Below are 72,089 nucleotides of genomic sequence, written 5' to 3' on the forward strand. Positions count from 1 at the left end.
AAAAGTGAATTGCAAAAAATCATTTTGCTATAAGTCCAACCTCTACCCACAACCAAAAACACGAAATGCAGCAGCGCTGCTCTTGTTTTTAATACCTGTACACCTTACTGAGTTATGTATGCAACTGATTTAGATTAACTAAAATAGCAAAAAACAGTAATGCACCACACTGCGTTACCAATACAGATTACAGTTCCTCTCTAAGAAAGTACTGATGATAAGTTTTTGTACTGCAAGGGCATCTGTGGCCAAAGAGTGCCAAGACATATGGTGTTTTCAGCTACCAAATGCAGGGTCAAAGATTTATTTCCCCGGCACATCACCCTAAACACATCGAATACCAGGCCAGGGAAAGCTTGCATTGAATGTATCACTGGTAGATACCTGGCGGCATTGGGGATCGAATCCCAGATTTCCTACACGTCATGTCCCCTCCTAGAAAGTAACATTACAGACAATAGGCACGCACACATAGATGAGGAGACATCAGCGTCCCCTTATAGGCATGTGGAGGGGGTAGGAAAAAATATTGTTGCATTTTCTTCTGTTTCTCCCACAAGGCAGGCACTGAAATGTGCTGTTGGTGCCGACCCCTTCCCTTTTGGAAACACTTGTGTACATATTTTACCATTAAGGATGCAAAACAATGACACATGCAGGTGGTGCAACACCATGTGTTAATGTCTTACCCATTCCTTTAATGACTTCCTGTTGAAGGTTGGCATTTCTTTGGCGCTCCTGTGCAAGCTTTTTTTAACACAAAAACTTCATTCTGAAGTTTCTTTATGAATTTTCTTTTGGAGAAAGGCTTTCTCCGCATTCCCCTTCAGATGAATTGCTGTTGATAGCAATTTACATCAGCCTTTTCCTTTTTGCCATCTTCTTCCGGCTATTTTTTTCTTTTTGGCTCAGCTCCCGCTGAAATTCATGACAAGTGAAGACAAAAATGCCACATTAAAATTAACACCTATAATACTCAAGAACTAAGCGGCTTTTCCGTGCCAAAGGACCTCCTTCCAGCCAATGGAGTCTTTCGATTCTGATGAATCTGCTAGTGTGACAGTGCAGGGAGCAGCAGACTGCCACTTCGTGCACTGCTCCCTGCACTGTCACACTAGCAGGTTCAAGAGGATCAGCCAGCACCGCTGGCTGAAAGGGGGTCCTTTGGCACGGAAAAGCCGCTTCGTTCTTGAGTTGTATCCGACTACAGTTGTTTAAGATTGCAGATCTGGTTGCACATTTTCGTTAACTGACGAAATTATTATTAAAAACTGTGCCAACTGTATTAACTGAAATTTGTCTTCAGATCTAGGTAAAATATTGGATTTGGAAGAAAGCAAATGATGCAGTAATCTCACTTGTCTCGGTGGACACCCAAACTGCAGCCTAAGGGAAGGCATAAAGTAAAAGAAGAAAGGAAGAAAGAGGTGCTGTAGTGGAGGTCTTGGGAATAACTTCGACCACCTTGGGAACTTTAACTGGCCGAAATTATGCCCAAGATAATTTTTTTTGGCAATGCACTGTTATTAGGTTCAGGGAGTGACCACAGCAGGCAGACATATGTGGGTCTCTGGGCTGGGTTATTGAAAGAAGACAAGAGGTGCTGTCTGCCATGTCACATGACAAACTTGACATAATTTTCACCAAACAGCACTTCCCAAACTTAATACCATGCTTCCAATGCATGCACAGCAATAAAGGCTTCAATGAAAACATCAAACCTTTCCAAAATACACCTTAAAAGTCATGCTATAGTGATTCTGAAGAAAATTGTACGAAAACGCTATCAAGATATCAAACATGCAGAAGCATGTGCAAATCTGAGACACATTCCCGACGACTGTCAAATTATAAAAAGGTAAGAGGTGAGCAACGCCAAAAAGTAAAGTACTGCGTTAGCACAGCTCTTTCTGCCAATGAAAACATGCATTTGCTTACAAACCAACCAAATTCTTCATGCTAAGGGGAAGCAAACACCCCAACTGTATGGCGTTGAGGACAAGCATTGAAATGAAATGCAGGCAATTGCGCAGAGTAGTTACTTTTTGAATAAGATCAGATCTGAGCAGACATCATCTGCGGAAGTGAATTCGTGAACTAGTTATGATTGGTGTTCACCAAAGGAAAGAAATAGCAGCACAAGACACAAGCACAAACCAAAAACGGCACACATCACAGTGTGCCTGTCTCACACAATATGGTAGTGTGCATCCTTGTTTTGTCCCCCCTGTTGACTGATTGATGGAGTTTAACATCCCAAAGTGACTGAGGCTATGAGAGACGCCGTAGTGAAGGGCTCTGGAAATTTCGACTGCCTAGGGTTCTTTAACGTGCACTGACATCGCACAGTACACGGGCCTCGAGAATTTCGCCTCCATCGAAATTCAACCGCCTCGGCCGGGATCGAACCCGCGTCCTTCGGGTCACTAGCCGAGCACCATAACCACTGAGCCACCGCGACGGCCTATCCTTCTCTGTTCTTGTGCTGTGCTAGTCATGATTAGTTGGATATCACATTAAATTTGATGAATGACAGGGGTACATGCCATGAGGTCCTTGCTTAACTTGTTTGCAGAATGCTGACTATCCCACATTTGTGACAATAGCTTTGTCAGGTATGCCCGCTTGCATAATTTCACCACAAGCCAAAAGCTGTCATTTATGCATTTGTTTATAACCACTAAGCGATTTCACTATTTAAATTTCAAACTAGACTCACCACAAACTTACCTTTTCAGACGTTCTGCACACTGGTCCATCAAAGACATTTTCAGGCCACCGAATGCGTCTCTTTTGCAGCCTTCGGGCAGTTCCTGTTTTGTCACTGAAACCAGGGTGATGTAATTAGCATAGGGATTTTCCCAACGTTGCACATTGCAGTAAAATCTGTTCATGCAAGCAGTGAGCTGCTATAAGGAATGTTCATAGAACACCAAGGGCATAAAGGCTGGTGAATACACACACCAAGCACAAACACAAGTGCAGTACTGCATTCAAAACTGTTTATGAAAAAAATGCATATGTAATACTGATGTCAAAAGTCTCTAGGATGCCTAAAAAGCACGCATAAGTGGTATGTCTAAAAACAATCATGTCATCTGACTGCCACACTTTAGAGTACGTGAGTCCAACTTCCACCACCACACTGTCTAACATAGGTATCAACTGCTCACACAAGTCCTGGAGACTTCTGTCCCGGATAGTACGCAAGCAATGTTTCACATAACTTGAGCCAAAGCTTTAAAAGTGCAACACCATAAATGGGTGAACCAAGGTACTTATTGTTTGCAACTATGTTGCACAACTTTGAGTACTTGTAATTCACTTAATTAAGATGAATTGTGCAAAACTTCAATATTCAGCTTGAGACCAAGCAGAAAACAAAAATGCGAATGGAGGCCACAAAAAGCCTATTCAGTTTGTTGTAGCAAAATACTTCCTGCACCACTTTTTTTACGACATCAAAAGGATATGCCTTAAAATTAAAAATATCCCGCCACTGCACTCTCGCATTACTGTAGCACTCTATCTACTGACCAGCGCGCTGGGTAACAAATAAATAGAAGGAACAACCAACGCTCACTTCAATGAGCTCCCAATGATAAACAAAGAAATATACAGAGGCTGCATTGAACAATAACAATGTCACTTCACCGCTTTCCCTTTCTTGACTTTCAAGTGACGACTGAAGAAACGCTTAAACACACTCGGCTTACAATGACATACCTATCAGATCGAGGTGCACCCTCTTACAGACAGAGGTGCTGATGCACTTCTAGGGCGACGCTGACAGTGCTCCAACAAGATGCCAAAGAATATCTTTTTCACATATCTATGTTACGTACAACGCCCTGTATAAGAGCACTACAATATATGCATGCATGCAACATCACAAACAAAAAAAAAAGAAAAGAAAAGAAAACAAAGAAGGTCAGTGGGCCCTCGAGGTGCTGGGATTTCGGCATGTAGTCAATCGCAACTTGGGCAACTTGAATACTGGGCAAGCACGACGGGGCTTTTCTGACAGGAACTTTTAAACCGGGGGGATGGCACATGCTCAACAACGCCGCCCACTCGGAGCACATGCAGCGGCCTGTTGTAAATAGCTCTTCATCGCCATGGGTTAACAAAAAAAGCACTGCACATTAAAATTATACGCCAAACGCATACAACTGCAGACATAAAACTTACCGGTCAGTTCTTCGATGTGCCCAACGTAGTAGCCCTCGTCGTCTTTGGTTGTTTTATTGGCGCACCAATAAACCTGCTTATTTTTCGCCAATTCCTTGACGGACTGTGGGCTGTAGTTTTTTATGCACGAAATACTAACTACAGCTTTACCTCCATCTTCGTAAACCACATAGGCAAACTGTTTCTTTTCCATTTTTACAAATGTGCACCGTCAAGAGACCAAAATACGACGCACGCCGACCGAGCAATCCACAATGGCTACAGAACTGTCTGAGGCTATGGATGGCTTCGACTTGTTTGGTTTTTCATGCTTTGCGCGACATTATGTCGTCTGCTTCAGAAAGGAAGACTCGTTAATACTGTGCGGTTTGTCGTTTTGTTCACAGAAAAAAAATTTCCTGCTACGATTCCAGAGGAAACGGTATATGGGCACAGTTCGTGTTATATTACGCGCAAGTGTGCAAGTGCTCATGAGTCTCAACGGGTCAACAGTCATGGTCTACCACGCAACCGTAAGCTGAGCCTTAATTTCGGGCCGCAGTTTTATCAACTGAATAGCACGCACCCTCCGGACTAACAAAAAAATAAAAAAGGAGGAAAACCAGATAAACAATTAAATATAACTTAATCGAACGTATCTGGATCTTCATTCTGTGTAGGTGTTGTTGACGCTTTGTGCTGAGATTAAAGTGGTAGAAAGTGGTAGAAAAATGACATTAACACATGCGTACACACAAACACACACAGGGAGAAAGAGAGAGAGAGAGGGACAGACATACACAAGTCGCGACGACCTACATAACTGGAATGTGCCTGCTTTCAACATCTCACGCCCGATTGTGCAAACATATACTTGCACGAAGAACATGACAGTCACGGCGGATATGACTCGAATATAGCGCTGTGACAAACGGGAATGTTGGTAGTAATCTATAAGTTTTGCATGCATGACGTTCTCGCAAAACCACTATTAATAGTTCTCTATCACAGTTTCTGCCGCACACCATCTATGATGACCTTTCATTACTTAGTCAACTGCGCCTTTAGTATTTTTTTTTGTGAGCGAGAGCATGGGAGTGGTGTGAGGGATCACTTAAACCAAATAACAGTGCCTTGCAAGGGAAGGACCACGACGCGGATCCACAGGCAGACGAATAAATGTTTATCATTCATCCTCCTAAACCACCTCGTCTGGGACAACGAACTGCTTAGTTTTTAGCGAGCGCATCATAATCATCATATTATCTGATCTCTAATGCCCACCCTTTATAAAAAGACAAACATTGGTGTTTATCGTCATTTTCTCTCCTTTGTCGCTACTGTCGTTGTGCCATACCGTCGTTGCTGCAACCAGAAACGCTTGCGTTTGTTATTAAGCCAGCAAGCAACAAAATGAGTCTTCGTCCGACGAAAAAGACACGTAAGGGCTATCTTGACAAAGATGAACCATTTGTCGTGCCGAAGTCGACGAATTACTGGAAAAACGAGCGAAAACGAGCGGTTCTTGCCGGGGAGACAGCATCAAGAGGCAATCCTTCAGAACGCGCTCATGTATCGACGCAGCCGTCGTGCAGTGCCAGTAGTTCGACCGCGGGCAAAAGGTCGTCAGTTTCGACATCTGCTCCTCCAGGTGAGCACTGTGTTGAAGGCGCCTACGAGGGCCCCTTTGGGAGTGATGAACACGCGGGAACATGCAGCCGTGTACCGGGGCAGCCGTCGTCCAGTGCCAGCAGTTCGACAGCGAACACAGGGCCATCTCTCTCGACATCTGCTCCTTCCGACGGGCGCAGAGCTGAAAGGATCGATGAGGGCACCCTTGAAAGTGGCACTGAACACGTGGAGAAATGCGACCGTGTACTGGCGCAGCCGTCGTCCGGTGTGAATAATTTCGGAGCCGAACACAGCGTCATCCTCGGCATCTCCTGTTTCAGACTACAGAACCGAAGTGGCCCATGAGGGCATCCCCGGGACTGCGCGCACAGTTGAACCAGTTGAACCTACTTATTAACTGCGCCATCCGTCGCCATCGAGCTCCAGATCTACACTTTCAGGTGACTATGCTGAATGGTCTGATGAGGACATCCCAACTCATGAAAGTGACAGTGAGCACATGGAGGACGACGACACAAGTGGCAGTGAATCTGAGGAGGAAGCCTAAAACCTAGATTCACTGTTGGATGAAAATGAGCTCCTGGCACCTGGCTTTGCTGATTTAGATTCTGCAACTTTACCTGGCTCTACGACAACCAAGGCAGCTGCAATTGTAATGATTATGGCCTTTGTTGTTGCTCATGGGCTTACTTGGGTTGCTTTGGATGATCTGCTGGCTCTCATTGATGGCCTTTTTGGCTTTAGAGGAAATGTGCTCCCGCGATCAAAACACTTGTTTAGCAAGCTATGGGCTTCAAGAGCAAAGCGGGTCGCCAAGTCTTTTTTTACTGTAGCGTCTGTGGCAACCTGATCAAGCCAGTGAGTGGGACATCCAAAATGAAGTGCTCTGCCTGTGTCCTGGCAAGTGATGTGAGATCACTCAAGGCGAAGGGGAATTTTTTTTATTATGGATTTAAAGGAGCAGCTGAAGGCTTTGATAGCAAGAACAAAAGCTGCTCTCTACAGCAAACCTGTCAATTTGAAAGAAGATGTTGAAAGAGCAACAACGACCCTGAGAGACATCACAAGTGGCAGCATTTGCAGGGAGCTACGCCAGAGTAATCAGCTGAACTGGATGGACCTGACGCTAACTTTCAACACAGATGGAAGCCCCGTCTTCAAATCCTCTTCATCATCGGTGTGGCCCATACAGTTTTTGGTTAACGAGCCGCCACCCAGTCTCAGGATGAAAAACTGCTTGGTTGGTGGCCTTTGGTTTAGAAGGCACCCTGATATGACACTGTTCATGACGAATTTGTAGATGAAGTGAACAGAGTGGGTCGTGTTATCTGGGAACAAGCTTCAACGACAATGAGATCAGCAGTGTATGCTATATGCTGTTGCGTACATGCTCCCGCTCGGGCTGCCGTTAGCAACATGGTGCAATTCAACGGAATGTTTGGCTGCCCCTGGTGCTACGCCTGTGGAGAACACCTCGAAGGTAAAGTGCTCTGATAAGTTCGATGTATTTATTAGGTCACCTGTTGTTATATGAGTATGTTGTTAAATAAAGTCTTTAAGTAATTCTTTCCCTTGCCTTGCAAGAAGATTGCGTATCTTCTGGCAGCAGAACTTTCGCATCAGGAGTGCACATATGAAGTATAGAATTTGCTATAGGTGTAATGGGCATTTTATCTTAAGAAATTGAAGATATGGAGTTTATGTACAATTTGTTTAAGCATAACGGGCGGTTCTCTGCTAATGTTGTGCCCTGCACCTTTGATCCCACCCTGAATGTGAGTCTTTTCTTCTAGGTTAGCCAATCCACTGAATGCCTTTTCATACTTCTGCTACCCTCACAAGGCAAATATATTGCACATAAACTTCCTTCATTCATTTCTTTGAGTTCTCGAAACTTGCCAAAGGAATTGCCTTTGGTAAGTTCTCTCCTTTGCCTTGGCAGCAGTTCTTCATAGCCAACATGAAGACATGTAGACATTGAGAAGACATGGCGAAAGACCTACTTAGTCTTTACTCATAGCTTTTGATTTTGTGCTAAAGCTAATGCATTATACATGCTCGTGTACTTTTAATGTTAACATGTATGCGTCGTATGTCGGGTACATGCAGACTGATGAGCTCGCGCAGGCAGTTTTCATTGTTCTTCAGCTTCTTGCACTGGCGCAATAAATTGGCCATTGCTGTCGCCATGCTGTGCGGAGCTGTGACTGCACTGTAATCATGTGTTTTTGTGTTCACCTTAGAAGGGAAGACTCTTAGGCTGTTGTTGTATACCTGTCAGCTTTTGGAAGCTGTTAGTATCGAAGATGTGCTGCTGAAAATTACGGTATGTTTGGGCCCGTAAATTTTCAGGAAAAAATATATACTAGTGGTAGCCTTAGTTTGTTGGCGACAGTAGTGTATCAGTGGGAAATGTTCTCTTGCTATATTATTTGAACCCTCCTTACCCCACAAGTCACTTGTATTTTCTGCGATGTTATAAAATCAAAGTCTGTTTATTTCAGGTGGGCACCGATACATGCAAGCCACGATGAATGATGGGCGGACACCAAAGGGAATGCTTCGAGAAATGAAGTTTGCTCTCGAAGTCAACGAAGCAGTAAATGGAGTGAAGGGGCCATGGCCACTTGCTCACTTGAAGCACTTCAACGTGGTCTTTGGGCAGACAGTGGAGTACATGCACTGCGTGCTCCTTGGCGTCACCAGGTACCTCACTGATAGCTGGCTTGACTCTTACAACAGCCAAGAACCCTTCTACATAGGTTGGTATTACTGTACTAATTCGTGTTAATGCATGTATGTAAGCTTCTCAGTTTTGAGGGGTCTGATACGCACCAACAGTGGAAGTTCGGCCTCCTTGTCATCGTTGCTGCATGGTATTGATGGAGCATTGAAGCTAGCACAGCACATGTGCATGCAGAACTTGTGAACTCTACTGTCCACACTCTGCCTATACACAGTATCTGTGCGGAAAGCAGCCAGCCAACTGGGCAGGCAGTGCCTGCCATGTGACTGATGGGGCCAGCAGGGCATACGGCATGATTGGCATTCAAATTTCAAAAATTGCTGTCATTAGTAGATCAGCAAACGTGCATACATTATTTCAGTTGCTAGTGCTGCCCCTGGCTTGCACCTCTCATGTCTTTCCTTCCACAGGTGCCCCCCCCCCCCCCCACCCCCCGTAAGAGCGTGCTTGGCTGGTCGTTACGTACTCTCAATGCGGCGTTTTCTAATTTTTTGGGTTGCCACTTTCTTTCGAGGTATGGGGTAGGGGGTGTCACAGATGTCTTGCAGCTCTTTTGTTGCGGCAAGCATGAGTTTGACAAGTGTTGCTGGTTTACAGCACCTCCTTGTTCACTGTGAGTGGGGCAGCCATGGTTGTTTGTTTTATCTCGGACGAAATGAGACTGCCCTCGTACATGTTTTAATGGTAGCACTGGCCTCTGATAGGCAAGCGCTCGTTATAACTGTAATCATTATAAGTGGGCTCAACTAGTTATGTCTGATGATCAAGCATTAACTGCAGTACATCTGCTTTTAGAATTCCTGAACTAAATACCCGTTGTTATCAGGAAGCAAGGTCATTACGGTAGGCATACCTTTATGATTTGTTCCCAACATGAATGCTTCAGCTTCTTGCTATCTTCATTCTTATGGCACACAGCAACAACATTGCATTCAAAAAGCCACAGGCACAGTTTGGAATATGCTGCAGTGTAATGGTTTGCGAGCTGTGTTGTTTGGATGGCTGATTCAATTACTTGCAATTAAATTGGACATCTCTTCTTTTTTGCTTCAGGGCGCCCGACAACATTGGAGCAGCTTGAGAACAGGTTGCTAGCCATCAAGCCCCCACACTGCTTCACAAGGCTGCCGCGTTCAATTAAATAACGCTGCCATTGGAATGCAAGCGAGTGGCGGCACTGGCAGCTGTTTTATGCTGTGGCATGTTGTTTAGGCATTCTTCCCCAGCGGCATTTAAATCAGTTCATGCTGCTTGTGGAAGCCGTCTTCACACTTCTTTTGGAAGAGTTGACTGATGAACAGCTACATCATGCTGGTAAGTTTATACATTTTATTGGCTGTAAAATTGTATTGCATTTATAATGTTACAAAAATGCATTGAACTGCAAATAGCACGTATATAAGCATTCACAGTGAATTGTACATATGAGGAAGGGAAGTTATGAAACATGTTTTGCAGCATGACTTCATATGTACAGTAATTGTGTTATAATGATAGAGAATGATAGAATAAAGGTGGAATGATATTATGTAAATGGGAGCTATAAATAAAGCATGGACCACTCAGCATGTACCACTCGCACATGTCTCACATAAAGTTTGAGAGAGTAGTAGCACTCAAAACAGGGACTACAATATAGAAGAAGACAACACAAGCGCTAGCCCCTGTGTTGTCTTCTTCTATCCTGTCGTCCCTGTTTTTAGTGCTACTGCTTTGTCCTCCCAGTGTAAACACCAACTAGCCCACTGCTTTAAATCGCATAAAGCTGTCATGACTGAGAGTCTATCATCGTCATGAATGAATGCACAAACTTTGTTGAGAAGCTCATTTACGAATACAAGTTTTTTGCCGCATGTGCCCCGAAAATATTCAAAGGAGGAATTATTCATCAGTGTTAACCTCCATAGGACGTAACCAGGTCATTTTGATGGAATTGCTACTGACCTCCAGCCACTTCTTAGTTTGGTAAACATTAAGAAGAGAAACTGGAACCCACCTGGAACCCACATGGCCTTAGTTGCCTATGTGCCATTAAACACAACAGAACTCAAGAAAGGAGATGAAGCTGCTGAAATAGGGGTCCCTTCTTACCTCAAGACTTTTCTTGATAAAGGTGCTGTCTGAATTTCAGAACTCATCCGAGGTCAGGGGGCATTGAACAAAGCTTGCTATTGAACTTAGACTAGTGCTGAAGTTTAAGTTTCTGGAAGTGGGCACAATGTTATGGTAGGGATTGTGCTTATGCCATGTTTCCTGATGTTGATGGGACAAAATTGCGAGTTCGGGTAAAGCAGCATATTGATTATGCGAGTTCGAACTAATGAGCTTTCACTCTATATGATATGAAATTGCTTGAAAATGGTGACATCATAATCCTTTTACCATGCACGCTGTGGCAGTTCCTCTTCAGAAGCAAAAGAAAATAGGCTCTCAAATGAATAATAAGATGCCTTTTACAGTGCAACTAAGCAAGTCTAGCAGTTTTGATTTTGCTTCATTTGTTAGGTATTCCAAGAAATGTTTTCTAAATGGTAAAGCACGCCCGATTTGTTGTAACAGTGGTGTGATAGAGCGCAATCACAACGAAACACTTAAAAGATTAGGTTTTGTGCGGAAATCTTTCACAGTGAGCATGGCTGCTCTTTTGTGCAGGTCGCTTGCTGCAAGAGTTTGTGTCCAGGACAAAAACACTGTACGGCCCACGTATGATGACTTTTAATATGCACCAGCTGCTTCATACTGTTACAGCTGCAAGAAACGTTGGACCTTTGTGGGGGCACAGCGCATTTGTCTTTGAAAGTGGGAATGGCAGACTTATGAAGACAATAACTGGTGCAAAAGGGATACCAAACCAGGTAGTGGAACGTGCGGTGATGCTGCAACAACTGTAGCTCATGACGACACTGCACATTTTCGAAAGAAAAGTGCAGGAATTCATCAATGCCCTACTGGCTAAGCCTTTAATTGCTGCTGCTACGCATATTGATGGCGCATGTCTTTTGGGCTATTTCAACCGCACGCCTAGCCTGTCAGCGGAGGGGACCAATGCCCTGAATGCTATGTTCAGTCGTGTCATTGCTGTAAATGAACACTTTCGTTTTGCTTTTAAGGAAACAATGTTGCAAAGCAGAATGTACAGAAAAGCGAAAAAAACCAACAGCACGGCAGTGAGAGCATTAGGCAATGACTACTTTGTCATTGACAGGATTTTTGAAATTATTCACGACTGTTGTGAAGCCACTAGTGCTGTTTTTTTTAAGAAACTGGTTTGTATAGATAGCACACACAGGCTGCCATGACATATTAGCGAGTGTTTTTTGTCTTTTATGACTACTCCTTCTGTTTTGAAATTGAGTGACATCCTTGCACCATGCCTTCTGATTGAATTACCAGCTGATGATACAGCATATGTATGTGATTTGCCCAACCTTATTCAGCGTGACTGACATCTCAGCTAAAAGAAAGTGACCAACAGAACGTGACAAAAGCTGGCCAGAACGAAGAACCTCTTCCAGTACAGTAGCACAAAATGCAATGTATAAATACGATTGATGAATTTTGAATGAAAAAGCAAAACTGTGGGCTATTGACGGTTGCTTCTTGGGGGCTATGGAGTAATTTCAACAACCTGGGGATTTTTAACATGCACCGACATTGTAGAATGCTTAGACAATTTTGCATTTTGGCCTTATTAAAATGCAGCCACTATGGTTAGGATTAGACCCACGGCCTTGGGCATATCATCATCGTCAGCCTGACTACACCCACTGCAGGGCAAAGGCCTCTCCCATGTCTCTCCAATTAACCCTGTCCTTTGCCAGATGCGGCCACCGTATTCCCGTAAACTTCTTAATCTCATCCAGCCGCCGAACTTTCTGCCGCCCCCTGCTACGCTTGCCTTCTCTTGGAATCCAATCCATTACCCTTAAGTACCAGTGGTTACCTTCAACTGATTTTCATATTCACCAAGCCGCCGTTGCAGTTAAAAAATAAAGAAGAAAGGGATTGATGATGATGACGGATTTTTACAGCGCAAGGGAATCTGTGGCCAAATAGTGCCATGTCAAAAGGCATTTTTTTCTACCCAAGTTGGGGTCAAAGACCCATTTGCCAAGTATTTCATCCTAAATAAGTCGAGCACCAGACCAGGAGAATGCTTGTACCCATTGTATCACCGGTGGGCACCCGGCAGCACTGGGGATGAAACCCCGCACCTTCCGCCTGTGAATTGGATGCTGAGACCACTAACCCACCGCTGCAGTGAATAAAGGAAAAACAACCAGACAGTTGCTGGTGTAGAAAATGTCTTGCGGTTACAGTAGTGTTTTCTTCATCAAACTAGCTTTGGAGAACATTTCGCCCGGTGAAGGAAAAGCACAAGTGGTGGGTAGCCTAAAATCAGGTGATAGGTTAAATATGCAAGTATTTTTGTGCCATGTAGTGTGGCTATGGTTTATTGGGTGCAGATACACTCAGTACAGTTTGCAACTTGCCAAACGTCCGAGCTTCCTTTCAGTGAACTGTGGGAGCCTAGTGGGGTTGAATGGCTAGGCGTCTAGCTTCTAATTCAAAAGGTTGAGCTCCATGCAGTGTGTGTCATGATGCATTCAGTTACTGTAAAGTGCAGGCTGCTGTACTGTTTCACAAGAAGGTTGAAGATCCTAATGGCCACAGTCATACCTCTGTTTGAAACTAAAGTCTCGAGAGGAATGGCCATTGTAATAATGTGAGTCCGTGGAAGCAGAAGCATTTACTAATTCTTTGTGTCCTATATGGTGGTACACTCCAAAGAGTACATTAGCTACCTAAATTTTGAGCTGTTTAAACTTTTCTGAGCTTTAATTTCTTTTGAATCTTTTCTGTCACTTAACTGTAATATGATGGGACCTCATACCAGTTTGTTTTTTGAGATTTGTCCTTGTTGCAATTTTTCGCTTGTGTTTTGTGTGCGTGTGATGTGGTTCATACGCTTTTCATTTTTGTATGTTATGACCTCTATCTAATTAACCAAATATTGTTTATACGCTTCATATGTTTACTCCAATTACAAATCCTAACATCTTCTCAGCACGTGCCCTTCCGTTCTTCTGAACTCTGTGCAAACTGTGCTGCTACGGCATTTCTGGTCCAGTGACTTTAAAATATGTTACACAGCTCCCTGAAGTCATTGAAGTAGTGTTTGTTTTGTAGTCCCGCGCTTCGACGAGATATGTCGAAGCTAGATGTTGTGTTTATGTACCAAGAATTCTACTTGAATTGCCAGACGAACTATATATTCTTGGTTACATCAAGAAATGCATTGAAAAGCATGCTTGGTTCTGTGTAACGCCTTAAAATGCACTAGTCCGTACTTCTGTGATATGTATGTGGTACCTATCTGATGTTGATTTTTATTTTGTCCCTTGTTGATGTTGATTTTACCTAACTTTTGGTTCTCTTGCATATGTCAAAGTTAGCTATTGCGTGCTCGTCTGCTGACGTTGTTGGGCCGAGTCCTTAAAGCTATTGGTAGCTTTGACATGCCCACGTCTGGAACTCTGTATCCTTTTCGTGCAATAAAACAAACATTTTGTTCCCTTGCATATGTCAAAGTTGGCTATTGACACCCGTCGCTGACTTTGCCGGGCCTAGTCCCTCAAGCCATTGGTGGCTTTGACATGCCCACTTCTGGAACTGTTTGTATTCTTTTCATACAATAAAACAAACATTATTATTTTTATTATTATTATTATTATTATTATTATTATTATTATTATTATTATTATTATTATTATTATTATTATTATTATTATTATTATTATTATTATTATTATTATTATTATTATTATTATGTATTCGGTGATTACTGTATATGCCTTGTATGTAATCTGTTGCTTTCCAGTGTTGGGGCTTTCCAGTATCATGACTAACTGTCCCTTGACATGGCAAGAGGAATGTACTTTACATAATTACACTGTGATGGCTGAACTGCAGGTAGGCCATATACTTAAGTGTTAGTAATGACTGCTAACTGCTGAGCTAGCGCAACTGTACTGCTGCAGACTATAACTGGTTCAACAAAATGGAAACCACGTCTGTGTTGTCTCTCTCATAATCCTTCCCTCGCGCGCTGCTCTTTTCCACAATTGGACCCTGCTGGTTTTCCTGAAAGGGGCTGTTTAATTTGAAACATGTAGGAAACAAGCAGGTGCACTGATCAACTCCAGTCTTCCATGAAAATTCAGGGGGCACTTTGACTCTCTAAAGGGCGTAGAGGCGAAAGCGTTTTCCGCACCACTTCCACTGCTTCTGTGGCACTGGTGGCGTCACATATAATTGAGTACTAATTACTAAGTGATGACAAATCACTAATTAATGGTTAATTACTGATTAATGTCTGAATACTAATTAACTGCTAATTAATGACGCTTAAGCTTCGCCTTTAGGAGTGGAACGTGACAGCGTGTTGTAGCGCTGCCAGGGAGTCCACGGTACGCCACCACCCTTTCGGCGCGATGCCTTGCCCTTTGAACGCAACGCTTTTTGAGGAAAGGAAAAGGCGCAGTAATTCTCTGTCATCTCGGTGGACACCTGAATCGCACCGTGGAGGAAGGGAGGAAGTGGGAGTGAAAGAAGAGAAAGAGGGCCCCTAATGAAAAAAATTAAAATTGTATTTGAGGAAAGGAAATTACGCAGTAACTGTCTCACATATCTCGGTGGACACCCGTGAAAATTCAGGGGGGGGGGGGGTGCACTTTTTTGACCTAAAGTGCGGTCACTGATGTGTGGTTAAGATGTTAAGCTTCGCCTCTAAGAGTGGAACGATACAGCGTCTTGCAACGCTGCCAGGGAGTCGATAGTACGCCATCGCACATTCGGTTCTATGCCTCACTCGTCGGTAATTTTTTTTTCGAGGAAAGGAAATGTATCTGTCTCTCATATCTCGGTGGACACCTGAACCTCGCCGGAAGGGAAGCGAGGGGGATGAGAGTGAGCGAAGACACCGTATTCACTAGACGTGCCTTTGTTCATTCCAAAGCATTGAGCTGGCATGGCGGAGTGGATAGCATGCTCGTCTCGCACCCCGAAGACCGGGGTTCGATTCCCGAGCTCGACCTATTTCCTACTCGGTTTTGTTTATTTATATGGCCTGACTAGAAAAGTTAATTAGGCTAATTGGGTAATTAAGCAATTAACTAAGCTCAGTTCCACGTACTTGCAGCATCACTATACGATCCCTTCAATTGGTTGCTTGGTTACTAGCCAAAGTACAATTGGCCCCATTTGAAATTCGCGCACTGTGACGTCACGACCGTTTCGACGAATTGAAAAGCGTGACATTTCTGTCGACAATTGCTGCTTACAATGATGAGACATTAAAGGCTTCCGCCTTAATATTTACCAGAATGGTGAAGGGCCTGCAAATATGGCTCAGCTACTGAGGTGTCTACTGGTTCCACACAACAGGACTGTTTCTTGGCCAATTTTCTAAGGATCAATTAAGTGTTTTCTTCTGAGTGTTTTGCTTTCCACATTGATTTACAGCAATTTCTGATGAAATGCATTCGGCTTAATTGTTTCCTGTAATGGTGTATATCGAACAACAGAGCATATATATGTATTTGCGAGTGCCTTCGTAGTGCGGACCCTCGTGGCACCCGTTTATAGTCTCTCCTCTCTGTTCGCAGTCTTTAATGTGCATAGTATCCGAAAAGGTTATTTTCCCTGCGGGCCCTTCGAAGATTCAATTCTCACGCGATGTAGGCGAAAGGCCTTCATATGTAACTCGACCACAGGCGTACGCGGGAATCCGCTGCTCCCCGTACATGCTCAATACCCGCTGCCGGATCAGGTGTCGCTTCTGCCCGCGGCAGCGTATTATTCAACAGCTGCCGCTGAACCGCGCTTCTTCGCCGTCTTCCCAGCGCCGGTACGCGGCGACCCATATTGCTCACCGTTCTGCGCCGTTTCGTCCGTCGTCAATGCTGCAGCATGCGCACGTGCACACGTGCGTAGCGATGCTCGTTTCTAGCCGTGTGCGAAAGTCCAACCGCGCGCTTAAATTTGCATCTATACCGCATATCTCAAGAGATATTATTGTTTAATTGTTTTACAAGAGTGGGCGTTTATGTCGTCGCTTGCGTCTTCACGCATCGATATACCGAGCAGATCCATGCATGCATAACTGGGACATATTTCGGGTCTGCATACGGATGCAGATCTACGTAAGCGGATCCACTTCCATACATATATGCCTGCGACCTTCCATTCAAATGGATAAGTTTCTGTGAGTGCTGCGCGGAGGCATATGCATACAGACTGCATATGTGTCGTAAATGACGTCGGTAAGGACTCCGTACGCTCCGGCCATATAGCCACGTCCGTATCCGTCCATATTCCATACGTTCCGTAAGTTCGTCCTTAACACCTTATGAAGTCCATATGCTCTCCGCACACAGCCGTCCGTACCCACCATATATTCCATAAGGCCGTCCGTAACACCATATGATGCCCGCATGTTCTCCGCATATAACCGTCCGTAACCTCTGCACGATTTCTATAAGATCCATATGGGCTTCCGTAAAGTCCGTACGGCATCCGTTTGATTTCTGTATGCGCCTTGCGGTAAATGTACGGAAACCGTATGCCTTCCATATTATAGTTGCATACGGATTCGTTTCAGTAGGGTAGGACCGATGTTCGTGCCAGCTTTTGTCAACAAATGCCCGACATTCGGACAATGGAATTGTGCTGCCTGGGTACGGCTCGACGTGCAACAACCAGTGGTTCGCATACTATCTGCCTCAATCGGGTCTGATGCTTCTTAGAAAAGAACAAAGTTTCCCACGAAAATTGGAAAAACTGCGCTGCCAGTATAGATAGAAGCAATCATGAGGGCCTGAAAGAGGTGTTATATTACCCTGCGTAAAAATCACGGACATATCAACAAAATTAGCCGCAACAACTTCGCTCTAGCAAAATTTGACTGATAGTATCCACATGTGCAATGGGCAGGAGGCAGCGTACAATAAAATGTACACCTGTGTAACTTCGGAATGAATGAAGCAAAGGTGAAAAAATTCCAGTAATCTGTTTTTTTATATGGGAGCATTATGTGCTAAAAATGATGGAAATTCAAAAGTTAGATTTTTCACGGTCCCCAATCGGTTGAGCAATAAAGTCACATAGAGCCGCCAGACAATAAAGAAGGGGCGCACAAAGAACTAGCACAGCAATCTCGACTCAGCCAACCGACGCAAGACTAGGGGAAGACGAAGAAGAGAGGCGGATGCCAATGCAGCTAGCCTGGTCGCACAGCCGTGCCACTATACTGCCTACTGTGGTGGCAATATTTATAGGACGCAATCTTGAAGCTTTGAAACAAGGCTGCATGGCGAAATACTCTGTTCAGAGAAGCACAAAATTCGTTATAGCTTTGCAATATACTTTCCCACACTTTCCCCGCTGTAAAGACAGACTTCAGCTAATAGCACTTAACTTTCTCGGCTTATATCAACCACATAGTGCGTAAATGGCGTTGAAACTATTTTATGAACATGCGCTTATTAAACAACCCATCACTCAGAATAATTGGCCGTCGGCCCTTCATAGCAGGCATATAAGCTTAAGCATGCCTTTTGGCAGTTAAGTGTATTGGCGTCCCGTATGACTGGGCTCCGTAGTAATAGTGTCTCACCTACATTGCTGTTACTTGCTCTTTACAGAGTGCCGACAAAGGGTGCTGAGACCTCCCATTTATCGGTTCTAGTAGTTCAATGTTATTTGAATGTTCCACCACATGTTGCACTCATCTTCATGTTATCGTGGATGTTTAAGAAAGGTCACTTAGGTGTTTCTATTTTTTTTTTAATTTGATGTGGAGAAAATTTTAATATTTTACACATTGGAATAACACCATAAAGGCTTGGTTACACAATGTATTTGACCGGGTAAGTAAATTTTCAACTGCCGCTCAGCATGGAGTTTCAAGTAAATGTCATGAGTCAATTATTAATTCAAGCTCAATAGAAGGAGTCGTTAAACAATGATTTCACATAAGGGCGTATTATACAAACACAATAGCACCTTAATTTAAACACATTGGTCATTTTGTAAATAAATGGAAGCGACCACTGTGCCCGCGCACGCGCCGAAAGCACGTTGTACACAGCCTGCTTGGGCCCGCGCCATTGATTACTGCTGCCTCTAAAATAAAAAAGTGGCATATTTCACCGCTCCTCGGTTCGTAGGGGTAAGAGAATTTGGTCTTGAGGGAAGGAAAGGAGCTATAGCTATTTCATTTCGTGGTGGGCACTGTACCTTAGCCCTCAGGCAAGGAATGAAGGAGGGAGTGGAAGAAGAACGAGAAAGCCGTGCCGTTGTGGAGGGCATGGAGTTGGGCACCGAAAGAGTCCAAAGAAGAGTTGCGCTCTTTCATTGTGGCTTGGTGCTGCTGACCAACTGCCTGTCTCTGCGTTTTATGGGCTGTCAACGTTTGGTAGGGCCGTTTCGCGAGTAGGGCATTTGGCCAGGTTTTCTACCTTTCGATGTGTCTTTCATGGCTTTGTAGGCTTACAGCCATGGCTATGTCTTTCCCCAGGCAGAGGTCCGGTAACCTGGTTGGCCAATTTGCTGGCTGAAAACGTGCCGCTAAAATCTTTTTGTCAAAAAGGAGTGAAGATTATTTTATGGCGCTGGTCCCTGAAGGCTATGGTGCAATTAAAACCAAAATCTCTCGTATGATGCAGGAGCAGCTGAAGTCTACGACCAGCCGATTTCTAAGATTTCCGAGGTGCGACTATTTAGAAAAAGAGGTGTTTTGTGGAAATCAGCTGACTTCAGTTGCGTTTCGGACTTGCTGCAGAGAACCCCTTTCTCCTCATTTATTCCTGAGCAGTTTGCCTGCGTAAAAAAAATTATCCGCGGTGTGTATTCCTATGCTATGCCAGGCGAAAATCTTAAAGGGGTAAGAACACCAAATTTTTGTGTTGTATCTCTGGGTTGTAAATAATGCGTAGCGATTCAGTGAGCATGGAACACCGTCTTAGAAGCATGAACTCGCATTATATAATTAATAATCGTATTATTTGTACCCAGCAGTTTCGGTTTCGGTTCGTAGTTGCCAGGTTTTGACAGGCTCTTTCATGACGTCAAAAACCAGACAATGCGTTGTCACGTGGGTCCGGAAAGCCGTGACGTCGTGTAGACATGTCGTCTGCTTGACACGCACGTGGTGCGCGTAAACACGGAGAGCCGGGCGGAGGGCAAGTCGAACAGCTCCGAGTCGGTAAGAAGAGTTTTATTTCGGCGAAGACACCGATTATGAGGAATCGCGGGATGACGCAGACGAGGAAGAAGGCGCCGCGGTTCGAACCCCGACAACCACTTCATTTTTGATCCGCTGGACAGCGATTCCGAAGAGGAGGCAGGCGTCAGGCCCGACGCAGCTCAGATTGTGCCAGCGAACACCGAGCGTGTAGGCAACGTCAAATGGTAAAGGCGCGTTCACACTACGCCGACGATCGGCCGATTTCAGTCTGGCGATGATCGGCGGCAGCGATTTTCGTGCCGTCGGCGCGTCTGTCACACTGCGCAGACGCCGACCGAGCACAGGTCGTCGCCTGACGAGCGCATCGCCGTCGCGTCGCCGAGATAGCAGCCGTCGGCCGACCCGTGTGTCACACTGCCAACAGCGCCGACCTCACGCCGACGTTGTCCCATCCCGACAGCTCGACGCTGCTTCTTCGTGCGCGCTGCTCGTCTGCTAGCTCCGTTGATGAAGGCGTCGTGGAAATCGAACTTATCTTCTATTATGGGACGAGTTCGCACTAAAGCGATGTGAAGAGTAGGCCTTTTATTATAGCACAGTCTACTTCCAAAGCGCCGTCAACTGCGGAAGCGAGACCACCTAGGCCTAGCGACGACTAGGGCAGCCTGGGACCAGCGCGCAGTTCAGGCGCGTTCACACTAGGCCGACGGGACCCCGAGGTCTACGCGACAGCGACGCCGACGGTTGCGTCGGCCAACCTGGTCGTTCCCCGACTAGCCAGTCACACTGCACCGACGACGACGACGACGCCCCAACGACCAAGCGTCGTCCTAGTGTGACAACGCCGCCGACCAAAACGAGACCCGTTGGCCGACGTGCCTTGGGCATATCGGTGGCCGAGCGAAAACATTCGCCGACCAAAAACAAGTAGCGAGCTCAAAGCGCGAAGTGCAATCATTATTTAGACAAATAATGCACGCGCAGCAACATCATCAAGCCATATGGCCACTTGGCCGACGCGCCGCACTGATCGTCGCTTGCGAACTGCCGCCCCACTGCAAGCAGGGACACAGAGCGGTGAGCATCGCTGCGCCGCTCTACCCAAGCTCCGCCCGCAACCGGTGTCGCACTTCGCCGCCGTACAGCAGTCCCTCAGAAAGACTGCTCGAGCAGCGACAAAGCATGCCTGCTTATGTTTCGAGCTTTCGGCAACGGCATCGCTCGCGGGCGCTCCGGGCGACGAGCTCTTCTGCTGCCTGGTCGCCGTGGTCGTCGCTAGGCCTATAGCCTCTTCCGCATCGAAGTCGCAGCGGCCGGCGCTTCGGAAGTCGCCTGCGCTATAATAAAAGGCCTACTCTACACATCGCTTTACTGTCAACAGCATCATCTCACAATAAAATAATAGTATGGTAAATCTCCACGACGTCTTCAGCAGCGAAGCGAGCGGGCGCCAGGCGAGCCGGACCGCAACGTCGGGCCAGCGGCAGCTGCGAGGCGGTTGAGGCAAAAAGTTTGCTCGTATCACAGTCGTTACCTTTGCCAGCAGCTCAGTATTCGTCAGCGATCCTCAAAAATGACACATTTTTCACATTTCTTATCCCAGGGTTTATTATTTACGTCAAGAACACACTTTAGCTCCTTTTTATGACGCCGGCAGACGGGATCCAGGCTGGCCGACCGGCCAGCATGCTCGGCCACGGCCGGACTCGAGGGGGGCGCGCTCGCTCGCGCGCCCCCCTCGAGACCGGCCGTGGCTCGGCGTACTTCACGTTCGCACAAGAAAATACATAACATCCATGATACTAGAGAATGCTTCCTACATTAGAGCACGGGCAATATGCCTCTGCAAAAGTGGATCTTTCGGCAACGACATCGCCTGGGGCAACGCCGGGCGTAAAGCACCATCGCACTCGCGAGCGTGCAGAAAAAAAAAACACTCGTGAGCACTCGTAACCAAGGTTGCTAGGCCGCGAAACCGCAAAACTTGGTCCCGTACGTCAGAAAACTGTGCAATGACGTAGGAAATACTTGCTTGTGTTTTCTTCTCTGTTCCTACGTCACATTGATGCACTAGCGATGGCTCAGACTTCAAGAGTGAGCATTTTCACAAACTTTAAAATGAAATTAAAATATGTTCTAGACCTCTCTTAAATTTAATACTTCGCTCTTATGGTCCTCACATACAAAGGAAACGTATGGCAGTCTTTTGTACAACCTTGGAATTTGATGTCTCTACCCCTTTAAAGAGTTTCATAATGCCGGTGTTGGCATCCTCTCAGTTTACCGCTTTACGAGAGAGGCCGCAGGCTCTCTTATACCAACTGAATCAGCTGTCGTAACATTTGCAGAGTCCTCTTGCCCACTGCAGCCCCGACCATGACAGCGTAATTGCTGGCGGTTTGGTAGCAGTGGTAAATGTTCCAAATTAACATCGCGTTACCGCGTTTGCGGCGGTGATCATGCCCCATACGTTTGCATCGTGAGTCATCTAGCTGCTGCCTTTGCCACAATGATGGCACAGCTGGTGGTCCTACCTGTCCGAAGCGTGCCGATGAATAGAGGACATTATTCAGCTGACAGGTGCTCGCGCACGATTGCTTCCGCCCTTCTTCACAGAAGACAGAGCTCGTACACAATGATTGTCCGCAAGACCGTTACTGATGTGAAGGCAACTTAAGAAAGTTGGTTGTTGTTGCGTTGAAGAAGTCTGTTGATGGTGTACTTAATGGCATTCTCAGTACATTCAGCGATGCGTTGTCACAAGTCATTTCCACGCAGGCTGCTTCATCGGCTTTGGTTACCCTAACCTCTTCTACCTGTCCTCCCTCCTGTGCACCTGTTGATAATACTAAACCAATCACCTCTTCCACCTCCACGACTATGGGTGAAAATGACTCTGACTCAGTCTCCCTCACTAACGCTTCTCAGTAAGATATTGAAATGACCTCTTCTTGTTCTTGTTCTCTTCAGTACACATGGCACTTACCCACACCCGGGGATTGGCCAAGGTATGGTGGTGAATGCCAACGACGTATATGTGCGATCAAAAGAACTAAGTAGATGAGTAGAATGACTCTCCGTCTCAGAAGCGTCGTGCTTCCTCTTCCCCTTCTAAAACTGACCATCCGCATGCCAAGACTAAGAAAGGTTCGCCTGGAATTACAAAGCAATCAGCTGTGTTGAAAGACGCTGTTGCTGCCTCTTTCTTTAAAGAAAATAATCAAGCGGAAATACCTGTACTCCAGTGAAATTGTCGCTCTACCTTATCATATTTTCACGACTTACATCAGCTTATCCTAAATCTTAGTCCACAGATTATCTACTACAGGAATCCTGGCGCTCGCCTAATCGCACCTCCACAATTAAAAATTTCTGTATTTTTAGAGCTGATCACACAAACGGCTGGAGTAGCGGCTTGTTAATATCGATTTCAACGAAGATGTTTCGTAGTGCTAAATAGTCTCACAAATTTATGCGTCCTGATTGTGAGATACTTGCGATTGCTCCACAGTGTGCCCCTGTTACATTGGCGAATATCGGTTTCCGTGCAGATGTCCAGTGGACGGATGGGCTGAATGCTTTACTGAGGAAAAAGAAAAAAGTAGCTCTGGCTGCGGTCTTCAATTCGCCTCATGTTATATGCGGTTTCAGAATAGACTATAGCGGTCATTGACTTCGGTCTCGGATGACAACAAATCATGTGTGCTGTTACAACAGTCGCGCCATAACTTACCTGAGGGCAAATGCTTATTCAGCTATTGATTTAACGGTAGCTGTTAATGACATATGGGTATCATCGTGGTCTACAATTGACTACAGTACGTCAAGTGACCACTATCCGAATCGCTTTCACCACTGCATGGAGTCCGCTTAGGGCGACTGGTTCCACACAAAAGGTTATCAATAATACACTGTTGAAGAAAATTCTAAGTGAGGTGCCTTATTGTCTGTTTACGGTTTATAGGGGTTTAACGTCCCAAAGCAACTCAGGCTATGAGAGAAGCCGTAATAAATAATTCCTGAAATTAAGATCATCCGGGGTCGTTTAACGTGCACTGACATCGCATAACAGCACATGGGCCTCTAGAATTTCTCTTCCGTAGAAATTCGATCGCCGCAGCCGGTGTCAAACCCGGGTATTTCGGGTCAGAAGCCGATTGCCATCACCATTGATCCACCGCGGCGGCAAAGTTCTTTGTTCACTGCACAGAGAAGGGGTATTTGGTGGATATTTCATCTTAAAATGTGCTTAAAAGCGCAATTCGAGCTTTATGCAAGCTAACTGCATTTTTCTTTCCTTTAGAACGAGAAAGATTTCAACGCTTCTGCTTCATGTTGCTCGCACAGCAATGCATACATAGCGGGACATAAAGGCGACCGAAAAGAAGACGTGATATTACGACTGGGTGTTCGGTTTGTGCAAGTGCCATTACACATGGCGTTTCAGTCAACGAAAGAAGGAAGGGTTAAAAGATGCATGTAGAGAAGCAAACCGCTGGCTGCTACGTATAGATGTTTCTGAAACGCATTGTCCACCATTACCCACGGAAACTCCTGTTATCTATCCACGTTCTCTTCTGTAACTACTACTTCCTCCTCTTCGTCTAATCCCCGCTAGAACCTATTCTCCATCCAGTCCACTAGACTGTGTACACTACAGCGAACACTCATAGACCCACGCCTGCCCTCTACAGTTTTGCACGTTAGCTTGGGCCCGTCGCCAGAGCGGACATGTGTGTCTTGCTGACCACATTTGGCGTGGAAGTCTTAAATGCATACCTGCATTTAAAATAGCGGCAGTGACACTTAACATACTTACGTGTGAGAAGGCGTAAGCCTGCCCGCTCACTTTGTTAACGCAGTCGCCGTGCGCTACGATGTGATGTAGCCCGATGCCACGCAGTGGACAATTCTACCTCCGGATGGCTCTACGTAGCCGCCGCTGCGGTGCATCCGCACCCTTTCTAATATACGCGCTAACTTTGTGAAGGTAGGAGCCACTGTACCACGGCCCGCGCTCCGCCATAAGGGTAGGACGCCATAGCTCATGCGTTGGGTAATGCCCATATATGGAGGATTCGCCTTTCTCTAGTTAGCATTCAAGTCGGACCGGTGGGACTTGGAACTTGAATTTTAATTGCCCGAGGAGCCTCCCCCGATCAATTATTAATTTAACCGCCACCTTCCAGGTTAAACGAGGTCGCCATCTTTGATGGATACTATCGGGAGTTACCACCAGGCGACAGATAAGGCTTACGCCTTAATAACTGCTATCTCCTGCTCGAATAAAATCAACTCGAATCAACTCGAAATCAACTGCTCGAATAAAATCAAATAGAACGTGCTCTCCTGCTGCAACTATTTCAAATTTCGCGGGCTTTACACTAAGCGCAGTAAACTATTTTGTGATATACCAGTGACACGGACATTAGGACATTGGTTGCTTCCCACAAGCTGTTTAAACAATTATTGGTCCTGAATTAATAAAACCTCATCTATTCTTCCTGGTTGTAGCTGCCGAGCTCCAAAACATTCTTGATCCGAGCAGATACTTGGTCAAGTTAGCGTAGATTATAATAATTAGAAACAGTGCACAGTCTGCCCAAGTGTGAGCTGTTTTTCTGAACATGGTTGTTGATACATTTTGACCCCTGCAACCTGTCCAGTTTCGTACAGTTCGCTGTACTGGAGGGAAAGTGCGTTGCTAAAATGGAAATTTTCACAATGCGTTTTATAAGGGAGAACGAATACTGGTGCCATGAGTCAGTATCGCTAATGGCACATTATTAAACCGTCACTTCGTTCTTAAAAATGCGTCATCATAATCGTCGTCGCGGAGAAGTGCCTGTAGTAGACTTCATGGTCATCGTCGATTTTGTGGTCGTGGCGGTTGGTCCTGGTTGTCAGTCTTCGTGGTTGTGGTTGTCTTCCTGTTCGCAGCTATAGTTGTCCTCGTGGCGTTTGTAGTGGCTGCTGTGGTCGCACTCGTTGATTTGTGGTTGTCACGGCAATTATAGTTCTGTTCGTGGCGGTTATCTTAGTTGTCGGGTCATTATGGTCGTCGCGGCAGGAGTGGCTGTGGTCGTGGCAGTTGTTCTGGTTGATCTCGCCGTCCTGGTTGTCGAGTCATCGTGATTATTGCCGTAGTTGTGGTTGTCGTGGTTGTGGTCGTCGTCCTAGATATGGACATCCTGGTTTTCATGTCGTCGTGGTGGTGTAGAATTTGGAGCTTTTGTGGTCAAAGCTATTTCGATTGCAGCCGTCGTCGAGGTAGTTGTAGCCGTGGCGGTTGTATCGGCTGCTCTGGTTGTCCTCGTTGTCTTGTGGTTTTCGGTAGTTACAGCTCTGGTCGTAGCAGTTTCCCTCGTGTTGGCGTCATTATGGCCGTCGCGGTAGGAGTGGCTGTTGTAGTGGCGGCTGTGCTGGTTGTGGCCGTCCTAGTCATAATGATAATCGCTGTGTAATAGCCATGACGCAATCGTGACAATCACCGTAGTTATGGCTATCGTGGTTGTGGTCGTCGTCCAGGATGTGGTCACCCTGCTTCTTATGTCGTCGTGGTTGTGTGGTAGTTATGGTTGCTGTGGTCTTCGAGGTTGTATTGGTTGCTGTGGTCGTCCTCATTGTCTCGTGGTTGTCACTGTAGGTATGGGTCTGGGGATGTCAGCTGTCCTGATTGTCGTGTCATTATGGTGGCTGCGGTAGGAGTGGCTGTGGTCATGGCGGTTCTGCTACTTGTCGTGGTCGTTGTGGTTGTCGAGTCATCGTGGTTATCGCCGATGTTGTGGTCGTCGACCTGCTGGTTGTGTCGTCGTAGTGGTGGGGTAGTTAGAATTATGGTGGTCGTCAGGGTTGTCTTGTGGCCGTCGCGGTAGTTTCGGTAGTGTCGGCTATCTTGGTTGTGGTGTAATTATTGTCGTCGCGGTAGGAGTTAATGTGGTAGTGGTGGCTGTGCTGGTTGTTGTGGCTGTCCTGGTTGTCAAGGCATCTTGGTTAACACCGTAGTTGTGGTTTTCGTGGTCGTGGGCGTCGTCAAGGATATGGTCGTCCTGGGTTTCATGTCGTCTTGGTTGGGACGTAGTAGTGGTTGTCGTGGTTGTGGGCGTCGTCAAGGATATGGTCGTCCTGGTTTTCATGTCGTCTTGGTTGGGACGTAGTAGTGGTTGATGTGGCCTTGGCGCTTATATTAGCTGCTGTGGTCGTCTTCGTTGTCTTGTGGTAGTCACGATTGGTGTGTCTCTGGCCACGGCAGTTGTCGTGGTTGTCGTGTAATTATTGTCGTTGTGGCAGGAGTAGCTGTGGTCGCGGAGGTTGTGCTGCTTGTTGTGGGCGTTCTGGTTGTCGAATCACCGTGGTTATCGCCGTAGTTTTCGTTGTCGTGGTTGTGTAGTCGTCCACGATACGGTCGTTCTGCTTTTTATGTCGTCGTGGTTGTGCGATAATTACGGTTGTTGTGGCCCTTGCGGTTGTATTGGTTGCTGCTGTAGTCCCCGTTGTCTTGTGGTTGTCACGGTAGGTATAGTTTTGCTCGTTGCAGTTGTCCTGGTTGCTATGTTAATGTCTTTTCGGTAGGGGTTACTGTGGTCTTGGCGGTTGCGCTGCTTGCTGTGCGGTTGTGTTCGCGGCTGTGCTGCTTGTGGTTGTCGAGTCATCGTCGTTACCCCAGCAGTCTTGGTCGTCGTGGTTGTGGTCTTCGTCCTGGTGGTTCTGTCATAAAGTGGTGTGGTAGTTGTGGCTATTGTGGTCGTCGTGGCTGTCTTGTGGTAATTGCGGGAGTTATGGTTGCGCCGCTATTTTGGTTGTGGTGTCATTATAGTCGCCGCGGTAAGAGTGGCTGTGGTCGGGGCGGTTTTGCTGGTTCTTGTGACTGTCCTGGTTGGCGGTACATCGTAGTTATTGCCGTAGTTGTGGTTGTCGTGATTGTGGTCGGCGTCCTGGATATGGCCATCCTGGTTTACATGACGTCGTGGTGGTGTGGATGTTGTGGTGGTTGTGGTGGTTGTGGTCAAGTCTTTTTAATTGCCGTTTTCTTCGAGCTAGTTGTGGTTGTTATGGTCGTGGCTGTTGTATCGGCTGCTCTGTATGTACTGGTGGTCTTGCGGTTGCGGTAGTTACAGTTCTGGCCGTGGCAGTTGTCCTGGTTATTGTCTCATTATGGCTGTCGCGTTAGAAGTGGCTGTGGTAGTGCCGGTTGTGCTGGTTGCTGCGGTCGTATTCGTTGATGTGTGGTTGTCACGCCAGTTATGGTTCTGGTCGTAGCAGTTTACCTGGCTGTCGTACCGCTATGGTCATCGCGGAAGGAGTGGCTGTGGTCTCTGGTCATGGGTGTCGTTGTTCTGGCCGTCCTAGTTGTCGAGTCATCGTGGTTATCGCCATAGTTCTGGTTGTCGTCGTTGCGATCATCGTCCAGGATGTGGTCTCTCTTCCATATATGTCACCGTGGTTATGTGGTAGTTATGGCGGCTGTTCCCCTGGCGGTTGTATTGTTTCTTGTGGTCGTCCTCGTTGTTTCGTCGTTGTCACGGTAGGTATCGGTCAGGGCGTGGAATCTGTCCTAGTTGTCATGTCATTATGGTGGTTGCGGTACGAGTGACTTTGGTCATTGCGGTTGTGCTGCTTGTTGTGGCAGTTGTGGTTGTCGAGTCATCGCGGTTACCGCCGCAGTTGTGGCTGTCGTGGTTGTGGTCGTCGTGCTGGTGGTTGTTTCGTCGTCGCGGTGGTGTAGTAGTTGTGGTTATTGGGGTCGTCCGGGTCTTGTGGGCGCGGCGCCAGTTGTGTTCATGGCGTTTACTTTGGTGGTGGTGTCATTACGGTCGTCGTGGTAGCAGTGGATGTGGCAGTGACGTGTTGCTCCTTGGTGTGCTGTTCTGGTTGTCGAGTCATGGTGGTTATCGCCATAGTTGTGGGTGTCGTGGTTGTGGTCGTCCTGCTGGTGGTTCTGTCGTCGTCGTGGTGGTGTAGTAGTTGTGGCTATTGGGGTCGTCCGGGTCGCCTTGTGGGGGCGGCGGTAGTTGTGGTCGTGGCATTTGCCTTGGTTGTGGTGTCATTATGGTCGTCGTGGTAGGAGTGGCTGTGGTAGTGACAGTTGTGCTGGTTGGTGTTCAGTTCTGGTTGCGAGTCATTATGGTCATCGCCGCAGTAGTGGTCGTCGTGGTTGTGGTCATCTTGCTGGTGGTTGTGTCGTCGTCGTGGTGGTGTAGTAGTTATTGGGGTCGTCCGGGTCGTCTTGTGAACGCGGCGGTAGTTGTGGTCGTGGCGTTTACGTTGGCTGTGGTGTCATTATGGTCGTCGTGGTAGGAGTGGCTGTGGTAGTGAGGCTGTGCTGATTGGTGTGCTGTTCTGGTTGTCGAGTCATCGTGGTTATCACCGTAGTTGTGTTTGTCGTGGTTGTGGTCGTCGTCCTGGATATGGTGGACCTGGTTTTCATGTCGTTGTGATGTTGTGGCAGTTGTGGTTGCTGTGGTCATGAGTGTGTATTGGTTGCTGTCGTCGTCCTCGTTGTCTTGTGGTTGCCACGGTAGTTATGTTTCTGGTCATGGCAGTTCGTGGCAATCTGGTCGCGAGAAATTGAATTCAGCTCCTCGTCAGCCGGCATATGCACGGTAACCAGCTCGCGTGAAATGTTGAAGTGACACTCGCGGTGGTAGTGCACTACCGCAGGAAGGCCGTGGATCCGTTGACCTGTTTCCAAGAGGCGCATGAGCTTAACTATCTCGGCGTCTTACAACTACTGAAGATCCGGTGCTGGCGAGCTGGGTGCGTCGCCGAACAATGTGCGTGCGAAGAGTTCCTGGCTGCTGTCGGCTCACTCCTCTATCATTGGAAGGCAGTAGCTCGACCAGGAACCACAGACAATGCTTGAAGGCTCTGCACTGAGTCGCGTAGAGGGGAAGCCAAAAGGCAAGTAGACAAAGCGATGGAACACAGCCCGTGATTCCGCGCCCGAGCTAGCCGTCCGCAGTCGTCGTCTTCATCGCAGAATGTGAAGGAGCTAGCGGCAGGGTGAAAACGAAATCGCATTGAAGTGGGCTGTGCAAATAGATCTGTACACTATATGATTAGTAGCACAGTGTTGGAAGCATGGCGCAGATCGTAGCTAACGGCAGCAGAGTTAAGTTCCGCTCAGAGGATATGGGGTTTGGAGGTATTGGTGCCTTTACTTACAAAACCATTAATGGTATATTACAAAACCGTGAATGGCAGCGTGAATGGCATTTGCATACTTGGCGTTGTTGAGAGCTGTAGAAACCTCCTCGATGTAGGAACCACCACACATAAGCTTCACGCCAACGCAAGCTGATTTTGAGAAAGAGACCTATTTTATCTGGCACTATTTCATTTCACTCTTCCGGACGCAGGACAATTGCTCGAGCATAAAGGTTATGAAGACGGCGATAAGGTTTTGTGGCAGAAGCATCGTGTTTGTGGAAGCAATTGTGTTTTTTGGCTAAGAGAACGCATTTCGCAATGATTGCTAATAATGCAATTGTGCAATAGTGGCGGGCGTAGGAATGGAATTACAAAGACACGATGCCAGAATTAAAATGCAGTAGGAGCGAGCGGTAAGAAAATTCTGCGGGCCTGCAATCCGCTGACGCCTACCAATGCAGAAATGCAGTTCGAAGGCATCTTACGCAGTACTGAACGCTATATAATGTAAGCATAAATACTCTTGCCCTGCAGCGGAAGTCGCCAACCTCAGCGAGTGCAGACGTAAACCTGTCTGCTATTTTTATGTCTTTGCAGAGTTTTATTCCTCATTTAATCGCTATTTTAAAAGAAGTAACCTCCCACTATAAGACGTGCTCGGACCTTTGTTATTAGGTGCATCAAACCCCAACCTAGGCGCCCACAGAATGCTCAAGAGGCGTTTCGTAGCGTCGCCGATCTCAATCGGCATACCGCGCATGTCAACGCCATTTTTGCGTTGTATTTTGTCTTGCCACGCTGACGCCGATGCCCGGCGGACGTCTGCGTCGGTTGCCCGTAGCTGACAGCACGTCAACTGGCCGATTCCCTCGTAACGTTACAGCGACACGATGCCTCACTGTTCGTACCAACGAATACACGTCTATCTCCACTTCGCTCCGTTTGCGCTGCCTCACTGTGAGACTGACCAGGGTCCCGTTGTTGCTGATTACCATATCTGCGGCTTGTTTAGCAAACAGTCTATGTATTCACTAAATGAAGGCTTCCAGGCAATTGCACAGGATTCAGCACTTACCGCACGATTACGTAATGCCCTCAGTAATGCGCCCATGGCGACGACTGCAACTCGGCGCTACTTTTCTTTAGATATGTCCACATCTGTATATAGGCAGTAAGTGTGCCATAGTTCTGCATGAATTGCAAGCTGTGGTCTACTTAGGTTAAACATACTTTTCTCTTTTGAACTAATTGTGGGTTTACTTGTTTACGCGGTGTGCTAACACTGCAAGAATCGCCGAAGGCGACCGCCAGCCTGGGGAACGCTTTATAGCCAGGTTGTTGACACCACGTGGGACCTGAGTTTTTGACTCGCTATAACAGCTTTTTCCGATGTGTACATGTGTACAGTACTTGAATTTCAATTGGATTACCTGGAAGTATGGTCGAGGCCAATTTTCAATAAGTAAAATGGCTTAATTTCTTGCCCTCAAGCTCCGCCAACGACCGCTAGCTGCCGCCGCGGGCGCCTGCAGCACTGGCCAAGAGAATGGGTTCCATCGCCTAGCAGCGGCGCTTCCCGCTCGATGTATTTTCGTCTTAAAGGGGTTGTGAAAAGAAAACCAAGCTGCCCGGTTTTAATTTTTACTGCTTGCATGAACATTAGACGAGCTGATTCCGAAATATTTCGGCTCAATATTGAGTCTGCATTTATTAAAGCCATTTCTAAATCGCTGCCTTTTTGCGCTCATGAAACGACCATGCGGCGCCGTCGGCCGGCACACGCATTACTCGACTACGTCATCTTATGACCTTTAGAAACGTAGAGACATCTTTAACTTTCATTTATCCTAAAATAATAGCTTTATAAAAGAATCAGAAAGTAAAACAAAGTTTTCCAATTATTCGCACACGTAATTGTCGATGACTGACCTGGGACCGGGTTCGGTTTCGGTTCTGCTTCTCTATCCTCCGTGCCTCAAGTATCAGCGCCTCGATGTAGCCTTGCTTACGTGATCTTGTTTAGGTGGTGTTTCTTGACAGCGGCGGTTTGAGTCAGAGAATCGAGTTGAGCAAGGTCAGCCCATCTGGACGACTTTCTGTTTACATGGACTCGACACGAACGAGTCGGCTATCGTGACGTGCATCGGCTGCGCGCTTCTGTTCTTCGCTGCAGAAAAAATGGTTTCCTTAAGCGTGAAAGAGGATTAGGCGTAATTTGAGTAGGGGGCTGCAAGTCATACCCCCCTTGCGATGGAGATGAGGACTCCAATACACGACCGTGTTCGGGAGGATCACGGTCGGGGCTTCCGCAGGCAGAGGTGTCGCAGGCTCTCGGTATGACTGCTACTTGCCGGGCGCGCGAAGCGCCGTTGCGAAGGGCGTAATAACGACCGACAGCAGCTCGCCGCTTGTGCCCAACCGATGTCAACGACGGGAGACACGCAACGCGTCGACTGACAAGGGGCAGAATGCGAGCGCGCAGATTGACAGCGTCATAACGACATAGGGGCGCGGCCGGTACGTCTGTCAGCAGCCAGCCACCGGGGTCAGAAAAACACGCTCGTATTACTTGTTCACGTTCATAACAAGCCCTTCGATAGATTAATGCCAAAAATGAATCCTATTTGAGGATTGTTGGCCAATCCCGAGTTGCTGGCAGTATTCAATACTGCGATACAAGCAAATTTCATCCCATGGCCACTTTATTTGCTGCCTGGTCGCGGCTCGTCTGGCATCTGCTAGCTCCGCTGCTGAAGACGTCGCGGAACTCGGGAATATCTTTATTTTATTATGGGACAGGTTCACAGTTGAAGGACTGACGAGAGTAGTACCTTTTACAGCGCTGACCGGTTCCAAAGCTCCTTTAGCTGCGGTATCGATGCGAAACCTGGTAGGCTTAGCGACGACCAGGGCCGCCGGGGGGCCTCGTAGTTCATCGCCCGGCGCACCCGCAGGCGGCGGCGTTGCCAAAAGCTCGGCATGCTGCCGTTGCCCGAATATATAGAGCAGGCAGCCTTTCTGAAAGCATGGCTTTATTGTCTTTCCTGGTGCAAATATGAAATACATCGAGTCTGCAGGCCGGCCGGCCAGCCTGGATCCCGTCCGCTGTAGCTAAAGATTGTTCTTCACGTAAATAACAGTCTGGGAGCAAGAAGCGTGGAAAATAGATCATTTTTGAGGATCGTCGAACAATACCGAGTTGCTGGCACAAGTAGCAATTGTAATACGATCAAATTTCTTACCACAACCGCCACTAAGCTGCCGCTGCCCGGCCGTCGCGGTCCGGCTCGCGCGCCTGGCGTCTGCTAGCTCCGCTACCGAGCGCATCGCAAAAATGACCATATTTTTTTTTTGTGAGACGATGCTGTTGACAGAAAAGCGATGCGAAGAGTAGGCGTTTTATTATAACCCAGGCTACTTCCAAAGTGTTGTCCACCGCGGCTTCGATGCGAAATAGCCCTAGCGACGAGCAGGGCAGCCAGAGAGCAGTGCAGTTCGTCGCCCGGCGCGCACGCTTTCAGCGCCGTTGCCGAAAGCGCGCTACGTGGGCAGGCATGCTTTGTCGCCCCTCGAGTACAGCAGGCAGTTTGTCTGATAACATCATTATTTTGCCTTTCCTGGTGCTAACATCAGAAGCCAAGCAGCGCGCAGACGTTGGTGTGCGGTGGCAAAGTGTTTCACCGGCTGTGGGCTGGGCTTGAGCCTAGCGGCGCAAAGATATTTGCCGCTCCGTGTGTCCCTGCTTGCAGTAGGCGGCAGTTCGGAAGCGGCGACTGGTGCGGCGCGCCGGCCGAGTTTTCGCACATGTGTAAGCTTAACAGCTAGCAGACTCCATCCTGAGCAGGCGACGGTCATTTTGACACCACATTCGAGTGAATATAGTGCTGTGACCTCGGTCAACTATGGGTCAATGGCCTCGCTAAGCCGCCATCTTGTGTTGACGACAGAAGCCTCTGATTGGCTTTTTAAGATGACGTTTGCTGTGACTTGACGGGGACGCGCGCTGAGAAACCGAAATTTAGTTTTTTTTTTCGCTATTCAGTCAACCCAGATGATGAAACGAAGCAAGGTATACTATTGAATGAAGGGTCAGAATTCCAAATAGACAGGTCGCTCAAAATTTTCGGAAAACATTTCACGACCCCTTTAAGATGCAAGCAGTCCTCGATTTCAGATCACTGTTGTCAAAAGTATGCTCGATGACCATTTGTGTTCGCTAGAACTTGGGAACTCGCTCTCCACAATCGCCGTCATTGCACATACGAACCCAGCGGACCCGCTAGGACAATTCGTACTGCTGGTCAGGTTAGCGGTGAACACATGAAATGTAGTCGAGGAAGGTTTGCTGGGTTTTTGACTTGGTCCGCGCACATAGACTTGGAGAGCCGAATTTCCGGTGCTATGAGGCAAAAAGAGTTTCAGCTCTTGTTACTTTGGACATTCCAAAGGCGTGTGACAGCTTTGAACACATCATTTTGCTTCATAAGCAAGCTGATGTACAACCTCCTTTGTACCTCTTTGCATGGACAAAGGACTTCTTAAGGTATCGATCATTCTTTTGCACTAAGGATACATTAACCTCTAACGCATATGCCCAGTCTAGAGGCGTTCCAAAAGGCTCCATTCGTTGTGATTGTTTAATATGCTAATTCGTGGTGCCCCTATTCAATCGGTCGTAAAAGTTGGTGCATGCGGATGATATTGCTTTTTTCTCTTCTGCCAAAAGTATTCATACCTTGTATCGTTTGTTGCAAAAGTATTTAACTGCTCCAGAAGTTTGGCTGGACAGATTGAAGTTAACGTTATATGTCAACACGTGTACCGTCCTTGTTTTCCCGCAGGCATCCCCTCTTTACATTTATTTATCGGATCAATCGATTCTATTCCCGCAAGTTCATTTTATTAAATACTTTGGCATAATATTTACGCGCAGTTAAACTGGCGGCCCAAATAAGAAGCACTGTGAATATAGTTGAGTGTGCCCTTGGCCGGTTGGTGAGGATCGGCAATAAAAAATTCGGTATGCGTGGGGACACTATGCTCTTTCTTTAAAAGACCTATGTGCGGCCAATACTTGAAATGGGCTCTGTTCTGTTTTCCGGGTGCCCGAGGTACAAGCTTGAAGAGCTGTGTCTTATGGAGCGACGCGTTCTGCGCCTTTGCTTTGGTCTGCCTAAAACAGGGGCTAATGCTGTGTTGTACTTGGAGGCGACGGTACCTGATCTAACTTCGCGGTTTCAGCTTCTCACTGTGCGCTAGTTTTTAAGGTCTCTGGAGGCTGTTCCTGGATTGGGTAACCGCATATTTACAACAAAGTAAACTCTCTTCTTTGGTACTATTTGGCCTAGGTGAAAGCTCCCTCAGGTTCCGTTTACTGATGCCCCGCTGTCAAATATTTATATATCGATAAATTTTTAGTACAAGTTAGCAACCGGGGGGCTGACGTGGTAGTCTCCTTTTAAAGGGACACTGAGGAGAGCACTATTAATATATTTTTTATAGCAAAATCCGATAGTTCGGCATGTCATGGCTTTGTTGCCACTTGGCCGGCAGCGAAAAATGCATTTATTTCTAGGAAATTTGGATTCGAAGTTGAAAAGGTTTTTCCCGCCGCTGTGATTCAAACTTGGGATTCGGCTATGACGACAGAGGACTAAGTGACGTGAAACATGACGTGACATGACGTAACGCAGACTCCGTGATTTCTGCCGGCCAGCAGTGCGGCCCAGCAGCAGCCGAAAAGAAAGCTACCGCCGGCGGCCGCACGTTGAAGGCATCTATCGGCTATTGCGGCCGTCGCTACAGTCGCTTCGCTTACGTTTGCACCGGCGTTTTGCGAGCGTTACGATGGATCTCGTTCTCGAAGTCGTCAACGAAGTTCTCGCAAATAGACACCTTTAGCATACCGTGTACCTTGATACCGCTAGCGGAATACCGGGAGCCCGCCTAACGCCGGCGAGCAGGCGCTGATTGGTCCCGATGCTTCAGGCGAGCGCGTAGCTGCCCGGCACGTGGCGCCATCTGGCGACGCCAAGGAGATTTGCGCATGCATTGGCTGCGCCTCAGTGATTTGTGCTTCTCGTGTCCTAGCGTTGCTAGAACCATTGGTTCTAGCAACACTGTTTTGTTATATGACGTCATGACGCTTGTACTTGCGAGTTTGGCCTGTGGCGGCGATACCTGTATTTTGGTTCTTGCTCTTTTCTACGTTACAAGAGCTTTGTTGTCAGTATGAGTGGCGTTTTTGTAATCAGGAGCTGGTATTCTGTCGATACAAGCCAACTTCAATTTCTCCTCAGTGTCCCTTTAAGACACCCTCTGAGGGAATGCTAAGAATCTGCCTGCCAGTGTGTTAAATTTGGCTAGAGAGGAGTATCTGGATAATTCTCGTTACCGTACTGCCGTTTCTCCAGACGCCTCCCAGCAAAATGGAGTCAGCAATTGGCATTTACTCAGGGCTCTTGATTGCGGTTGTTGATTCCGGGCCCCTTACTGTAACCCTACTTTTACGGCTGAGTTCCTTGCCATTCCATTGGCCTTAACGAAGATTCGCTTCAGTATCTCTATTATTTTCCCGGCTATATCATTATATCCGGCAGATTCATGTACTAGAAGGGGAATTCACTGCTTTTTTCTTTTCTATTTCGTACGTCTTTTAGTACAAATTCTAGTATAAGACAAAAAATATCCAAATACTCCAGTCCTTGTACATGGATGAATTAGTGTCCGCTACGCACCCTCGCCAGTCCCCGCCGCGGGTATGTGCCGTTAAGCCTGTGGATTTCATCATCATGAAACAGTTTTGACCACCTGAGGCTAATTAACATGCTTACATCGCACAGCAACACAATGTCATTTTGCTATTTGCCTCCATCGAACTGCAGCTACAGTGGCCAGGCTGAACCCCCGAGCTCAGTAGCCCAACTCCGTGTATCAGTGTTTCTAACCACTGATACACGGAGTCCAATTTCATAAGTGTCCAATTGTTGCCAAGCAGGAAGTTATTGAGATGGTTCTAATTTTCCTACCTCGACATTTTTGAGACTGCCATGAGCATATTCCTAAATGTCGCATATAGCTGCCCCAGGCAATTTCAAGGAGACGCTCATATCCCAATCGCATTGTTCGTCAAGTGTAGAAGAAATATTTTGCCAGAGGCTCCATGTGCTCAGCGCCCTTGCTTGTGAGGAGTGTTTGTTGTTGGCCTATGTTGGAATGGCACTTTAGTGGATTGGCCAGGGTGCACTGCGAATTCAACATGTGATACACGTTAACTTAAAATTGAGTTAGGCAGAGATTGCTTAATTTTGTACTTGAAAATAATGTGATTTGAAATATGCTCCTAGCAAAGAAACATCCCTGATGCTATGAAAAAAAATTATGAAGACATTCGTACATTGATTTCGTGTTCCCTGGTGAAGAAGAGAACCGGAATAGAAAGAGTAGGTCGCAATCGAACGACGGGAATATCCAAATGAGTCCTTTCCTCAGTCTCTAACCACCGGCAGGAAAGGAGAAAGTAATCAAGTGGCGGAATTCTACCTCATGGCTCACGAAGGTTTGATGAAAAGAACCCCTACAGGAAAAAATAAAGATTCTGTTTTCGTAATCTGCAGTGCAAGAGAGTGACGATCATCCCGCATCGCAGTGATCTGCATGAACGGGCAATCAAAATTAATTACGAAAGGTGCAGATCCCCTGCAGCAACAAATGGCCGAAGAGTAAAGGAGTGTAGATGCTGGAAACGTTGAAATTGTGCGATTGTCAATTGCAGTGAGTTTTAATACGGATGACCGGTGCACAAACCGCGGTCGTTGCTAAAAAAACTAGTCATCGCATTAGATGCCATGATGCCCAAGTGTCCCGTGAAATCTCACCTCTTTAGCATGTGGTACAATGAAAAACATAACTGAAGAGAACTGTTCAAAAGAGCGTCCGCCGAGCCTTTGAGCGCTGCTGTCAGCAAGTATAACGACGGAAGAATTATTACAGGGAATCTTGAATCAGGCCAACTCAGTGGTAAGGAACTCAAGAACGACCTGAAGGGTATTATACTTTGTAGGGCAGCGGACATGTCTGTCACACTTGTTTCAAGTGCCGGCAAACAGAAAAGGGGGCGCCTGCTGCCATACTTTTGCGTGTAGAATGCCACCGAACTACAAAATAAATCTTCCAGTCTGTTTTCATCTTTAGCTAACAGTTCTCCTTGTGTTCTGTGTGTTTTAACAAGTGCGGGTGACTTCGACAAGACCCGTCTTCAAGGGGAAAAAATATATAAGAGGTTCAAAAGCTCGACAATTTCAGTAAATGCCTCCAATAGCTTATAGACGGAATTTGTAATTCTAATGCAATTTGTGTTATGCGCCCAAAACCTCAGGTATGGATATGTACCACATTTTGTGTCTTTTTGAAAATAAACACGGCTTGAAAGTGATGTCATTAGTTCCTGGAGATATTATTAGTGTAGTTTCATCGCCTGTATGCATGTGAAACGAGCACAGAGCTTGTGTCTTAGAACAGGATCATGCAGGGCCCGAAATGATTCACTGCTGTAAATGCCAATAGAAGCCTTTTAGTTTGGTTGGGAGGCAGAGGCGATAACTGCAGTGTGGGGATAGGAAGATTGAACAATCATCCAAATGGCCATTTAATACGCTGATAGGCAAACTCTTTCCATTTCTTGGGAGGGTGTGGTCAAAGTAGACTGCAGCCTGAGCCCGCACGTTGGTATCCCATACTGAAGACTTGACTGCGGCAAAACTTTCGTCTGCAGGGAATTAATGCCGACAGGCTGTGGGAACTTATACCTAGGCCAAATGTTACCGGAGAGGAGAGCCACGTTTGCCGTAATGAAGGGCTTCATAATGCAGGAGTAGGCTCTCAAGTCCGCAAAATAGTTTGTTAAGGTAGAGGCTGAAAGACGGAATTTAAGTCAGGTATCTCTTCCGCCAAATCAGAGGCATTTGCCTCTGATTTTGGCAGTCTGAGGCAAAGGCAGATAGCGCGTCTCTCCGGAAGAAACAAAGGGCGAAGCGTGTTCTTGGAGAACAAGAAAAGAGTACGAAACCACATTCAAGAATAGCTCTTAAATAATACTTATAATGAACGAGCTAAGTTTCACAAAGAATTCCGTATTTTTTGTTACTGGTTTTCACCAACTTTTCACCAATATTTTTTTTAATTAGGAAACTTCAAGGAACGAACAAAAAACGAAACTTATAGATATTTATTTGATTCTAAAAAGACCCAGCAATAGCAGCCATTCTTCATCGGTCCTACCTACCCACAATACCATCAGAATACAAAAATAAAAATATCCGGAAGGAAGATATGTAGAGGAGTCAGACTAATGTAGCGGTATTTGCAAAAGGGTGTATGACGAAAATGGCGACGAGAACCGCAGTGGTGACGTAATGGTCTCAGTATCTGCCTAGCATGCGGAAGGTGCAGAGTTCAATACCCAGTACCTCCGGGTACACACCGGTGATACAATGGGTACAAGCTTTCTAGTTTAGTTTAGTTTATGGGGTTTAACGTCCCAAAGCGACTAAGGCTATGAGAGACGCCGTAGTGAAGGGCTCCGGAAATTTCGACCACCTGGGGTTCTTTTACGTGCACTGACATCGCACAGTACACGGGCCTCTAGAATTTCTCCTCCAAAGAAATTCCAGCCGCCGCGGCCGGGATCGAACCCGCGTCTTTCGGGTCAGCAGCCGAGCACCATAACCGCTGAGCCACCGCGGCGGCACGTACAAGCTTTCTCCTCGTCTGGTGCTCGGCTTATTTTGTGTAAAATACTTGCGAAATAGGTCTCGCACCCCACATTGAGTAGAAACAAATCACCTTGTGCCATGGCGTTCCTCGAGCGCAGATGCCATAGAAATCTATCATCAAAATGACGACGGCATAGTGCGCAGTGGAATATCAAATTTTTAAATTATAGGGTCTAACTTCGCGTTGCGAAATAACATGATGCCGAGATGGGCCACGGAGATCAGATTCCAGAAATTACGCAGAGCATTCCTGTGAGTTAGGCGGCATGTCGCAAGTTTTCTTTAAACTGAACACTCCGGTCCCGGAAGATGACGGAGAGCTGGGCAATGGTGTGCGAGCATCGTTGTAATTTCTTTGCCGTTAAGGGGAATAAAAAGCCATGTGAGTTTTTTTTTTGGTTTTTGGTTTTGGTTGCGATTACAAGTTGCGTTATTTATCTCGGCAAATAATGTCTGATGGTAAGATTACAGTTCTTCTTCAGATGGCGATTCGTGACAGCACTGCACGAATTTGGCTTCAGAATCAGGCACAGTTACGATGGATGGTCAAATGCCACGATTGCAACTTGTAGCCGGCCGACGTACGAAAGCGGCGGCGATTAATCGTAGCCGTCAATACTGGCTGAGATCCTCATCACAGTAAAACTGATAGCGTCTAAATTACCCATGACAAAGGTGTATACAAATGACGCGAAGGTTTGAGAGAATTACCAACTTTACAGCGTAGCCGCCTGGCTACTGCGCCAGCAGTCTGCGTGAGAGAGAAAGAAACGACGCAATCAAATATATATTAAGCGTTTAGAATCTGGACTGCATGAGGTATCCAGGCCAGTTGGTTCACCAGTTGTGCCCGCTCTAGCCAGGCACGCCAGGAAAGAGAGATTAGGAAGGAACCGTGTAGAGAGTACAACCGGACACTGTAAGAAGCGAAATTCCAGGTTATAAATTGCTTATTAAGGCTCAGTGCCCTCTGGTAACGAGCTGTTGTGTTCGTCACTGTAAGACGCTGCCTTCACGTGCGGGTGTATGCCGGCATAGAACAGCAACTCAATGAGCTCGTTCTTGCGCGAGCCACCATAGCAGCCGACGTCGGGACACCAAGCATGCTCCAAGCTGACGCCCTTGATCACCGAGGCGGGAGCCTGCAACGAGCGGATGCAGTCTATCCTGTGCACATAGCCCCGCACGAAGGAAGAATCCTGTACTTTGTTCTACGCGCTGCTGAAGGCTCCCTTAGTGTGGCCGCAACTCTGGAAGGTATGAGATATCGTGTTTACGCACCCAAACTACCAGTAGACCTGGATTTGGTACGTTGAGGGCTCCTCATCAATTTTGACCAATCTCGAATCTTTACTGCGCACAGATATCCCTCAGCACACGGCCCCTTTTAAAGAACACCCCTATCCACATGGGCCTAAATAAAACAGGTAGGACGCTTCGTAAGAGCAGTGAGTTAGAAAAATGGCACCCATGGTTCGAACATTAACTATTGAGGATGCTTTTTAGGACAGCTTTTTGCGAGCCAGCGAACCTCTTGCCCAAACAGCGGTGCGATACTCACTATTTGCAGCCTTCGAGGTCACCCCGCGGTGCTACGCAAAAAGAGAAGAACGCCTCAGACGTGAGGGCAGATGCGAGCTGGTGTAATAAATTTTACGGCTGCAGCATATTAGTAAAATTGTTATAATGTTTCAAGAAATCAAATGTTTGTGCATCTACTTGTATTTCGCTGGTCTGCATTCTTAAAATATCTATAATGGGTAATTAATTACGCGTGCATGGTCTTCATTTTAGATTTCATTGCGAATGCTGATTCTACAGAGTAGACGGCCATAACAGGTTCAATTCCTAGTATTGAGGACCGGATTCGCCGTTTAGAATGTAAACTTTGACCCTCATTTTGGTAGCGAGGCGAAGTGAGAGGTCAATCCCTGGGAACCCTTTTTGTATATGGGTTTTTTTATGTTTTCAGTTTAGAGGATTGCCTAGTAACTTGTGATTGTAGATTTGTATTTTGAAACTCGCTGTTGAGTGTCACTGCGACTGAAGGTAATAAATATCGCTGTCTAGGGAAGCGCACCTAAAGTTTGCCCCCCCCCCCCACCTTGCACCAGCGCCGCCTCTCCCCTGGAGGTTATTCCCGAACTTCTGTTTGGGCACACCGCTGGCGGAGCGCATTGAGTCAGCAACGTCTCGACTGTGCGCGTGCTGCTCGCGCCCCTGGCACATTCTGTTTGGTTGTGTGCACGTGCCGTCCTGCTCACACAAGTACAAAAGACGTGTTGCCACCCGTTGTAAGTTATGGCTAGGAATCCGCGACGTAGAAAGAGTGGAGAAACTTATTGTTGTCTTGAGCTGTAAATAGTTCGCTGTACACCAAGGGTCAAGAGCTTCCTGTCGAATTCTAGAGACCTCCTGGGCATGTCCTACATTCTTGCAAGAAAAGTTTGAATATTGGAAAATTGTAAGGAACTGTAATGGAAATATTGAAGGTAATAGTTCATCTTATGAATGTGTGGGAAAAACTTAAAATTTTGCTCGCATTGAGCAGTTGATCATAGCAAAAACGTTAATCGCAAACAAAACAGCGAGCCTGTCGATGGGGGATTGTTATTGTGAAATCTTCCAATACATAAAAAAATGGGTTCACACACTCTCTCCCGTTCAAAAATGCTTTTGTCTGAAGCTGTTGGGTTTGAAGTGATTGAGAACGAGACACGTCAATCCTGGATAACTGCTGTGCGCAGTGTGATGTAAGTTTTTTCTCTTGCTAATGGTTTGGTACGTTGCACGTGTAATATAATTTGTGGGCAGTTATCGTTGTAATTCCCTAAGCATGCAGTGTTTTGTAGTTGAGCTCGCGCTGTCGAAACTCATATTTATTTTTTGCCAGTAAACCTCTCCGCCTGTCAAGTAATGCAGAAAATTGTTTCGGAGACTTCCATCAGCAGCTGCTTTATGCAAACCCGTGTGAGGCAAGTTCAGTGATAGCCTCATTGTTCCGACGTGTGAAGCCGGGCTCAATTCCCGAAGTTAATTTACTACGTGTAAAAAATTGCTAACAATAAAACAAGTCAAAACGTTTGGTTGCACATGAATGAGCATTTTCATATCAGCGATGGCTCTGCAAATGATTCTTTTTAGGCAAGATGCGCGTGCGCTGTAATCTGCACTAAATTACACGTAAATATACCTACTGCTTATCTCAATGGTACTTAATAACCAAAATCTCCTTTTACTTTCAATTTTTGCCTTGCCCAGTGTGGTGTAGAAGGCAAGGGTCACCATAACGTCGGCCGACCTCGCCTCCTTTTCCTCTCATTAAATTACGTTGTCTCTCTCCCTCAATCTAGCGCATTCTTTCTGACAGCCACAAGCGAGCAGCTGGCAGGCGCATTTTGTACATGCTTTCGTTTTTCTCTTCAGCCTCGCATATCGCCTAAGGACACTTTATTATATGTTCAAATGAACATTGTTTTCATTATTTTTCATTGAGAAGCGTAACAGTGTCCCAGCTATTAAGCCAACAAAGTGGCGTGCACTGTACTGCTCAGCCTTTCAAGAAAATAAGTATTTTGTAAAAATTACCACGAAAAAAAAAGCTATGTACCTCGAATTCCATGGCTTAAATGTCTGGTCGTTTACTTGCAACACACATTTTGCTGATGATATGGCGGTGTGGTCAGACGAGGAAACAAACTCCAAGAATCCGTGACTTACATTAGCCAGTACGCCAGGGAGTGCGGTCTCACCTGCTCACCAGAGAAGTCCGAAGTAATACTCATCCACTTACGTAAATAAGACAAGAACTTCCGACTCAACATTCGTATTGAGTGACAGGAGATTCCTTAAGTAGCAACACTTATTGACATGTTTTATATTTTATGCTGTTCTTTTACCTTGCATGGTTTTCCTTGTCACCCACTCCTGTTTGATCCTGTAAAGGCTTGCAGTATCTATAAATAAATAAATAAATAAATAAACTTCGGAACATGGACATGCGTATAAAATGCAAGCACAGAGCGGACCCCGCGGTCAGACTCCTCTCCTGCTGTATAGCCCAAGTGAGTTGGGTGATCACCCTCGTAGCCTACAGAAGACGAGGTTTCAAGGCGGAGGACCACGTAAGACTGATACGAGCTATAGTTGTCAGTAGACCTACGAGCAGCCGACCGTACCAGATCCTTACATCCCATGAGGTCGAGCATGTAGAGTCTATGCTGCGGAAGGCATATGAGATTGCGCTGGGTCTATCATTGAGAACATCTACTGTTGAATTAATGGGCCTCAGAGTCTCGAACACATACCTATAGGACGTACCGACAGACATAAAACTGACCTACATAGTACTACCCTTGCCTAAGCGCATACATCAACTGTACCAAGGCAGGAAGAAAGCTAGGACTCGGGTGATAGAACAGCGCGTCGGTGGAAAAAAAAGAATGCGTCTTTGTAGAAGCGGCTAGCTACCCAGGACAGAGAGCCATGGTTGCCGTGGCAATCGACTACGTTCACAAGGAGCTAGCCAGCGCCACCTAAAGAGGTTGTACCTCTTGTCAAGCAGAGGAGACTGCGATTGATCTCTCAGTAGCCGAAGGCAATAGAAGAGGCATATCCCTGGTAATCACCTTGGAGTCACAGATTGCCTGTTGGAACTGGTCACAATTGAAAAGAATGCTGTCGAGGCGCCTAAGTGGAGGCGGCTCAAGCGAAGAAAATCATTCTATCATAAGGGGCACTAGGACACGCCAGCGCGTCCGGGAGCCACGCAGCAAACGCCATCGCTCGAAGACATTTTAACCTAGCGATGGCTGATGCATTGGAACTCGAGCCAGTCACCAAGAGTACGGCGATATACATGAGAACCTTCCAGATATAAGGAGGATCTATCCCCGCGTTCGCAAAAGTAAGCTTCCGGTAAAGCAGCGCAACTTAGCGGCAAATAGCGAAACTTGAAAGAATCGATAACAACGAAATTAAACCTCCAAGGCTCAGCGCTGCACTCCTCAACGTGAAATCGAAAGACACGTTTTAATCCCCTACTCGCCACATTTTTTTTCTTATATTCTTTTTTACAACAAGATATAAAAGAGCTAGTCCTTTACCTTCTTGTCCATCTGCGGCGTACCTCTCAGAATACATTCTACAGTGCTTTTGTGCAGAAACTGCCATTCAAAAAGCTGCGAGATGCGTCAGGAGGCAACACTGGAAGTCAGGGCACTCTACCTTCAGAAAATTCAATCATGCAGGGTGATTTCGCAATCGTTTTCCCTCTTACCTGGGTGCGTTGTACCTTTCGGTTTCACTTCGACGTACTATTCAGCCGAAATCGCTCTGTTCAAAAAGTTATCGGTTGAGCAGGGACTCGAAACTGACAGTTGGAGTATGACGATAGCAGCAGCGGGAGAAGGCGTTGTTCGCCTCATATCTAGGCGACCGTTGTCGCCTGGTGCAGTGCAAAAAAATTCCGTAACCAGAACGGACACTTCGTACGTTTTAGAAGCACGACCGCTTCCGTTTTGGCAAAGCGTAGAAAAAGACAGTACTTCAGAGCAGCAACGACGGAAACGTCCGTACCCTGCAAACTGGTTCTATCTTCTAGTTAACCTCCTCGCATTTCCTCCTCATCTTCCTTCTGTTTCTCCTGCCGTAAATGCTCATTGCCTATCTCACTGCATCGGTGAACATCTCAGCAGCCCTAAGTAGCACCAGTAACACCAGAACGCTGCAGCAATGTTATGTTTTTGTTTTGTTGAAAAGTTAAAGACACTGTTGTTAAATTTTTTGTTTATAGCATTTTTCAAGCGCTACAAATCAGTGGAGAGGCCAGACTTTACCCGCCGCGGTGGCTAAATGATCATAGAGCTCGACTACTGAGTCGGAGTTCCCGGGAACTCCGACTCAGTAACATTGCTGCAGCGTTCTGTTGTTACTGGTGCTGCTTAGGGCTGCTGAGATGTTCACCGATGCAGTGAGATAGGCAATGAGCATTTACGGCAGGAGAAACAGAAGGAAGATGAGGAGGAAATGCGAGGAGGTTAACTGGAAGATAGAACCAGTTTGCAGAGTACGGATGTTTCCGTCGTTGCTGCTCTGAAGTACGGTCTTTTTCTACGTTTTGCAAAAGTGGAAGCAGTCGTGTTTCCAAAAAGTACGAAGTGTCATAGAGCTCGACTACTGAGTCGGAGTTCCCGGGTTCGAACCCGGCCGCGGCGGCCGCGTTTCGGTTGAGGCGGAACGCAAAGGCGCTTGTGCTGTGCGATGTCAGTGCTTGTTAAAGGTTCCCAGGTGGCCGAAAATATTCCGGAGCCCTCCACTAAGGCACCTTTTTCTATCCATCTTCTTTCACTACCTAACGCACTTTTTAAGTTTCGCTTTTTTTTTTCAGGCCTGCCCAGATAGCCAAAATACTCCAGGCCGTAGAAAATGAAAATCAATTTTGGTTCTGAGGAAAGAAATTGACACAGTTACTGTTTCACATATCTCGATGGACACCCGACCCGCACCATAAGAAGTGGGATAAAGGTTGGAGTGAAAGAAGAAAGGAAGAGAGAGGTGCCGTAGTGGAGGGCTCAGGGCAATTCCAACCAACTGGGGTTCTCTATCGTGCACTGACATCGGACAGCAGACGGGCACCTTTTCCGTTTCGCCTCCATCGAAACGCAGCCGAGCACCTATGACGGTTTTTGCAAAGCGGTTGTTGGGTAACAACATATGACTGTTAGGCTTCAATTTTGCAAATGAAATATTGCCTCTTAAATCGATAATTAAAACATTTTTGTCAATTGTCAGCCATATTTTGCATGATGCCACGTTTGCATACGCCGAGCGCTACAGTCTGACAGCAGATGTGAAAACTGGACGATACGGCACCTATTTCTTTCGAAATTTGGTGCGGGAAAGAAAACACAAACATGTATGCTTGTCACAATCACGATCTCTGGGTACGAAAGGAGGGAGACCAGAGGTATGTACGCAGCCAGGAAATCTGTGCTGGTGCACATAGTGTCCAACCTTACCCCTCCCCTACCCCCCCCCCCCCCCCCCAAAGTTATAGATACTCTTGTTAAACTCGGTAGCTGCCTGGAGTCACCTTCTTACTTCTACGCCATGGCGTGCTCTGCTCTGCCGGCGGCTCCACTGTGCTTTTTTTCTTTTCAACATCATTTTGCTATCTCCGTCAACGCGGAGGCTCCAAGTACGTTTTGACTTGCGGAAGATCGCTGATTGAGAGGTAAGTGCAATTTCACTTTTCTGCATTAAGTTATTTGTCGTGCCAGAGCCCTCATTTTACATTTAGTTGCGAAGATAACTGCTCTCTCATGCGCGCACCGCTTGGCGCCCCAGTGTAAACAACTTGTCAGGGCCTCCGTGTCCAAAAGCGTTACCACTAGGGCACAAGGATCTCGCGTTCATTTCTCGCTTACGACGGAATGCTCTACTCCGTCGTGTAAATTATCGAGCAGAGTGCAGCGGCTTCTAGTGGCCTTGGCTTGCTAAGGAAAGATAAATTCGACTGGCGCACGTAGGTGTTCCCTGAGTGTCACAAAATTCGGCGCATTTATGAAACAAATAAACAAAAACCGCCGCGCGGACGCATCTCGCCAGCGAGAGTCGTAAAAGGGGGGAGAAGGAAACCCCTGGAGAGCGACTAGCCTTGTGTGTGTGTGGCTTTCCCCTCCACTACCGCTCGCCGGAGGGAATGAGTCAGCCATGACCTCGATTTTTCTATCATGTCGGAGTCGCTTCTACGCGATGTTGACGGAAAGGTCGTAGCCTTGCGCGCGCTAAAACACGTCCCCCTGCTCTTCACTGGCATGTCGGCGGCGGCGCCACACCAGGAATTACAAAAAGCTCCTCAACGCGACTCCCGGCTTTTGACCAATGAGGACGCGCGGCCGGCGCGAGAAGGAAATTGAGACTGCACGGCCGACACTGTGTATGTGTGTGCCTACTTTGGCACGTAGAACAAACAGACGTGGACCAAGCCTATATAAGAAGGGCGATGACCGCTGTCAGTTTAGTCCGAGACGCCGTTTAAGCTTCGGAGAAGCGCGCCCGCTCGACTCCCGAGAGAACACCACTCGCCCAGCTGTCTTTTGCTGTCTTTTTTTTAGCTTTCCTTCTATATGATACCTTTCCTTCGGGAGAACGGCTCCTGCATTCCAAGGTTGACCGTGTCTTGTTTCTTCGTCTGTTCCCGACTGTCGCATTCGTTCAACGAGCCAAGCCAAGCCTGGCCAGGCACTGATTGTGCGTTGCTGGGAGTGACAGTTGATGTCGTCTTCGGGCGGACGTGGTCTACGCCGACGTACGCGTCATTGTGCCGCTTTCGTAGTTCCAGACTTCAAACTGTCGTCGTTCCAGACGTTCCAGAGCGTTCACCAAAGCCTGTCATATGCCAGTCGCGCTGCTATGCTGCCATATATCTGTCCATTGTTAAAAAATATATTGTGTGATTATGCTACATGAGCGGTTTCATGTGGGAGTAAATATTTTGTGTCGCTGCAACTAGATGATGCTGCGAAATGAACAACTGCCACAAGTGCGCGCTTGGCTTGTATAACCATGTGTGAGGAGAATACTATTACGGCAACGAGTCTATCATTTCAGCTTTTAAATGCCTTTTCCGTCAAAGGACAGATGAAAGGCTTTGTGAGCAACGTCTCTATTTCATTGCTTGCTCAGAGAAAGCGTTTATTATAAGCAAGCAATAGTTGCTATTTTCTATTGTTGAAGTAACAGCATCAGCATGCCTCATCATTTCAGTCTTGAATGACTGAAGGTGCTTCCAAAGCATTGCCTTCTGTTTTTCTCGTTGCTTACTCAGCATGCAGTAGAGTGCGTAGATTGCACTTGAGCATATTTTTTGTGTTCTGCCAAGCAAATTGCGTGTGACCAAAGTCAGTGGCAATTTGTTTGACCTTATGTGCTTGCTATTAATGAAGAAGAATTTATATGCCAAGCTAAGCATCAAATCTGCATGCTTCAAAGGGTGTCTAGCACCTTGTCTGCAGAGACTTTTGCCTTCAAGGAGTTGGACAGGTTTCACCTATCTGTTTGGTGTTAAAGTAACAGCCTTGACTGATAATGACCTGCCTTACAGACACGTTGTGAACTTACAGTCAGGCCGGAATGAACTGCGAACATACATATGGCATACTTTTCTACATTGCAGCGAGATAGTCATTGAGAAAGGGTTTATAAATGTGTACATAAATAGATCCCTTATCCAGAAACAGGAATCAGGCTAGTTGCATATTCAAGCTGAAAGCACACAGGTGAAATATTTTGTTTTGTTCATAGACGCCGTTTGCATTTCATTACGGCTGCCTCTGCACTACTGCCATAGCAGGTACCCCGACTGAACGGGACACTCTCTTGTGGCAAATCATGCGCATATGTTTCAGACAGGTGAGAGAAAAAATGTGCAGCTACAACCATTGAATATTTTCTTACCACAAATATTATTTTTCTGCTTGAGTTGTGCGAAACAATGTGCAGCTACTAACGTTCCATGCTTTGTTGTTAAAACTTCTTTTTTTCTGCGAATATTGCTGCTAGACTCCGACACCTGATGGTAAATTGAATGATCCTTCAGTCTCCCACTAAGAAGGCAGAAGCATCGAGCTTAGGGATAATTCACAGCCATTCATCCCTGTTTTGGTTTCACTCGGTTAGTTATGATATTAATAATTATATATATGAGAACACATTTCGGGCTAAATGTAGATGATAAGAGTTTTCTACTTTGCACTATTATCTCTATGGTTGGCCTTGTACATCTTTACTTGCGTGTTAATGTTTCTTTTGTGCTTACTGTCTAAAAAACCTTACCTGTAGGCTGTATCCTAAGTCCTTTTCTACCTATCCTCCTTCCTCCTGGATCTCTCTCTCTTCATTCATTCCCCCCGTTTTTACACCGACTATTGGTCATGTGCCTGATGTGTGAACGACAGCCAGCACTAGGCCCCTTTATTTATTTTTTTTTCATATAATCTGCACTCCTACTACTAATACGAATAGTACTGCATCAGTATTTTTGTGATAATGCATTTATTGTGGCATATAAAGTAGTTGGCTGAGCCACAGGTAGCAGTGTTTAATATCAAACTACATCACAAATATATCTTGCCTGCAGTATATTCACTATTACATTACCCTGAATTTCTTTCAGTTCAATCGCTTGACCATAGGTACTTTATGCTTCTTTCCTTTTTCAGCCCACTCAAAATAAAACTGCTTTCTGTGTTGCAGGTAGAGTCAACAGTGAATGCCGCTCTCTGCCTTGTAAGCAGGAGGCAGGGATAATGGAGCCATATCATTTTATTGGAAATCGCAGGCCTTTGCTGCATTATGTGCTGAACCTTGAGTGTGGAGAAGAAAATGTCACGTCTTGGATTTCGGCAGAGGTGAGACATCAGGGTGAATCTAACAGCGCGAAAGACAGGGATGAGAAAGGAGACAGGACAGGTGCTGAAGTGCACTAAAGTTTATCGAAGTGAATTGGGAATACATAGAAAAGCCAAGCAACACCACAAACCACAAAATTACAGATATTCATACATCAAAACATGAGTAAAAAACCCCCCGAACATTCCCTGGCCTGGATAGTGCAACTCGCTGCATGATGTTCACGCAATAGACGGCACATTCGCACATTTCTCACAAAGTCGTAGGTTGCGTCTAGCCTCGATAATCTTTTGATTAATCTGCTCCAAATATACCTCCAAAATGCGTGTTGCCGAAAGGAATGGGTAGCAGCCTTCACACCCCTTGCAATGTACAGGCAAGTTAAAACCAATAGCGGCATCCAAAGATCTCGTGCTCCCGTAATCTTAAACTGAAATAACTTCCAGTTTGACCCACATAAACCCGACCACAAGATAACGGTTTCTGATACACCACACTCATTGTACAAAGCACATTACATTGGCATGTTTCACTCAACACATGTGCTTTCTCCGAACCACATTAATAAAATTATTCTTAACAATTTTACAGATTTTAAAAAAATGATTAGGGTTCGAGATTACCACTTCTATGCCACACATTCTGGCCTAATTTTTGAAATTGTGCGACGATCTATTTATAGACAGTAACACAGCCGGTCTTTTGGTATCTGGCTTGCTGGCCCCGGCCTGATCCCACCTGTCCCTGCGAAATGGCTTCAGCTTCTTCAAAAATGTATCACAAGCTGTTGCAATTTTTATTTATTTATTTTATGGCATACTGCAGCCCGTGAGGCCCAAGCAGGAGCGGATACAGAACAGAACACAAATTGAGCAATAATAGCAAAGTGCAAACAAAACGAGCAGCGCGAAATGACATGGAAAAGAAAAAGAAACTAACAAAACAAACTAGAAACAAACTAACAATGGTCACTTATCAGGTCAAGAGACCGTACACACGAAGATGGTAAGCTGTTCCAGTCACTGATGGTTGGTTTGCGGAAAGAAAGAGTGCTGCAATAAGTTAGTCTTTGCAAAGTACCGGATCAGAGAAAAGGGATGGGAGTGTCGGGTTTGTCTGGTGTTCTGTAGATTAAGATACGGCGAATAATTAATTCCAAGTTTATGGTTAAATAACAAATATAAGAATTTCAACCGAAGAAACTTGCGCCGGGACGGAAGGGTTGGTATGGAATTCGACGGCATTAATGCAGAGACGGAGGCAGTTCTATTGTATTGCGAAAACATGAATCGCACAGCTTTCCTTTGGATCCGCTCAAGTGTTTTTATGCTACACCATGCGTGGATACTATTAAGGGACGTGTTTAGTATTGCCTGATCGTCAGCTGATCGGATCTCATTGAAAATAATACAGTCATCAGCATACATGCGAATCTGTACAGGTTCACAACCACATCTACAATATCGTTATAATATATCAAAAACAACAGCGGCCCAAGCACACTGCCCTGAGGGACACCAGATGTGACCGGAAGAGCGCAAGAATGATCTCCATTAATAGTTACGTACTGTTTACGTTGTATTAAGTACCTCGATACCCAAGCAATAATAAAATCTGGCAGCCCTATCAGTTGAAGTTTCTCAATTAATTTATTATGGGGTACTAGGTCGAAAGCCTTGCTGAAATCCAAGAAAATTAAATCTACCTGGCCAGCCCTATCCAAGACGGAAGCAAGGCAGTGAAATATGGTGACTAACTGAGTAGTTGTAGAAATCCCTTTCCTGAAGCCGTGCTGGTGTAGCGACAGAAAGTTATTTTCTTGAAGAAATTTTGAAATGAGGTTAGACACAATGTGGTCCACGAACTTACAAGAAGAGCATAATATAGATATGGGGTGGTAGTTAGATAAAGAAAGTGGGTCACCCTTCTTTAGGACGGGCCCCACACGTGCAGTCTTCCAATCGTCAGGTATGGACGCAGTACTAATGAAAGCCTGAAATATAACTACGGGGAACTTGCTCAGTGTTTCAGCGTAACAGCGAAGGAACGCGCCAGGTATACCATCAGGTCCCGGTGAAGATTTAACTTTCAGTCGGAGCAGCATGTTCAGTACTCCCTCATGCGAAATCAAATCAGTGACATTCGGAAAATGAGACTGGAATGTTGAAAATGAAGGTTCAGCGGGCATGGAGAAAACGCTGTGAAAGTATTGGTTAAAATGTTGAGCAATATTCTTGGGATTAGTGAATACTGCACCGTTATGAGATATTTGTTGCACATGCCTTTTGCTTTCCTTCATAAAGTTCCAGAAGCCTTGAGGATCCTCAGAAATGAAGTTCGAGAGAGTAGTGTTAAAATAAAAAGACTTTGCACGCATAATGGCGTCGGTAAGAGCTGCGCGAGCTTCGCTGAAAGCATGAGATGCTGTTCTTTTCTTACGTAAGCGTTTGGGCTTCCGTTTGAAATGTATTATATGCCTGTTCATTCAAGGCGTATGTTTGGCCGTTTTCTTTATTTTGTAAGGAACATAATTATTCAAACAAAAGTGGCATAAATTCTTAAATTTGTTCCAAAGAACAGCGGCATCATCATCAGTGAAGTCAGCAAACTGAGAATCTAAGTAATCTAAAATGGCATCATCTTCAGCTCGCTCAATATGTTTCACTGTTTTAACAACTGCATCATTTTTTACAGATTTGGGAGCAAGTGCTAGGCAAACAGATACCATTTTATGATCAGATAAGCCGGAATCCACAGACACTTCATAATCATCAAAAGCGCGATGAAGAAAAACTAAATCAAGAATGGAACTAGACGAATTGCCTACACGTGTAGGCTTACTGACAATTTGAACAAGATTATTCTCAAACATGATATCAAACATAGTATTAGAATCAATTGCAGAGTCGGCACTGGAAAGCAAACGATCTCAGTCAATGCATGGAAAGTTGAAGTCCCCAACAACTATCATCTTATATTTGTTGTAATGCGCCATATGATCCCTTAGTTTTATTAGAAGATCAGGTGTCGACTCTGGTGGTCTATATATTGCATACAATAAGAGGATATGCCCAAATAGCTTAATCTTTAAGCATAAAAATTCTACGTCATCTAGGTCAGGAAGACGAACGGTTTCTATATCCGATTTTATTACTACAGCTACTCCACCACCCCTGGGGGGCCTGTCTTTACGATAAATTTTGAATGCTGGAGGAACAAGATCGTTGTTGCTGATTGCACTGTGCAACCAAGTTTCAGTAATGACGGTGATGTGTGGGCTATAGGACAAAAGAACTCCTTCAAGTTGGCTAGTCTTATTACGATACTCCGGGCATTTATGTTAAGAAGCCTAACATGCTTATCCTGAATGGGTCATGGGGAAGGTGCTTGGGGGGGGGGGTTGGAAATTAACTGCTGTTCTTGTTTTGTATCGTCCCAGATAAACACATCACCGTCAATGTGCAACTTGTCATGAACAAGAAACACTTTCCGGCCCTGCAATTTCTCAGATTTTGCACTCTGCCACAACATCTTCCGTCTTTTTAAAGTAGGCTGCGAGTAGTCGTTCTCGATAGAAATATTAGACCCTTTAAGTTTGGTGCAATTTTTGAAGAGGGATGCTTTTTCGTTTAAATCCTGGAAAAAAACGCTAACTGGTCTTGCGGACGTCCCCTTTCCTAGCCTGTGAATGCGAACAATTGACACACATGTTACGCCAAGTTTTTCCTCAAAGGTTTCTGCGATGACTTTGCGCTTAAGATCGGATTCAGTTTCGTTCTCTTCTTCGGTTATACCATAAACGATAAGGTTAGAGCGCCTGCTTCCGTCTTCTAGATCTGTGAGCTTACGAGCCTGATTGCCCACAGAGGCTTAGTATGTACGGAGCGCGTTTTCAAGATCCTCTATATTCAGGGTCCTAGCTTTAAGTTCGGATATGTGGGCTTCAATAGTAGCAAATTGAGCTTGAATGTCCGTAATCATGCCATCTGTTTTTGACTTTAGGTCAAGTATTTCTTCGCGCAGCGAATTTTGAACTTCAAGTACCCTTTGCAGTATTTCGTTGTTAGAAATGGGACCGGGATTCAATTCAACGTCCCCACATAGAAGGAGCTCGAGAACATGGCAGCAGTGATATGCAATCTTCAGACACCGTAGTGGGCACGGCAGCACAAGCAAAAAACGGCAGTCACTTTTAACAGAACTAGAAAACGAACCAACCTGCATGAACAAGGGAGGGGAAAACCTAGCAATGTTTGGACAAGGGGACTTGTCTTCGTCTGGGCAAAGCGTTCATCATTGGCAGGGATTAAATAGGGCCTTCGCTCCGAGGAGGAAGGCCCCGGGGGTGGGGAAGGAAAGTGGTGTGAGAGGGGATGCGTGTCAGGAAGGGGAGGGAGGTGAATCTTGATTCGTTAAGCTGTTCGTTTTGTGATCGCCAAGGACCATCTACCACACCCTCTCTCTACCATGGACTCCAGTCAACGGAAGATGACGGAACAAGGTAAGCCTCTCCCCCTTCTTTCATTGGCACATGTAGCGTTGATAGGTGATAGTCAATACAAGCACATCCACAATCACCTTTCTCCCGGAGAACTTGCACCATACATTAGGTTTCAGAGCGGCGCCAAAACCAATGACATAAGGAAACTGATAGCCGCAGCACCTCAGAACATCACGCACTTCGTCATTCACTGCGGGACTAATGACCTGAAACACAGCAGTGCGGAACAGACCATTGAGGCCATGAATACACTGGTACACGAGGTCCATGCCAACAGACCAAACACGAAAGTGCACCTGACAACCGTGCTTCCTAGGGTAGTCAACTTACACCACAGACACATGCCACAATCCCGCCAACTCGCAGCTCACGCACAGGACTCGTTTAAGCTCAACAATTTTTTGCTGGACATGGAACATTACCAAAAAGACGCTGAAATCATCCACCACGCTCAGATCCATCATGACCCTGAGGCACTCCTGGCCAGAAATGGAGTTCACCCCAATTTTTTTGGCGTCCAAGTAATGGCAGACAACATAAAGTACCGGCTGAGAAACACATTTAAGCGGACGCTCCAGCCCACTCATGCTCCCTCTCTCACTCTGGCCAACACTCAACAACTGACCACCCCCAAAAGCGACAACACCCAGGAACGAACACAGCCTCCACCCGCTAGGACCCAGGACACCTCCACACAGTTCACTCCATAGACTCGCGACGCTGGCACACAAACGGTAACCGTGGATCCCACACCAGCGGAACAGCACGTAGGAATCCCACCGAAAGTAGCCACTAAACAGCAAAGCCACCACTTCACACAGACACCTACGCGATTAGTGACGCACACTAGCACCCAGATTGTCACCGACGCGGACCTCGACACCACCCCCAAACAGAAGTCCCCTAAACACACAACACCCGTCAAGAGGTCCACTCGGCACAAGCGCAGATGTCTTACATCTGGCAGCACCAATCGCCCCGAACCCAAAAGACGAATTTTCCTGGTCGCCAGAAAACTAGCCACTAAACAAACTAACTACCGATTCCACCTACACACTTACAAATCCTACTCGCAGCACAGGACAATACCCAAAGGACTCCGAGTTAATGTTAGGTGCTCCCTCGGTGCGCTCAGGCCTGAACTCCTCGCTCGATGGGAAAAGGTTTCAAATCACGCATCCCTTCCATTCATAGCTATTTTAAAGGAACATTGTCAAGAGCAGTTAAATGCCCTCGATGATCAACTTAGTAAGATAGAACTAAATTCGGACGAAAGCCAGGCACTAGCAGATTTTGTAGCCAGAAAGGAACGCAAGCTGCACGATAAACAACAGCGTAAACAAATTAGAGATAAATTTCCTCTAGATACGAATACATCTGGACAGTTTACCAACCGCCCGCCAATTTCGATACAGACAAAAGATACGCCTTTCACGTTGCAGGACACTGACAGCAACATTGTCGATATTTCCAAATCCCTAAGTGATAGCGACAAACGGATTCTGAAGCATGGCCTTACATTTTGTCCAACTAACAATAATTTTAACGACTATGAACTTCACAGAGATCTCACAGAATTTGCGCGAAGATTGCGAATTAAGGAATCCTTTGCCGAAAAAACGAACACCCCGATTACTAACCTAGCTCTTTCCTGTACCACATGGTCAACACGTGCTCACCCCACTGAAGTAACCAGCCTTAATCCCATCCCTCTCAAAGCCGAAAGCACGTGGACGCCGGAAGCGCACCAGAGTCCCGAATTAGACTTGTACATTAAATCTCTCTCGAAAGAAATTATAGACCAAACAAAGCAAGCTCGAAAACGCAGAAACGTTACCCCAACGGAACAGGCTACTCTGAACCACATAGCTTCTACAACCGATATAGTCATTAAGCCTGCAGACAAAGGAGGTAGCATAGTTATCCTGCCGGCCGAAAAATACAAAAAAGAAGCTTTTAGGCAATTCAACAACCCTTGTCATTATAGGAAATTAGATTCAGATCCCACTTCAGAGTTCTGCAAATTGATTCTGAACAAACTGGCAAACTTATTACTCTGAACCACTTAGCTTCTAGAACCGATATAGTCATTAAGCCTGCAGACAAAGGAGGTGGCATAGTTATCCTGCCGGCCGAAAAATACAAAAAAGAAGCTTTTAGGCAATTCAACAACTCTTGTCATTATAGGAAATTAGATTCAGATCCCACTTCAGAGTTCTGCAAATTGATTCTGAACAAACTGGCAAACTTATTATCAATGGAATTAATCACGCAGTCCGACTACAACTTCGTAAATCTGCTAAACAAACAGGCAGGACACTTTTACCGATTTCCAAAATCCATAAGGTTTCCGCAGAAGACACTTTTACCGCAGGTATCCCCGGCAGACCTATCGTTTCAAACAATAACACGCCCACAGAGAACTTATCAATTTTCCTGAACAACTATCTTGCAGATATTCCCACCCACCTCCCTTCCTTTGTCAAGGATACACCGCACTTTGTCCGCATAATAGAGTCTCTGAATGACGCTTCCATTATCCCAGCAGATAGCATACTTGTCACACGTGACGTCGCCGCTTTGTACACAAATATTCCCATAAATGAAGGTATCGACGCACTCTCCAAAATTCTAACTCAAAGTCCTCACCCGCACGAAACTGAAGTGTACCTCACGCTACTTGAATTGGTACTAACACTCAACTACTTTGAATCCGATTCTTCTTACTACCTTCAAGTATTTGGAACAAGCATGGGCACTCCCTTCGCACCCACCTACGCGAACATTTTTATGGGGCTACTAGAATCTAAACTTCTAAATTCATTTCTAAAAAACCACTTATATACCTGCGTTACATAGACGACATTTTCATGATATGGGAGCATGGGGCTGAGACCCTGAAGGCATTCGTCACACATTTCAATTCATGCCACTCAAGCATTGAATTCACCTTCAACTCCTCGAAAACGCAAGTCATTTTCCTTGATACCACTGTCCAGTTAGAAATAGCAAGCTCAAAACCACACTTTAGCCCCGCCGCGGTGGCTCAGTGGTTATGGCGCTCGGCTGCTGACCAGAAATACGCGGGTTCGATCCCGGTCGCAGCGGCTGAATTTCTTGAAGGCGAAATTCTAGAGGCCCGTGTGCTGTGCGATGTCAGTGCACGTTAAAGAACCCCAGGTGGTCGAAATTTCCGGAGCCCTTCACTACGGCGTCTCTCATAGCCTCAGCCGCTTTGGCACGTTAAAACCCAAACAGCCAACCAAAACCACACTTTACAGGAAGCCTACTGACCGACAACAATACTTAAATTTCACTAGCCATCATCCAAGACACTGCAAACAAGGTATATTCGTAGGACAGGCAACGAGACTAAGAAGAATATGTAGCGACTTCGACGACTACCTGAAACACCTCCACTGGATAAAAAACACTAATCACCAGAAACCATCCACAGACAACCCTTAATAATGCGTTCCAACGAGCAACCACTTTGAAACGAGATGTAGTTCTTAAAAAACGAACAAAAGATAACAGTCACTGACCTCCTGCACTATAACGAAATACTCCAACGCGCTTCCAAACATAAAAAAAAATATCCTGCGGAAATACCACCCCATTTTAACTGGTAACGACCGCCTCAAGAAAATATTTCCCGACGCACCAAGGGTAACATACAGAGGCAACACAAACCTGAAGGACATCCCGGTGCATGCTAGCCTCGGTAAGAAAGCACCACCGACAGTAACTTCATGCTCTCGACCTAGATGCAAGACATGCAAACATTTACAAAGGTTTGGTTGGTTTGGTTTTTTGGGGTTTAAGGTCCTAAAGCGACTGATGCTATGAGAGACGCCGTAGTGAAGGGCTCCGGAAATTTCGACCACCTGGGGTTCTTTAACGTGCACTGACATCGCACAGCACACGGGCCTCTAGAATTTCGCCTTCAAGAAATTCAACCGCCGCGACCGGGATCGAACCCGCGTCTTTCGGGACAGCAGCCGAGCGCCGTAACCCCTGAGCCACCGCGGCGGGGCCATTTACAAAGGGACACTACGGTTAAAAGTACGGCAAGCGATTTCAGTTTCGATATAAAGACCAGTTTTGACTGCACATCGTCGAATATTATCTACATGCTCCAGTGCTCCTTCTGCCAGAAACAATATATCGGAGAAACCGGGCAAACAATGAGTGCCAGATTAAACGGGCACCGGGCTGACACAGCACGGAATGAACAGAAGGCAGTGTCGACCCATTTTAATCAACGCCATCACAAATTCGACGACCTCAAATTGTTCATTCTTCAGTCAGGCTTCAAATCGACTAGGGACAGAAAATACAGAGAAGCATTCCTAATCCACCAATTTAAAACACTGCAACCAACAGGGATTAATTAATGTCCAGAGGAAACCTGGAATCTCTCTGGTACATTCCAGGGTTAGCGTAATTTTAAATTAACAAATGTATTGCACGTGGTTCGACGATTTCCTAGAGCCTCGCATAAGTATACTACCCCTCTTTGCACCCTTCCCACGTCATATCTTCCACCACATTTCCGGCCTTCTCACCCTCTCCCTTTGTTCACCTTTTTTTTCTCCCAATCCCCTGCTATCAGTTCTCGGAAACCATGACATTCCTGTTACCCCCTCCGCCCCCACCTTTTGCCTTTCTCTGAACTAGAGCTATTTCCCTCCCTGCCTTGTCCTTCCTTGGAAATGCCCCCTCTTTCTTTCTCCTTCCAGTGCCAGCCTATTTTGTTTGCCTTGTTCTCATTTCCCTGTACCACGCTGACTAATCCTCTTATCTGAGTTTTACAGGTCCACCCGGCGCCTCCGCCCTGTCGCAGCCCCTTCAAAGCCTTTGTTCATTACACATCCCCCGGATACAAGTTTTTCCACTATTGCAGCTTAACGAATCAAGATTCACCTCCCTCCCCTTCCTGACACGCATCCCCTCTCACGCCACTTTCCTTCCCCACCCCCGGGGCCTTCCTCCTCGGAGCGAAGGCCCTATTTAATCCCTGCCAATGATGAACGCTTTGCCCAGACGAAGACAAGTCCCCTTGTCGAAACGTTGGCGCAAGCAACCTGAGGTTTTCCCCTCCCTTGTTCATTTTGTGATCGCCAAGGACCATCTACCACACCCTCTCTCTACCGCAACCTGCATGAAGTATAAGAAGGGCTTGATTAACGCCATGTTCTTGCCAGGCCCACCGTGCCCACTGAAGGTGAAGCGGTGGAGACAGTCCTTTATGTAGACGCCAGTCGGTGACTTCATGAATCCCACGTGAGGAGCAGCCGGTAGCGTCGCGGTTCCAAGGTTGGTTTGATGAAACTGTATAAACTTTGGATCACTGGTGATCGCGCAAATTGTTAAGCTGCACTGTTGACACGTGGAAGGCAGTTGGTTGGTATAAGCACGATGGGTCACCGGCGCAGGAGCATGGCATCGACGTTCCAGAGAGCCAGAGAAATAATCCCTGCATGAAATATAAGAAGGGCTTGATTAACGCCATGTTCTTGCCAGGCCTACCGTGCCCACTGATCTGCAATAGAGCAAATCTGCAAATCTGCAATAGAGAAATCCTGCGTGGTTAGCCTTAAAATCTGCTCTTGGAAACTAGTCGTCATGCTCTGAAAGCTTGACTTCATCAATACTGAACACAGGCTACACGATGCAACGCTATCTTTCAATAGCTTGGAATGGTCCGACCCGTAGTCAAGTAGCGGCTTAACACTCCTACGTGAATATTGCCAGCAGAGATGGCGCGTGCAAAACATCAAGGTAAGGACAAGAAACCGCAGCGCTTTGTTGAGACATTTGCTCTATGGTAAAACTAAGATCAACAAGGCCTTGCCCCTTAATCAACTTTAGAATATGTACACGCCCCAACCGTCACAACCTTTGTAAAAGACCACAAAATTGCCGACGCAGCTCAAGATTTTTCCCCCAACCCATGCAAATCATTGGAAATTATTCTGTTCACGAGAATATTGCAAAGCACTGGGCAACTTTCGAACAAATACATACGCCAGAGTTCGTACATATACCGATTTTTATACTCCATACATATGGTCTACAAATAAATTCTCTTTAATAACATGCTCTTGAAATAAATTTCAGAAAAGGGTTCATGCAAAATTTTGTCTCAGTTTATTTGCAAAAGCATCTGTCTACTTTACGTCTTGAAGGTCCTTTTCTGGTACTGAATTCGCAGTTTCTCGTTGAGTACCTTAAGAATGACAATCCAGGGGATTGTCTGGTGTTCAGTGGCGATGTAGAACTATTTTATTCTATCTCATGACCTCATGAAATCCTTATGACCTCATGAAAACCTTGCGAATGTGTATATCGGCGCACAACAATGAGCTTGCGTTCAGAAGAAGTTATGCAATCCCAAAAAAGTCGTTTGTAACCCACCACCTTTTATTTGAAGAGCATATATGTGGAGTATGGTAGTGCAGCATATCTTCAAAAATCTGGTATATGTGTTGGTTCGAAGGTTGCCTCCTGTGCTAAGCGATATTTTCTTAAGCAGGGTGCGCAGAATAATTTCTAAGACCTTGCATGGGTGAGGGGGGGGGGGGGGGGAATGTTAAGCTTCGTCGATGATTTTGTGGTCTATTACAAAGGTTGTGACAGTTCGGAACCTGCACACCCGGCCAAATCTTTAGCTGGCGTGCGTGACGGCCGCGTTTTCCGTGCTCCTGCCCCTTGTGATGGAGCAAACTTGCGAAAATATCAACTCTAAGCACAGGCTCACTAAGCCCGTGCTTAATAAGGAGATTTCCGAAAGTTTGCTTCGTCGTAAAGAGCAGGAGCGCAGAAAAAGCGGCCATAACGCACGCCAGCTAAAGATTTGGCCGGCTGTACATATTAAGTTAATTAAGGAGCAACGCCTCGGTCTTAGGTTTACCTTAGAGCAAATGTCTCAATAAAAAAAGCTGCGGTTTCTGGACCTTACCTTGGTGTTCTGCATGCGCCATGGGTGCTGTCAATATTCCCCCAAGAGTGTTAAGCTGCAGCTGCTCCTTGACTACGGGCCGTACCATCCCAAGCTAGTGAAAGAGCATTGCATCGTGTAGCCTGTGTTCAGTATTGATGAAGCCATGCTCTCACAGCATGACGACTTGTTTTTTACAACAAATTTTAAGGATGATGAACGCTGGATTTCTGAACCATACTATTGCAAGAGCTTGTGAGAAATTGTTCAAGAGGCTGAAATCATTTCACAGGGACAGGTGGGATCAGGCGGAGGCCAGCCAGCGAGATACCAAAGACAAGTTGTATTACCGTGGATGTATTGATCGTCGCACAATTTGAAAATCTGGCCAGAACGTGCGGTATAAAACTGGTGTTCTCGGCCCGTAATAAGTTGTCTATAATCTGTGAAATTGTTAAGAATGATTCTGTGAATGTGGTTCGAGCCAACACCACGTAACGAGTGAAACATGACAATGTATATGTGCCACGTAAAATGAATGCGGTGTATAGGATACCGTTATCTAGCGGCTAGGTTTACGTTAGTCAATCTGGAATGTGTATCAGTGTGAGATTATAGGAGCACCAGAGGTCTTTGGATACTGGTAGGGGTTCTGAGTTGCTGTAGATTGTAAGAGATGTGAAGGTTGCTACCCGTTCCTTTTGGCAATGCGCACTTTGGTGGTACATTCGGAGCAGGTAACCCAGACGTTATCGAGGGTAGACACGTCTTACGGTGATGAATGCGAGAGCGTGCCATCCACCACGCTAACACGGTGCGAGTTTTCCTATATAGATTAGGGAAATCTTCGGGTCAATTCTTCACTCATGTTGTGATGTATACTTATCTGTAATTGTGTGGTTTATGGTGGTGCTTGGGTTTTCTCTGTATTCCCTGTTCACTTTAATAAACTGGTTTGGAGTCAGCAGTTGTTTTGTCTCTTTTCTCGTCCCTGTCTTCGCCCTGATTGATTCACCATGCCTATATACCAACTTGCCTAAGTTTCTATCCTTCTGAGACATCACAGCCAGCATCGTTTTTTTTTTCAGCTATTTCCTTCGGGAATTAGCAACCCTTCATTTAGTATTTTCACTTTTTTAATGCTCTGGTATGGTAAATAGATATGCTATTGTCGCTATAGCGTCATAATATTTAGCAATTGGTATATAATAAACGTTATGAATTGCTGCCCTTATTTCATTTTGAATGTTCCTGTTTTAATGGTCTTTCAGCCTTGATTTGCCACTTGAAATAAGTAGCAAAAAACAAAGATGACAACAATAAAGAGCTAGGGCTTCCCATATTTCTCACATTTTATGTCTTCAGTGAGTTAATAACCAAATCTTCACAATAGTTTTCAGTTAGAGAGAGTAGTATCTGTAATAGTTTTTTTATGCGCGCAGGAAAAAGCATTTTGCTTTTATATTCTGTACCTCCTCAACAGCACAGAGAATATAGAAATAATTTTAATTCCTTGTTTCACTCTAGAATGCATCATATAGTGGTAAGCAATAGAAATGAAATGTAAATCGTGCACGGTTTATGTGTACACTAGGGGCTTGTGAAGTACGACGAAAGGAATTTTCTTTTCTTTGTGCGGAATGGGAGGTTGCAATTTTTCCCATAGATAAATAATGCTAGATAATGTCTGGAGCATGAAATTTCATCTGGAAAAATGAAACCCTCTAAATTGTACATATTGTATGCAAGGGTGCTGACGCTTGCATGCAAATGCAAACATTAATCCTGCTATCCTGGCTCATTACTTCCCTATTCTACCCAGATTTGTGGAACTAATACTTAACTATGTGAACATTACTTCAATAAAAATTTGTAACAACATAATATTTATACCAAATTTTTGATCGCATTCAAAGGGTGACTGATCACTGGTATTGTTTAATCTGGGGCAGTAAAATGCAAAGTGCCTAGTAGATAGCAAAATTAAATATGGCCATTGTAACGAAACAATAAAGCAGTCTTTTTTTAAGAGGAAAATTTTTGTCCCAAATTCTGGAACGGGATGGCATGATTAAGACATGGCCAGTGTCCACTCAAAACTACCTGTATTCATGATGACACGAGAACTGAGGCAAAGCGCTTCAGGCAATTGGTGAGTACCTTGGGGCTGAGCTTCTACTGCTGGTTATGTGACCAAGTTGTGTTTTCCACTTAATAAGAGCGTGTATTTCTGAAGTTTGAACTTAAACTGAAGACCATTTAGATATTCTTGCAGGATAGCACACTGAGAATTGGTAATTAATTATGTATGTCTTCCATGTACACTTATCTGTTGAATATAAAAGTATAGCTTGAGAGCTTAACGCCTCCAATTTGTGAAAAAACGCCCAGGTTACTGCACGACGCGTGGAGCCGCCCAGCGTAGCACTTTCAGGCTTCATTAAAGTTTAGAATGAGGTAGTAATTACTTTAAGAACAGAAAACACAGCACAAACCACAGCACAAACCACAGGACCAGGAAGCTTACAGAACACAGTGGCCCTGATGACACACCCTGCAGAAGGAGGTCATTCAGCATAGGTGTTAAGCACGAGTCTATGCTGACGCCTTCTGTTATCATGTAGTGTTAACTGCAGAAAATAATGAGCAAGAATTTAAGGTAACAGCTGACTATGGCCACACTCTTGCATTTCCCTACGTAAACTCTCCCACATTTATTAAATGATGAATCGGAGTTGACGAACAACTGATTGATAACTGTACTACCTCATGCCCTCAATGTTCGAATGTGAATTCATGTTCTTCTTTGTATCAACTTGGTTTGTATTAACTATCTCATGCCCTCAATGTTCGAATGTTGATCCATGCTCTTCTTTGTATCAACTTGTTTTTTTGTTCTTTTTTGTTTTTTTATGTGTGCCACTACCAAACTGCCTCTGTAGGGTGCGTCGGCCACGTCAAGCCTCATCACTGGCTTTTTGCCGGCGCACCCAACATCCTGGTGATGTTTAATAAAGTATTGATTGATTGATTGATTGATTGATTGATTGATTGATTGATTGATTGATTGATTGATTGATTGATTGATTGATTGATTGATTGATTGATTGATTGATTGATTGATTGATTGATTAAACAATCTGGAAGTGCACTTCTTCGAAATATTTTATGCTTTTGCCGACATATACATCATCGCTGCATGTGTCAAGAAGAAGTACATCTTTCTGTCAAGTGACAGTGCACTAACTGGGCCCAGTAATAGCCCACTGAGGTATCTGATACGTTTACAGGGCACTTCACGATGATTTAATCCTTAGGCTTCAGAACACAGAAGACTTTTTGCAAAAACTATCTAAAAGTTTGTTGCCGCATGACCTCTTCTTGGCCCAAATAGGCGAGTCTTTCTTTTGTGCCTTTGCTGTGGAAAAAAAACTTAGGAAATGGGTCTTTTATACTTCTCCATTAGTTCCAAAATGTTTGTGACGGAGATTTTCGCAGGTATAGAATGATTTCACAAAATACTAAAAAAGAGACTGAAGCTATGCGAACCGCACCAGTATGAAACGTTTCACAGCTGATGAAGGCGCAGAGACCCATGTCTTCACCCTTTTTTCCCACCAGACACATGAGAAAAATTTGTCTTTCTTCGTAATCGTTTCAAAAATGTACATTTGGCAACGGCCTTCAGTTAAATTTTTGCTAAGCGCCCATTCTGAGAATTTGAGAATCCGTTCCTAGCGAGTCACACTCCAGAGGTATTGGAGTACCTTAGTGAGCTGTGAACTCTATTTGTAGCTACATTTTCATTTGTTTATCTTGTTTATCTCCTAGCGCTCTAATTTTTTTCTGTCTGCACGCGCCAAGTAAACCCTGGAATTCGTATACGCTCAACACCATGCGTCACTAATTCCTGGGCTAACTTTGCCGGAGCTACCCTTTTATCAGGCAACACACGAAATGTACCCGGTTTGTTTCTCATACATTCATGAACATCGATATTTATTCCTGCAGCACAATTAGGCACAGGTTAGGCGTCTCACGTGCAGAACATTCACCAATGCGCATTCATTCTTACCACGCACAATGTCTGACTGGAACACTCTGCCTTCAAATAACAAAACCACCACTGATCGTGAGAAATATTTTATTCTGATATCTTCGATACCAATGCTTAACTCTTTGCGTACATTGTCATTTTATTTCAGACATGGCAGTTGCGCGAAACACACACACACAACAGAGGTTACGGGACGAGCGCAAACTTACAACTGAATTTATTCAAAATACAAAGCACATATTTAAAGGAAGAAAATAGAATGCACTTTGAGCATGCGCATCGAAGTTATACATCATGTGGCAATCAGTAGCATACCAAGGTCTGAACTTACATCGTCTTATCGAGAAAGGCTACCTCACTATTGTACAGTGCGACCGAAGAATCACTGATACATGCTTGTCCTCTTTTCTTTATGAAATACGCTTCCATCACTTCACGTTCAATTGAATCTCGACTTTTGCCCAGAACTCTGATCTCATAAAGCCGTGGCCGACAGTGACTACAGGACAGGAAATGCTTTGCCAAATTTGATCCCTCCCCCGTTGTTAGCGATAACCCATGTTCCCGTGCACGATCGTTCAAGCAGCGTCCAGTCTGGCCTACGTACGTCTTTCCACAAGTCAGTGGTATTTCGTAGACAACTCCGACGGCGCATTCTGCAAAGGGCCTAGCGTGCTTCTTGTCACAACCACTTTTCTTTGTTCCTTGATTGGTGATGCGGAGGCATAGCTTTGCCAGTTTGGACGGTGCTGTAAACACCACTGGCACATTGTACTTTCCCGCCACCTTCTTCAGGTTGTGTGACACCTTGTGCACGTACGGCATGACTACTGGTCTTGCTTTGCTTTTAGCCCTTTGCCGCGCTTTCCCTTTCATCTTTTGCAGTAGCGTCTCAGCCACAGCCGCCACGATCGCACGGGGGAACCCGGCAGATAAAAGCCTGCCGACCTGATCATTAAAACTTTCCTGCATTCTGTGAGGACACGATTTCATGAGGGCAGACCCTATAGTTCGGAGCACTCCAAAACTGTGAAGAGAGGGATTGCTGCTCTGTGTCTAGAGTCTGCCCTCATGAAATCGTGTCCTCACAGAATGCAGGAAAGTTTTAATGATCGGGTCGGCAGGCTTTTATCTGCCGGGTTCCCCCGTGCGATCGTGGCGGCTGTGGCTGAGACGCTACTGCAAAAGATGAAAGGGAAAGCGCAGCAAAGGGCTAGAAGCAAAGCAAGACCAGTTGTCATGCCGTACGTGCACAAGGTGTCACACAACCTGAAGAAGGTGGCGGGAAAGTACAATGTGCCAGTGGTGTTTACAGCACCGTCCAAACTGGCAAAGCTATGCCCCCGCATCACCAATCAAGGAACAAAAAAAACTGGTTGTGACAAGAAGCACGCTAGGCCCTTTGCAGAATGCGCCGTCGGAGTTGTCTACGAAATACCACTGACTTGTGGAAAAACGTACGTAGGCCAGACTGGACGCTGCTTGAACGATCATGCACGGGAACATGGGTTAGCGCTAACAACGGGGGAGGGATCAAATTTGGCAAAGCATTGCCTGTCCTGCAGTCACTGTCGGCCATGGCTTAATGAGATCAGAGTTCTGGGCAAAAGTCGAGATTCAATTGCACGTCAAGTGATGGAAGCGTATTTCGTAAAGAAAAGAGGACAAGCATGTATCAGTGATTCTTTGGTTGCACTGTACAATAGTGAGGTAGCCTTTCTCGATAAGACGATGTAAGTTCAGACCTTGGTATGCTACTGATTGCCACATGATGTATAATTTCGATGCGCATGCTCAAAGTGCATTCTATTTTCTTCCTTTAAATATGTGCTTTGTATTTTGAATAAATTCAGTTGTAAGTTTGCCCTCGTCCCGTAACCTGTCTTGTGTGTGTGTGTTTCGCGCAACTGCCGTGTCTGAAGTATTGAACCAACTAGGCCGACAACACGTTCTACTGTGTCATTTTATTTGTTCATGGTTTCCTTTTTTGCAGGGTATGTTAATAAAACGATTCTTTCATTAGATTTCGGTTTGTATACTGTCATTACTGTATTAATTTTCACTCATTGCCGCGCTGCCATAATTTTCATTCTCTCGCTTATTTTGATCATGCTAAATGTTTAATTTGTGGATTAGTTCTTGTTTATTTGTGCTATATTTTATTTTGATCAGCTTCCTGTACCCCCCCCCCCCCCATGTAATACACTCTCGAGGGCCTTTAGGGGTAGTTTGTCTAAGTAAGTAAGTAAATAAAAATTATATCCAACCATAATTCGAGTCGCGTTTATTTGCTTTGCTGACACCCGCACACATTTTTGAATGTTCCCATGTTTCCGTTAAAGAAACAACTTTCAGAGCAGGTCCTGTCAAACACAAGGCCGAAAAGACACAACAAAAAAGCTCTTGTCTTTAATATTTCGCCGCAAATAGTGACCGGCCGTTTGCTTCGTGGTAATGCGAATATGAGCGAAAGCGCTCATGCCAGGTAACTGTTACTAGGCGCAAAATGTTAGAGTAGTAGGGGGAATTAACATTCGTGATGTGAGGGAGGCAATCCACTGCAAAAACTGGCATTCAATAAAAAAAAAATCTCAACCGGCTGCTTTGCGCTCTTTCCGAGCTGTTCAGCCCGCCTAAATTTCTTTAGGAATCAAATGTCTCCGCAGTGTTTCTATACCGGCGCAGACGTACCACCAAAGATGCTCGTTAGGCATGAAAAATGCGTTCTAGTGGATGGCGTCTAGAGAGCAGCACACCAGCAAGGACGAAAAAAGAAGAGGAAAACCACATTGCCGCATGCCGCGCTCGGTCACCGTCTTGTCTTCCGAGTCTGCGGCGAGACAATTGAGAGATATAGCACATCCGGGCTGCCGTCAAGTGCTATACGGTAACACGTCGGCATTGTTAAAGCTGCGTGCTTGCCTTGCCGCATTTCTTGTTAAAGTGGTCAGCATATTTACCGTACGGCGGTGCTAGAACTCTCTATTCGCAGCAGACGTTACGTTTGTTTTCGGTTGGACGGAGTGGCAACGACGGGCTTTTCTGTGTAATCAGTTTCTGACCGGCGATTACATCGTTCAGTCTTTAGAATACAAGGCCGTGAAAGAAAAACACTTCAAGAAGAATCGCACACGAGCGGGGGATGGTGGGAGGAGGATAGTAATTTATTTAAACAACCCAGTTCACCCCACTTCGCCATGTCCAGGACAGTGTCTTTGGTCAGCGTAGGAAGTGGGTGCGTCCTCTTGACGGTAGTGGCGGGTTTTGAGCGCTTCTTTACTTTTTGCATGTGCTGTTGATCTCTTCGCAAAGCTCTCTTCAGCCTTCAGGTTGCGTCCCCGTAGTCGCGCACCCCCAACATCGACGAGTTCTTTCACGTCGGCCGCGTCAAGGTTCGAAGTTAAACTAACGGTCCAGACGCTTTTCCAGGGACAGTCCAGCCTGTTCAGTGCCTTCGTCCGGAGTTCCCAGATGAATGCTGTCGGGTCCAGCTTCCAGGCGTTTTGGCGGCATCCGACGGGGGCGCCTCACGCCCCTCGGTGGCGGGGCGCGGGGGCTTGGTCCCCGAACTTCCTCCACGGCCACCACCCAGACTCGGGTGAGGTTCCCGCGAAGAGCATCGGCAGCGACCCTTCGCTGATGGAGTCGTCCGCGGTGATCCGGCTCTGCACAGGGCTCCCACGACGGTGCAGACCGGGAACATGTCACAGCCCTTCTCCTGTGCCTTCGAAGTGCTCGCATCCAACAGCGTCCACAATTGGACCCCGCTTCACCTCCCGGGCTCGAGCAAAGGACTTGGACGATGGCTTGTGCGTCGACCCGCCTGTGGGCATGCGGTGAATCTGGTTGAAGTCATCTTTGACCTCTGCCGCTGATGCCTTTTTGCAGAAGTCTACCAGTATTCGTGCCTTCTCCTCCTTGGACAGCTCTTCATCACCGCCTGAGGACATCTCAGCGCGACTTGCACTGCTTTTTTTTCTTCTTTTGAAACGGTTGTGGCGTCATCCTCTTCCCGTCTGGTTTATTTCGAATCCGCTCCTATTTTCAGTCACCGGTCTCGCTGTGTTTGGTTTGTTTATTTACACAACAAATCTGCATTCCTCTTTATTTACAAATTATTATTATTGTTTTATATTACCTTTGGAAAATTTTATTTCCTTTATTTCTTTTCATTTTTTGCATTTTCAACACCTATCAGTGGCCGTCTGTGTCTTGGCAAATCCCCCGCAGTGAGTACGCGTCATTATCTACTTGACGACAACAACAACATCTGTGACTTGGCGACAAGGTACCAAGGCACCGCAATACAAGCACCACCCGGTCCACCGCTTCGGTCCGAATGCCGACTGGCCGCTCCAATTCCTTCACGTCACAGCTCAATCGCTTTGAGAAGGTGGCCATCGCGTTAAAATCTCGCATATTAGCCGGAGCGGTGGGCTAATTGGTTCAGGCTCCGCCTCGCATGAGGGAAGTGCGCGGTATGATACCCAATGCCGCCGGCTACCCATCGGTGGTGCAACTTACGCAATCTTTCCTCTGGCGCGGTCAGATGATTATTTGATCTGGAATCCTTGGGAAACGGGTGTAGAACTCACCCTGTGTTGTCGAAAAACACCTTCTGCCATGGCACCCTTTGGGTGAAAGCAGCCCTTGCGCCATATGAACCACCATTATCATCAAAATCGCTCATAATGTCACCCATGCCGCGAGGTGTAGTTGTCAAATAGTCTTTTTATTTATATTCCTTGAATATTTAGAAGCTCTTCCGCAAAATTTCGTACACTGTACGTTGTCACACTCACGACAACCGCAGCTGCAGTTTTTACCTGCATGTTGTCATTGAATTTTTTTTTATTCTCATCATTTTCATCATTAGAGAAAGAAAAAAATTTGCAATCCTCCTGTACTTCTCATCAATCTGTGCGAAAAATACTTTCACTGCTTTTAGAGGACACAACAGAACTGAAGTTGTTGTGATGCTACATTTATACTCTCGATCATGTGTGTCGTAGGAGGCGCATAGAAGATATAAAAGAGTGGGCTGCAACGCCTTGGGCTGTGGAAACACAAATGAGCTCTACTCTTTATAAAAATCTCGTTATCAAGTATAAAGTCATAAATTTTTACCTAGACCACGGTCTATTTCTAGTTTAGCCAAAAGTATAATACGCAAAAAATTTCGAATCATCGCCAAACAAATTTTCATAAGGAGTCAACAGCTGAGGCCTCAATTTTAAGCGTCAAACAACCAAAACCAATATTCTTTTTCCAGTCGCCGCACTTACCCTACAGCACAGGTGATGACTTCTCACTCTCCGTTCGAAACAAAGGAAAAGAACTTACATAAATATACTTTGTAAAAACGAATACACACTATTCTATCTGCCCTATAAGATCATTTTTATGGAGTCAATTAGCTTTATCTTTTAGGTATCACCGCACACAGCGTCAATAATTGATGTTGAACTCTGATCTATTATATTACTTTAGAAAGGTTTTTTTCCTTTCTGCAGCGGAGCTTGCCAGCATGGAGTCCACACATTTCAAAGATATGCTTTTTTAACAATTAAGAGTACAGGTTATTACCTGCCTCTTGCTTAACATAGCATGTAGCCTAGAAACAAACAATACCGGCGCAGTCCCTCTCCTCCCACCTATAAAAGCGAACTGCAACGAACCTCACAAACATCGGCACTCTTGTGAAACGGAGGTAGGTACATGCGACTGGCCAAGTTATACCCCTGTCGAGGGCCTTCGACATTTTCGATCGCCATCGAACTCGATGGAGTTGTGGTGTTGCTACACGGCAAATCTCAATGGCCATTGAAATGTCCCTCGCGTCTTTCGCCAAGCTCGTGTTGTACCACAATCGCTACGTTTCGGTTCGCGCAAGTAACAAAGATAATTTGATGAATAATAAATAAATGTTGAAATACACTTTTTTTGCACTCATAAGGCGCTTTCAGGCTAGTCACGAAAATCCGGCGAGCGAAGCGGATTCGCCTGCCGCAAAAACTGCGACCTGTTGTCATCTGTTGACGCCGGGGCGAGGTGGAACCGCCGCGCCGCTGCAGTTAGTCGCTTTTGCACACCGCGTCGCCGCTCGCGGCGTACACAGATATAGTGAAAAAAGAGCATGAATCTACGCCGTCTACGTACCACAAGCGTATGCATGCTTGCGTACGCCCAACGCAAGCGCATTCCCCCTTTCAGTTCAGCGTATGCTAGCACAGACGCGAAAATAAACTCAGCCTATAGTGGCGCAATATAAGAGATCACGTTATTGGGCGAGTCGGGCGCACATACTTAAACAAGGAGATTGCGCTAAAAAAGACACGGACGAGAAGGACGCCCGTCCTTGTCCTCTTCTCGTCCGCGTCTAAGTATAATGGCGCCATCTGGTTGTCAGGACGGCAACTATTGCTGTCAACAAACCGACTGACCCCTTAAGCCTAGC

At 45.9% G+C, this 72,089-nt stretch overlaps 1 pseudogene; it reads left to right on the top strand.

Moving 5' to 3' along the window:
* The first annotated feature begins 6,301 nt into the window (after window positions 1–6,301).
* Window positions 6,302–9,693, top strand: LOC149356201 (uncharacterized; annotated as a pseudogene).
* The last annotated feature ends 62,396 nt before the right edge of the window (window positions 9,694–72,089 follow it).

This window comes from Amblyomma mixtum, chromosome 3, assembly GCF_055824585.1.
Source record: "Amblyomma mixtum isolate Tamu chromosome 3, ASM5582458v1, whole genome shotgun sequence".
NCBI classification, from domain to species: Eukaryota; Metazoa; Arthropoda; class Arachnida; order Ixodida; family Ixodidae; genus Amblyomma; species Amblyomma mixtum.